At 42.7% G+C, this 72,089-nt stretch overlaps 6 protein-coding genes across 6 annotated transcripts; 3 read left to right on the plus strand and 3 right to left on the minus strand.

Annotated features, from left to right (window-relative positions):
• Positions 1–2,477: 2,477 nt before the first annotated feature.
• Positions 2,478–4,295, minus strand: LOC306786915 (ferritin, spleen middle subunit-like). Its single transcript, XM_079281842.1, has 4 exons — positions 3,992–4,295; positions 3,331–3,477; positions 3,027–3,152; positions 2,478–2,908 (listed from the first exon to the last, which is right to left on the minus strand). Exons 1-4 carry the CDS (start codon positions 4,091–4,093, stop codon positions 2,753–2,755), a joined length of 531 nt encoding a protein of 176 aa, XP_079137968.1. The 5' UTR covers positions 4,094–4,295; the 3' UTR covers positions 2,478–2,752.
• Positions 4,296–14,786: 10,491 nt separating this feature from the next.
• LOC306786914 (ferritin, spleen middle subunit) lies at positions 14,787–16,540 on the minus strand. Its single transcript, XM_079281841.1, has 4 exons — positions 16,239–16,540; positions 15,636–15,782; positions 15,332–15,457; positions 14,787–15,217 (listed from the first exon to the last, which is right to left on the minus strand). The coding sequence occupies exons 1-4, from the start codon at positions 16,338–16,340 to the stop codon at positions 15,062–15,064; spliced, it is 531 nt and encodes a 176-aa protein (XP_079137967.1). The 5' UTR covers positions 16,341–16,540; the 3' UTR covers positions 14,787–15,061.
• A 13,404-nt stretch (positions 16,541–29,944) lies between these two features.
• Positions 29,945–36,079, plus strand: LOC306787350 (deoxyribonuclease-1-like; the record flags this gene model as incomplete). Its single annotated transcript, XM_079282466.1, has 8 exons — positions 29,945–30,082; positions 30,416–30,504; positions 30,666–30,752; positions 32,154–32,266; positions 32,654–32,766; positions 32,892–33,055; positions 33,160–33,253; positions 36,059–36,079. The coding sequence occupies 8 exons, from the start codon at positions 29,945–29,947 to the stop codon at positions 36,077–36,079; spliced, it is 819 nt and encodes a 272-aa protein (XP_079138592.1).
• A 3,582-nt stretch (positions 36,080–39,661) lies between these two features.
• LOC306787351 (deoxyribonuclease-1-like) lies at positions 39,662–44,270 on the plus strand (the record flags this gene model as incomplete). The annotated part of the gene is made up of 8 exons (XM_079282467.1): positions 39,662–39,799; positions 41,198–41,286; positions 41,386–41,472; positions 42,651–42,766; positions 43,056–43,168; positions 43,277–43,431; positions 43,516–43,609; positions 44,202–44,270. The coding sequence occupies 8 exons, from the start codon at positions 39,662–39,664 to the stop codon at positions 44,268–44,270; spliced, it is 861 nt and encodes a 286-aa protein (XP_079138593.1).
• Positions 44,271–44,671: 401 nt separating this feature from the next.
• eci1 (enoyl-CoA delta isomerase 1) lies at positions 44,672–49,419 on the minus strand. Its single transcript, XM_079282296.1, has 7 exons — positions 49,307–49,419; positions 48,543–48,671; positions 48,168–48,295; positions 47,787–47,933; positions 47,579–47,700; positions 46,788–46,966; positions 44,672–45,381 (listed from the first exon to the last, which is right to left on the minus strand). The coding sequence occupies exons 1-7, from the start codon at positions 49,347–49,349 to the stop codon at positions 45,215–45,217; spliced, it is 915 nt and encodes a 304-aa protein (XP_079138422.1). The 5' UTR covers positions 49,350–49,419; the 3' UTR covers positions 44,672–45,214.
• A 1,328-nt stretch (positions 49,420–50,747) lies between these two features.
• LOC306787352 (growth hormone secretagogue receptor type 1-like) lies at positions 50,748–56,659 on the plus strand (the record flags this gene model as incomplete). Its single annotated transcript, XM_079282468.1, has 5 exons — positions 50,748–50,883; positions 51,667–51,842; positions 52,759–53,608; positions 55,941–56,021; positions 56,463–56,659. 5 exons carry the CDS (start codon positions 50,748–50,750, stop codon positions 56,657–56,659), a joined length of 1,440 nt encoding a protein of 479 aa, XP_079138594.1.
• Positions 56,660–72,089: the final 15,430 nt, after the last annotated feature.

The raw sequence follows: 72,089 nt of genomic DNA on the forward strand, positions 1-72,089 counted from the left end.
GTGTTAAATCACTGTCTTGTTACACCGCGCCATCGCGCAATCAACGCGGCCCACGGACCCCCGCTATATTGTGTATTGCCTGCTGTAACTGTATGCATTAGGTCCTTCGCTGCTAGTGAATGGAGAGTTTGTGTATTGTCACTGAAAGACTGAACCTATGGTGGCCAGACCTTCGTCTCGCCGACCGAGTTTCGGGGTGATAGGAAAACAATGCTCTCATCTCACGGCAGTGATAAAGATCTGTTTTATTTGGGATTTATTTTCATTTGTTTTATCACACTCCGTGTGATATTCTCTCCTCATTAAATCAGCTCTGTGAGTGAAATGTGGAATCTCGGCTATCGTACATAACTGCCGGCAGTTCTACCGACAGCGGCACTTTGTGTACGATACGGCCAGCGCTCTCCATTCTCACTACAACGCGGACCGCACACAGAGTTTGATCCATGACCCCCCTCCTCTCTCTCTCTCTCTTCGCTCCCTCTCTCTCACTAACCTGCACACACATAGTCAGCAGCCCTTGGGTAACCCCGTGCCCTCGAGTGCCTCACACACATATAGCTTTGAGCTAATCTAGCTACGTGCTGAACAGCCACCACATGTAGACGCCAGGTCCCCTGTTGGCTAACCGCCATTTTGGGTCGCACGCATGAGAGACGTCACCACGTCCTAACTATGTCACGTCGCTGAGCTGTTCCCTCGTTCCCCTCCCCTTTTGTCCGCGTCACTCGACGCCGCCATCTTTGTAGTCTTTAGCTGTAGCTTTAAGACTCCCCTTTCTTTACACACACACACATACACACACACACAGACATACACCCTCATCCATTTTATTCATTCTTTAGTTTAGGCATATAAGATTGTGTGATAACGTTTGTTGGTTGCAATATTAATTGATTTGATCATTTTCTATTTTGATTTAATAAACTCTGTTATACTTTAAGGCGCAGTCGTCTGTGATTACTTGTGCATATGTATTTGATAAGACTGTATGTAGTAGCCTTGTGTACGAACTTAACCCTTCACTGTCACTTCGAATGTGTAGTCGCACCCGACTATTGACATTATGAGTGACCACTAATTATGAGACTTAGTTTTAATCGTTTGGTGATTGGTCCCTGTTCGCAGGGTGGTGCCCCGTTGTTATTAATAATCATTAATAATTGTTACATACATTAATAATTCTATTGATATCAAGAATTCAGTTTCTTAAATGCTGATAACCCAAACACGCTCCTTTAGTTCCCAACAACAAGAACACACATTTGAAGTGTAGACAATATATATTTGAACGGTGCAAAGTAAAAGTTGAGCCCACATGTTGCCTCCCTTCCATTGCAATAAGTTGATGAGCACCAACTACCAATGGAGATTAAAGGAGCACTCAGGAATTTTATTTTTTTCCACATCCGTAAAGTTTGGGGAGACTCACAAGAGGTAGATTCAATACAAAAACAAGAAAATGCATCCTACATTTCCCACAATGCAACCATTATCATTTTATAATTCCTCCAGACCCTCCTTGATTGGTAAATATTCATGGCTTTTAAATTCTTCTTTCCCAGTTTGTAACGCATGTTTTCAGTTCATACTGTCCAAGCCCGAGCTCACATGATCCTAATGACATCACTATGACATCATAGGGGTAATGTTCTCCTCCAGTGGCACTGAAGACGTCATACAGCTGTTTTGAGAGGCATTTAAAGTAGTACTTCCCATGTAGGGCTCTACTATAAGGATTCTTTAAACCAATCATGACAGGGTGAGAGAACTTATCAAAATATATCAGGAACGACATACTGTCATTGTCAAATGATGGTGGAAATCAAATTCTACCAATCAGTCATGATTGATAGCTTTTTGTGACAGACTACAGCTATTTCATGAATGACAGTTAGCAATGAATTATTTCTAAATGCTTTGAAAGTTATTTCTTTAAATACTTGATGCCACAGTAAAAAAAATAAAAAATTCAGACCCTGCTGTACAGAGCCCCTTGCGGCAAAGTTGTATCAACAAAATTATATATAGTCTGTACAAAAGTGTTCCTTCCAACAATGCAGGCCAATAAAACATGTAATTTAAAATCATTAGATTTAATAATTAACAGTTATGTGGCAGTGTGCAGTTTCAGAATTCCTTGGTTTATTCAGTAATAAAAGAAAATGTAGCCTGGGAGGAATCAGGACTTTCACTTCATTGAACTGTGGGGGAAATAAATTAAAATGTCCCTGCTGAGAAGGAAAAACCAGAGAGTAAAGCTCTGGTGACTTGATGGCAGTTATTGTGGATTTAAAGGCAGTGCAGTCATTCATGGGCATGTACACTTTATAAGGGAAAGAGTTACAGATTAGCTCCATTTAGGAGTTACCGACTACAAACCAGCACTTTGGTTTAATAAATGATGGCGTGTAAACATAACAGCTTTTAAGTAAATATGAAAAGGGTGCGTAACAGATGCAGATCAGACAACAGAGTCCAGCTCAACATGTTTATTCAGATTCAGAACAGATCAGAAACAGTCATTCAAATGTCACACAAGAGGAGATTTATAGGTAATGAGGGCAAAGTCATCACCTTATAAATATCCATCCTTAAATGACATTTAAAAACCCGGTGACATCACCAGAACTCATCAACTCCACAGGTCAAGCAGATTAGATTTAAATTCACGCTCACTGGAGCAGAAGGGTGCGTTTAAGGCCTGTGTGCCACATCTTCACTCCAGGCTCAACCCTGAGACTTTGCATATTTAGCTCTTTGCCCCCAGGGTGTGCTTGTCGAACAGGTACTCCGCCATCTTGTTTTTGTTGGCGTCCATGCGGGAGAGGTTGGAGATGTAGTCGCCCAGCTTCTTGATGGCCTCCACCTGCTCGTTCAGGTAGTGGGTCTCCAGGAAGTCGCACATCTGAGGAACAGAGACGAGAGAGCGATTACTACACGTACAGACGAATGCTAGAGCACACGAGTTTGAGGTGTAGCCGGGACCGTCTTTGGCAGACCACGCGGCACTAATTCACACTTACATGAGGGTCTACGTTGTCAGAAGCCAGTTTGTGCAGGTCCAGCAGGGCCTGGTTGACGTTCTTCTCCAGTTGCAGGGCGCACTGCATGGCCTCCAGCCCGCTGACCCACTCATCACGGTCTGGTTTCTACAGAGGGAAGAAAACATTTAATTATAGCAGACTGAAGAGTCATGATAATAATTGGAGGTAAACGGGAGGGACAGAGTGTCCCACTGCTGCAGGTTAATCCCAGTTTATTTGTCCTAGACAGACAGGGTGCTGCAAGACACGTCTCAACGGGGCCAGTCCTCCAGTGTGTACCGACCTTCAGGTCCTGGAGGAAGATGCGTCCTCCCCTGTTGTTCTGGAAGGCCAGCAGCTTCTGGGCGTGCTCCCTCTCCTCGTCACTGTTCTCCTTGAAGAAATGGGCGAAGCCTTCGAGGGCCACATCGTCACGGGAGAAGTAAAAGGCCTGTAAACAAGGGACAGGAGGGGAGGAAGAGCAGAGGTTAGGAACTGATTAGCAGAAGTCACCAATTATTAATAAACATTTTTTTTTTTTTAAAGGTTGTGACAAACAATAGTTATGCAGCAAAGTAGTGTTCAGGCACATGAGTCATGGTTCTGAAAGGTCTAGTCGGTTTGGACACAGACCAGTGTCATGTTTGAAGAAGTTTATAAAAAAAAAAAATAATTAAAAAAAACCCAGCATAAACATGACTCAGCATGTTTCACTCAATGTGGTGAGTGGGGGATAAAATACTCCTTATCTGGCAACCATCAGATAAACATGTGATAGATGCAGAGAAACAGTGCTGCCATATACTGCATTACTTATAAAACATAATCAATTTAATGACAACTGTATTTTATAAATCTTCTTTTGTCAGACAATGTTTTTTTTTATATCAGACAGACATACACTAGATGCAGATACTTAGCATACATTACTACGAAGATACAATAAATTGAAGTGTTTTTCTCACCATGGAAGTGTAGGTGTAAGAGGCGAACAGCTCCATGTTGACCATCCGGTTGACGGCGGCCTCGCAGTCGCGGTGGTAGTTCTGACGGACCTGAGACTCCATTGTAGCTGGCGTTTCTTGCGGGTTTCTTCTCTTGTTTTCTTAACAAAACGGTACAAAAAAAATAGCTTAACGGCGACTTTCTCGGTAGTGTTCAAGTAGTAAAGGTTTGTCGTGTCCGGAATGCAGAGTAGAAGAAGTAGTACGCGGGACAAAGGAAGAAGTTCCGTTCAAACACTGTTGAAGCAAGAACTACTTGTGCTTTCTTTCCCTGGTGTGAATGGTAAACGTCTCGCTCCGCGGTTTTATACCCTTGCCGGACTCGTGACACAAGTTACGTCACTCCACGCATTTCCGCCAATCACTGAGCTCAGACAGCGGGAGAGCTGTGAGACAAGGGATGAGGTAGCATCCCCCTTCCTCATTCGGGGAAAACAGGTTCCATTGATTTATTCACACGTGCAATGACGAAGCACTTTTTGTTATTATCTCAAAAGACAATAAACTGAATTATATTTGAATGTAAATTCAAAGACTGAATAGGTTGAGTGTGCAATTTATGTGTGCAAAGATGGGTTGTGAAGTTATCATTTTCCCTTTATACAAACAGCATAAAGATATAAAACTGTACATTTAGATTTAGAAAACTGAATTCTACATACAGACACAAATCCTCTACTGTTGTTGTATAAACTACAACACATCAGGGCATATTTAAATAGAAATAGAAAACTGTTTCTGGTCTCAAAATCGTTGAATGCAAGTACTTGCAACTGCAAATGATAAACATCAGAATAACTTCCAATCCTCTGTTTAATAGTGCTCTTGACATTTTCATGATTTTTTTAATAGAGATTACATCCTGAGTTCTGGCCTTGCCTTCTCTCTATGAAGCGACCCAGCACTGGATTGTGAACCAATACTCCCCATAAGGCATCTGTAGACCTTGGTTAGCGAGTTAACTTTGGCCCGATACAGCAGAACTTGTTTTATCTCGTTATACAACACGACATATCAAAACTGCTGATTATGTGTTTTCCACCGAGGGGTTCTTTTTTTTTGGATTGCATTACTCAATACCACAGCACTGTTGTGAGACACGACAGAGTCTGAAAAGCCTGAAAGGTCTTAGCTTTCAAATAACATGGGGCAGCCAAGGAAATGCTGTACTTACTTATTGTTTGTGATCATTTTTGTTTTTAATGAAAGTCGTGCTTCTAAAAGCCTCAGTCCTGTTTCAAGGCAACTTTTTCTTTCTGCATGCTCATATCTGTTCAATGTGAGTCAGATAAGTGACATCAGGTCTCCCTAAAGAGTGCGGTTTGGATGATGGTGTTTAGTGAAACTGTGATTTGATCACTGTTTGGAACTGACTTTGAAATAGTCTACATGCTGTTATTCATCAGCCTCTGAAACACACACTGAGATTTTGGGTTGAGGTTTGTCCTCTTGTACACTTGAATATCATGCTTTAAATAACACAAGAGATCATCTTTAATAAAGTGATACGGCACTTTCAGCCAATAGCTTTCCACTTGTACAGTGCCAGGTGGACGTCAAGGGTCACAACAATTATTTCATTTCTAAACTGCTGATTTAATGCTGCTGGTGAAAATCACTTGTGCAGATTTTTTGTTAAACAGTATAAAATTGTGGTAGTTATGTATCAGCTAAAACGACAGTAAGCATGTTTGCAGTGCTGGCCAACGAGAGGGCCAACGTGTAATCATGTCAGGTCTTAAGAGTCGTTGCTTCCTTTAGGCCTCTCGTCTCATCTGGCACACAGTAAGTATGGCGCCATGAGGGCTAGCGCACCACTAACAGAAACACTTACAGGTGCAAGTCAGAGATTCTAATCCAATTTTTGTCAACTTCAGTGAGCATCTCCTCACGGTCTGAGGCTGAGCTGTTTGGGGGGTTCAAGCCTGTGCATCGGACAGGTGAAAGGTCACGGCGAGAGAAAGGCTCGTGGGAGCTTGAGGGACGGTAAAAATGAATTAGTATTGAAATTTGAGTGTTGAGTTCAAAATATAAATAATCTGTCTCCATCAGTCTTTTTTTATTTCTTTTATTTGACAGAAATTCCACAGAAAACACATTGCATGTTGCGATATGTTCGCTTTTTCATTATATTCTTTCAATATATTCAATATATTTTAAGTTCATACTGTCCAAGCCCGAGCTCACATGATCCTAACAGTGGTGTCAGGGCCAGCAAGGCCTTCTCTGCTGGCCTAAACAGAATCACCATGTTATAGCTATTTTATAATTTTTCTTAAATACACTACATGTATTATAATTTATAAAAATATTTTCCTATTATCTCATTTTCTCATTGCACAGCTACTGTCTTCCTCAGTTGCTGATTGATTGGTTGAACACTATGACAATCAACAATATCGTCCCCATTGACTTAAACTGCAAAGGGATTGACTTGTGAGTCTGCAGGCCTCTGACTCTGTTCTTACCTGGAGACACAGAGGTGAGATCTGATTGGATAAAAGCTCCACTTAAAACAAGCTGCACTGGAAGCAGAGCAACTGAGGAAGACAGTAGCTGTGCAATGAGAAAATAAGATAATGGGAAATAATTGTAATACATGTAGTGTATTTATGAAAACTTATTAAATTATAAAATAGCTATAACTTTGTGATTCTGTCTAGGCCAGCAGAGAAGGCCTTACTGGCCCTGACGGCCCACCACTGCAAAATACTACATAGCCTGTAATATGTATATGGCCTACTTTTAAAACACTTCTGGATCATAATATGTCATAATTTGCAGAAAATGCTGGTAAATGCAGAATGATCCTATGGCAGTTACACCTAAATTATTTTCCTTGGCGAAAAAAGGCATGAGACATCTGCACACCACATTCACCCTTTCAGGATTAAGCTGCCCCCTAGTGGTCGGCCCCAGAAGGCACAAGTCTTACATGTTCAAAAGTAAAAGTTTTTACAGGCAGTGGCAGACGTGGTTAAGTCTCACTTCTTCGGTGTCCGTGGCTACAAACTACACCTATGACGACGGCTGCGAGCAGGGGCGGACTGGGGGAAAAAAGTGGCCCGGGATTTACTGTCAGACCGGCCCACTCAATACACGGCGCGCTGCCCACTCAATGCACGGTTTTTGCAGCAACTCACTCTTTTCTGCAACACAGTCTATGATTTTCTCACTGTCCAGCATCTGCAAAACATCTGTCTGAGTAGCCATCAACATAAAAGCCTCCAGGTGCTGTTGAGAGAGCAAGCTCCTGAGCCTGTTTTTGATATATTTCAGCGTCGAAAAGCTTCGCTCGCATGCTACCTGTGTGACAGAGAGGATAATCAGGAACCTGTATGCAAGGCCTATGATGTGGTATGCATCTGTCAGGAGGTTGTACTGCTTCAGAACTCGGTAGCTGTTTGGACAGTCCTTGCAAGATGAGCACTTTTTGTAAACCATCTCTGCCTCTTCTTCAGCATCCTCCGGCCCGGCTTCTGTTGTCTTGGTTGTGTACTCCTCAAATACTGATGCCTTCAGCCTATCCCACTGTCGTGCCAGACGTTTGAGCTCGCTTTGTAACTCGCATAGTCAAATCAACGTAATTAACACAATGACAGCCACAAAGTCATAAGAACCAGTCACATATATTCATATGACAACAAAGCACATCAATCCAGCAGACCTGCAGCGGATCCACGCATTCCACCACACAAGAGCACGAGCCATCAAATATTATTCATAAAAACGTTACTGCAGATGTAAAAAAACAAACGCAGTTTGTCACTTACCAAATTCTTTGTTGACAAAGAATTTAATCCCAGTACATCGTTTCAGTTCCAGTAAGAAGTCCTTCTCGATTCATGGACGCCGTGACAGTCGAGCCGCCCCTGTATTTCACCGGTCTACAGCGGCCATTCGCACCTCCGCCGGCCCCGCCCCGACCGTCGCCCGGCACGAGCGCACGGCGCAGACCGCGGTTATGGAGAAAAGTTTTTAAAAGCACCGTAGTGTCCAGCCGTGCTATGGCGTCCTCGGATCGCGAGGAGTAGTATAATGTCAGTTTATACTGTTGATACAGTTTTCACTGATTATTGACTTTCGGTATTAGAGTCAATTGAATGTTTTCTGTGAAGCATATAACGTTAATATAGTCGGGGCCGGCGATGTCAGAAACCGGCCCAAACCCCGTCGGCCTACCGGGGATTCCCCCGGTATCCCCGATGGCCAGTCCGCCCCTGGTTCATGGGAAAAGCTGGATCTAAGTTAGGTTTCTTTAATATGGGCTGGATAGTGGCATGTTTTGAAATAGGAAGGAACAATTCCTGTAGACAATGAGGAATTGACAATAGATGTTACTGCAGGGCCAATAGTTAGCAGAACTTTCTTAAATAGAGAGGATGGAATTATATCCAGAGGGCAAGATGATGGCTTTGTTTTGTTAATTAAGTCCATCAGGTCTTGAAGGCTGATAGGCTGGAAAGAGTCCAGAACAGCAGGAGATTGCGAGGAGCTACAAGTAGATGAACAGATCCCAGGCTGAATGCCAGACCTAATACCTGTTACCTTATCAATAAAATAGATAAGGAATTTGTTGCAATCGTCAACAGAATAGCATGGTAAAGTGGAGACAGACGGTGAAACAATTCTCTTAATTGTGTCAAACAGAATCTTGGGATTTCTCTTTGAAGAAGAGATTAGGTTGGCAAAATAAGCAGTTATAGCTTCCTTTAATCCAGTATTAAAATAAACTCTGAGGTCTTTGAGATATAAACTATATCTAATAGATATGAGCCGTGCGGGACGGACACCTTCAGCTGAGAGCCCTTCGTCGTCATGTTCACCTCCAAACAAACCGGTAGGCCCCCGGGGGAGTACGGTGATTAAATCAATGAAGTCGGTAAATTAGGCTTCGTGTTTGAAAATAATGAACCAAACGTCTCTTTATTTTTCAATTGTCATTATTTATTGCTTCATGAACTACACACGTATACTGCCATCTAGTGGTAGAAATGGTAAACACTCTTAATCTGCGTCTCCTTTTACAGGCTATGCTCTGCGTTCACTCAAGCAGCAGCACAACACGGTGGAAGAATAAATAGCAGCAACTCTGCACACACAACAATGACTTTGATTGAACTATATTGCAAACTGTATTGCATCAAACAATCCACAGATGAATCGAAAACTTGATGATTGTGTACATGGATAAAATAATATTAAATCGCATGTAGTCAACTAATGTTGCTAACATACTCCCATCAGCCCAGGTTTATTTATTTATTTATTTTTATTGATTTATTTTTCTTCTAATGTTACCCTGGTATGTGCTTGCATCATAGACGAACCATTTTCTTGCATACGGTCATTCTAAATTATTACCATCACTTTTATTTTGGTGTGTCACACCCAAAAAATGTGACCACATTGATGTTAATGTAGGATTTAATTTGTGATTGGTTATTTTGACCAATTTAATATGTAGAACATGACCTCAGGGATTTAAATAATAATTACAGAATGTAATTATGACATATGGACCATACAGAGGGACAGTAAAGAATTGCAGCGCCTCAGGAGGAACTACTGACACCAGAGCAGTTGCGCGCAGGTTGCTTTAGGGTGTGATGCCCGCTCACTCCTCAGATGTAACCTGGAAGAAGAACTGAACGCCTCGTGTCTTGATTTCTGCTGAACTGTGTACCTGTGTCCTACAGGATATTCATTTTGTTGCTGTGGTACCATTCCTGGGACCCGTAACAAATTGTGGGGGCTCGTCCGGGATCTACTTTCATCGGAGGCATCCAGAGAAGTAGATCCAGTGATACCAGAACCACGAGGCCAAGGCAAGGTGACATCGCTGCAGCCAGGACGACAGCTGGTGGGTGTCAACAGGGGGAGAGAAGACCTGGAGCAGGGTCTTCATTCTGCCAACTTGTATAATCTTGTGGGCAGCGAAGCCTACCAGCAAATTAGTTCAATTAAATTGTTAAATCGTATAAAATTGTGGTAGTTATGTATCAGTATGCGTCGTTGAACTGTGGGGGGAAAATAAAATAAAAATGTTGACAGGCTAGAGATTGACCATAAATCCGTCAACAAGGTCCTGAAGCAAATCAATGTCAACAAGGCCACAGGTCCAGATGGTATCTCTGCTTTTTTATTAAAAATATGTGCAGATGAATTGACACCTGCCTGGTGCCCCATTTTCCAGAGGTCCCTAGATTCTCACACTGTACCAACACAATGGAAAAAGGCAATCCTCATACCGGTCCCTCAGAAACCCTGTCCACAGGAGAATAATGATTTTAGACCTATTGCTCTAACCTCTGTTGTGATGAAGTGTATGGAGAAGCTCATGGTGAGCAAACTACAGCTGGATGTAGGCCCACAGTTAGATCCCTACCAGTTTGCATACACACAGCAGAGAGGCACTGATGATGCAACCAACAGTATAGTGCATCTAGTGACTAAACACCTCGAGAATCCGAGGGCCTATGCCAGACTGTTGTTTGTAGATTTCAGTTCAGCCTTTAACACCCTACAGCCTCACGTTCTCCTGAATACACTGCAGCTGATGAATGTCAACCCCTTCACTATTAAGTGGTACCACTCATTCCTCACCAACCGTACCCAGCAGGTCAGGGTGAACAGGACCTTGTCTGAACCCTTGACCATCAACACCGGCGCCCCCCAGGGGTGCGTCAGTTCACCAGTCCTGTTCACCCTGTACACCAATGAATGTACATGCAGCACTGCTAACAATTACATGGTCACGTTTTTTGATGATACAGCCATCCTGGGTCTCATGTCTGACACATCAGATACAGCTGTGTACAGACATGAGATTCAGAACTTTGTCCAGTGGTGCGACAAACACTTCCTCATCCTCAACGTCAGGAAAACAGAGGAGATGGTATTCGACCCCAAACACATTGGAGACCACTCACCAGTGGTTATTCATGACCAGAACATTGCACAGGTTGACTCCTACAGATACCTGGGCATACACATCGACAATAAACTGACATGGAGTGTTCAGGTAGAAAATGTCTGTACTACGGTCCAACAGCGGCTACACTTCCTCCGTAGGCTGAGGGTCTTTGGTGTCAACCAGAAAATCTTGCTTCTCTTCTACCACGCCGTAGTTGAGAGCGTCCTGTGGTTTGGAATCTCAGCCTGGTTTGGCAACCTCAGTGTGCAGCTGAAAGCCCAGATCACCCTGCTAACACAAAGAGCCATGAAGATCATGGGAGTCAGACAGCATCCCACACTCCAGGCCGTCTTTGATGAAACTATCATCAGACAGGCCCAGAAGATCATTTCAGACCCCACTCATATCCTCCACCCTGAATACCAGCTTCTTCCCTCAGGCAGTTTCAAAGGTTTCATCCTGATTGTGGTTTGATGAGCGCAAACCTCCTCTGAAGGAATTTCACACTAGGGTGTGAATTCCCCCCCCCCCAAAAAAAACCATGGTCACCTGAATGCACCGCTGCAATCTCATTGGCCGAGGGCCAAGAGACCCCAGGACCCCTGTGGTTCAACCACTGTTCTACAAAACTGTCTGCAACTCACACCTCATTGCTTTTTCCACCAATCCCTCTGGGGTAGAAGGAGGCACGCAAACGCTCTCTTCCCTCTGGACTTCGTCCTGGAACAAAAGATGCAACGGGCTCGTCTCTCCCCCCCCCCCCAGCACCACGCTGATGACGGAAGGCCCATGAGGACCACAGGCCTCATCAAACCCTCTGGCAGGAAGACAAGGACGAACCCCCTCTCTCCGCCGACGATTACCGGGAGGAACGAAACGGCGTTATCTCAGCCGATGTTCACCCACAGGCCTCATCAACCACTCGGGCAGGAAGACGTCTAATCCTCTCCTGACCGATGATTACCGGGAGACGCACGGACCACGTCGTCTCAGCCGAAGTTTCACTGTCCCCGCTGCAGCGAGAACAGATCGGACCCGCGCTTGCTCCAGAGCGAGCTGCGCCACAGAGGACCGACCCCGCGCCGCTCAACGCCGCGCCGATGTCCGCCGAGCCTGCGTCCACTCCAGAGCGAGCCACGCTACTGGGTGCGACCGACTCCTGAGGACCGAGCTACTCACAGTCTGCGCACGCTCCGAGAGCCGCGCTCCCGAGTCAACACTCGAGGACTGATCGATTCCCATCACGGGAACGAGCCCCATCGAACGAAGCTTCTCACAGTAAGATTCATTGCATCTGGGCATAGCTTAGCATAGCTTAGCATAGCTTATTCATTTATGTGTTATTACTCCCGCATCCTGTTGTGTTAAATCACTGTCTTGTTACACCGCGCCATCGCGCAATCAACGCGGCCCACGGACCCCCGCTATATTGTGTATTGCCTGCTGTAACTGTATGCATTAGGTCCTTCGCTGCTAGTGAATGGAGAGTTTGTGTATTGTCACTGAAAGACTGAACCTATGGTGGCCAGACCTTCGTCTCGCCGACCGAGTTTCGGGGTGATAGGAAAACAATGCTCTCATCTCACGGCAGTGATAAAGATCTGTTTTATTTGGGATTTATTTTCATTTGTTTTATCACACTCCGTGTGATATTCTCTCCTCATTAAATCAGCTCTGTGAGTGAAATGTGGAATCTCGGCTATCGTACATAACTGCCGGCAGTTCTACCGACAGCGGCACTTTGTGTACGATACGGCCAGCGCTCTCCATTCTCACTACAACGCGGACCGCACACAGAGTTTGATCCATGACCCCCCTCCTCTCTCTCTCTCTCTTCGCTCCCTCTCTCTCACTAACCTGCACACACATAGTCAGCAGCCCTTGGGTAACCCCGTGCCCTCGAGTGCCTCACACACATATAGCTTTGAGCTAATCTAGCTACGTGCTGAACAGCCACCACATGTAGACGCCAGGTCCCCTGTTGGCTAACCGCCATTTTGGGTCGCACGCATGAGAGACGTCACCACGTCCTAACTATGTCACGTCGCTGAGCTGTTCCCTCGTTCCCCTCCCCTTTTGTCCGCGTCACTCGACGCCGCCATCTTTGTAGTCTTTAGCTGTAGCTTTAAGACTCCCCTTTCTTTACACACACACACATACACACACACACACAGACATACACCCTCATCCATTTTATTCATTCTTTAGTTTAGGCATATAAGATTGTGTGATAACGTTTGTTGGTTGCAATATTAATTGATTTGATCATTTTCTATTTTGATTTAATAAACTCTGTTATACTTTAAGGCGCAGTCGTCTGTGATTACTTGTGCATATGTATTTGATAAGACTGTATGTAGTAGCCTTGTGTACGAACTTAACCCTTCACTGTCACTTCGAATGTGTAGTCGCACCCGACTATTGACATTATGAGTGACCACTAATTATGAGACTTAGTTTTAATCGTTTGGTGATTGGTCCCTGTTCGCAGGGTGGTGCCCCGTTGTTATTAATAATCATTAATAATTGTTACATACATTAATAATTCTATTGATATCAAGAATTCAGTTTCTTAAATGCTGATAACCCAAACACGCTCCTTTAGTTCCCAACAACAAGAACACACATTTGAAGTGTAGACAATATATATTTGAACGGTGCAAAGTAAAAGTTGAGCCCACATGTTGCCTCCCTTCCATTGCAATAAGTTGATGAGCACCAACTACCAATGGAGATTAAAGGAGCACTCAGGAATTTTATTTTTTTCCACATCCGTAAAGTTTGGGGAGACTCACAAGAGGTAGATTCAATACAAAAACAAGAAAATGCATCCTACATTTCCCACAATGCAACCATTATCATTTTATAATTCCTCCAGACCCTCCTTGATTGGTAAATATTCATGGCTTTTAAATTCTTCTTTCCCAGTTTGTAACGCATGTTTTCAGTTCATACTGTCCAAGCCCGAGCTCACATGATCCTAATGACATCACTATGACATCATAGGGGTAATGTTCTCCTCCAGTGGCACTGAAGACGTCATACAGCTGTTTTGAGAGGCATTTAAAGTAGTACTTCCCATGTAGGGCTCTACTATAAGGATTCTTTAAACCAATCATGACAGGGTGAGAGAACTTATCAAAATATATCAGGAACGACATACTGTCATTGTCAAATGATGGTGGAAATCAAATTCTACCAATCAGTCATGATTGATAGCTTTTTGTGACAGACTACAGCTATTTCATGAATGACAGTTAGCAATGAATTATTTCTAAATGCTTTGAAAGTTATTTCTTTAAATACTTGATGCCACAGTAAAAAAAATAAAAAATTCAGACCCTGCTGTACAGAGCCCCTTGCGGCAAAGTTGTATCAACAAAATTATATATAGTCTGTACAAAAGTGTTCCTTCCAACAATGCAGGCCAATAAAACATGTAATTTAAAATCATTAGATTTAATAATTAACAGTTATGTGGCAGTGTGCAGTTTCAGAATTCCTTGGTTTATTCAGTAATAAAAGAAAATGTAGCCTGGGAGGAATCAGGACTTTCACTTCATTGAACTGTGGGGGAAATAAATTAAAATGTCCCTGCTGAGAAGGAAAAACCAGAGAGTAAAGCTCTGGTGACTTGATGGCAGTTATTGTGGATTTAAAGGCAGTGCAGTCATTCATGGGCATGTACACTTTATAAGGGAAAGAGTTACAGATTAGCTCCATTTAGGAGTTACCGACTACAAACCAGCACTTTGGTTTAATAAATGATGGCGTGTAAACATAACAGCTTTTAAGTAAATATGAAAAGGGTGCGTAACAGATGCAGATCAGACAACAGAGTCCAGCTCAACATGTTTATTCAGATTCAGAACAGATCAGAAACAGTCATTCAAATGTCACACAAGAGGAGATTTATAGGTAATGAGGGCAAAGTCATCACCTTATAAATATCCATCCTTAAATGACATTTAAAAACCCGGTGACATCACCAGAACTCATCAACTCCACAGGTCAAGCAGATTAGATTTAAATTCACGCTCACTGGAGCAGAAGGGTGCGTTTAAGGCCTGTGTGCCACATCTTCACTCCAGGCTCAACCCTGAGACTTTGCATATTTAGCTCTTTGCCCCCAGGGTGTGCTTGTCGAACAGGTACTCCGCCATCTTGTTTTTGTTGGCGTCCATGCGGGAGAGGTTGGAGATGTAGTCGCCCAGCTTCTTGATGGCCTCCACCTGCTCGTTCAGGTAGTGGGTCTCCAGGAAGTCACACATCTGAGGAAGAGACGAGAGAGATTACTACACGTACAGACGAATGCTAGAGCACACGAGTTTGAGGTGTAGCCGGGACCGTCTTTGGCAGACCACGCAGCACTAATTCACACTTACATGAGGGTCTACGTTGTCAGAAGCCAGTTTGTGCAGGTCCAGCAGGGCCTGGTTGACGTTCTTCTCCAGCTGCAGGGCGCACTGCATGGCCTCCAGCCCGCTGCCCCACTCATCACGGTCTGGTTTCTACAGAGGGAAGAAAACATTTAATTATAGCAGACTGAAGAGTCATGATAATAATTGGTGGTAAACGGGAGGGACCGAGTGTCCCACTGCTGCAGGTTAATCCCAGTTTATTTGTCCTAGACAGACAGGGTGCTGCAAGACACGTCTCAACGGGGCCAGTCCTCCAGTGTGTACCGACCTTCAGGTCCTGGAGGAAGATGCGTCCTCCCCTGTTGTTCTGGAAGGCCAGCAGCTTCTGGGCGTGCTCCCGCTCCTCGTCACTGTTCTCCTTGAAGAAATGGGCGAAGCCTTCGAGGGCCACATCGTCACGGGAGAAGTAAAAGGCCTGTAAACAAGGGACAGGAGGGGAGGAAGAGCAGAGGTTAGGAAGTGTGATTAGCAGAAGTCACCAATTATTTAAAAAATAAAAATTATAAAAAAAGGTTGTGACAAACAGAAGTTATGCAGCAAAGTAGTGTTCAGAAACACGAGTCATAGTTTTGAAACGTCTAGTCGGTTTGAAGACGTTAAAAGGAGCATAAACATGACTCAGCATGTTTGATTCAATGTGGTGAGTGGGGGATAAAACACTCCTTATCTGGCAACCATCAGATAAACAAGTGAGAGATGCAGAGAAACAGTGCTGCCATATACTGAATTACTTATAAAACATAATCAATTTAATAATTGTATGTTATATTTCTTATTTTAACAGCTATTATTTTATATCAGACATACAATAGATGCAGATACTTAGCATACATTACTACGAAGATAAAATAAATTGAAGTGTTTCTCTCACCATGGAAGTGTAGGTGTAAGAGGCGAACAGCTCCATGTTGACCATCCGGTTGACGGCGGCCTCGCAGTCGCGGTGGTAGTTCTGACGGACCTGAGACTCCATTGTAGCTGGAGTTTCTTGCGAGTTTCTTCTCTTGTTTTCTTAGCAAAACGGTACAAAAAAATAGCTTAACGACGACTTTCTCGGTAGTGTTCAAGTAATAAAGGTTTGTCGTGTCCGGAATGCAGAGTAGAAGAAGTAGTACGCGGGACAAAGGAAGAAGTTCCGTTCAAACACTGTTGAAGCAAGAACTGCTTGTGCTTTCTTTCCCTGGTGTGAATGGTAAACGTCTCGCTCCGCGGTTTTATACCCTTGCCGGAGCTCGTGACACACGTTACGTCACTCCACGCATTTCCGCCAATCACTGAGCTCAGACAGCGGGAGAGCTGTGAGACGAGGGATGAGGTCGCATCCCCCTTCCTCATTCGGGGAAAACAGGTTTTTCACATTCCATTGATTTATTCACACGTGCAATGACGAAGCACTTTTTGTTATTATCTCAAAAGACAATAAACTGAATTATATATGAATGTAAATTCAAAGACTGAATAGGTTGAGTGTGCAATTTATGTGTGCAAAGATGGGTTGTGAAGTTATCATTTTCCCTTCATACAAACAGCATAAAGATATAAAACTGTACATTTAGATTTAGAAAACTGAATAATGATAAACATCAGAATAACTTAATAACCGATCCTCTGTTTCATAGTGCTCGTGACATTTTTATGAATGTTTTAACAGAGATTATATACTGAGTTCTGGCCTTGCCTTCTCTCTATGAAGCGACCCAGCACTGGATTGTTAACCAATACTCCCCATAAGGCACCTGTAGACCTTGGTTAGCTATGTAGTTAAAGGAGCACTCAGGGAATTTTATTTAGTTTCACATCCGTAAAGTTTGGGGAGACTCACAAGAGGTAGATTAAATACAAAAACAAAAAAAACAAGAAAAATGCATCCTACATTTCCCACAATGCAACCATTATCATTTTATAATTCCTCACACTCTCACACTCATTTTCACTCTGGGCCACATCAGCATCACGGTCGCCCGCAAAGGGCCGGTTGTAAATGTAAGACTGTGTAAATGTAACTACTCCTAACATATTGGTAAATAACTGTATCTGCATTTGATTATTGTTTATTCAAGTGTAAAAATATTGTACATGCAGTTATATAAATGTAAAAATATATGTAAGCACATTTCTGTTGTTATAACTTAAATCCTTTTAATTTAGAGTTAAGAAACCCACATTACTCTATCAAACTTTTAAAGAAAATATCAAACACAAGTTTCACAATAACTTTGTTCAATGCTTAAAATCCTGTCAAGGGTGCGTTTGCACAATCCCACGTGAAGTATTTCATTTGTTTTAAAGCCACGTTTAAAGTAGTTTTCAATGTACTCACAATACATTTCCATTTCAAGTGTACAGTAACCAGCCAAAGAGCTGCTTCTATTACTGTGTGTTTAAGTGTCTCATCATTTTGACTTTCTATCTCATAACTTCGACTTACTATCTCATAATTTTGACTGAAAAGTGACAGTGAGTAAAGTAAGTAAACTAATTGTAAACATTTGCCTCTGAGATGTAGTGGAGTAGAGAGGTATTTAGTCACAGCAAATGGAAACACTCAAGTACCTCAAAAAACTGTCAAAATTGTACTGAGGCGCAGTACTTGAGTACATGTACTTAGTTACTTCCCACCACAGGTTTAATTAAAGCCGGTTCAATATAGCCTACATATTAGCAGATTGAACTTGGTGATCATGTGTCACATCACATGCTGTGCCAGAAAACACCACACGTTTGATCGCTTTTCGTGCCATTGAATACAATTTCTCAACGAATTCATTGGACGTAACAATAGACCCTATCACATATAAAACCAAACAAAAATCCATCTTCATAAAAACAAGTTGTACAAATAATAACATATAAACAAGCATATTAAAGCTACTGCAGATGTAAAAACAAAAGCAGTTCACTTACCAAAGTTGTTGTTCACTTAAAGACAAAGTGCATCCTCCTTTCTTTGTTAACAAAGAGTTTAATCTCACGGTTGTTCAGTACATCTGTGCGTTTTAGTTCCAGTAAGAAGTCCTTCTCGATTCATGGACGCCAGTGAAGACAGTCGAGCCTCCCCAGTTGTATTTCTTGAATACGTTTTAATGTGTTTGAGGGCTGAAAATGTCCGCTCGACAGAGGCAGTAGATATTGGGATAGTCACCGCCCAACATGTCACACTAGCCCACTGACCAATCACGTACTTGTAGGCCAGCTAGCAGGCTCTGACACGTCAAAGAACACGCCCAACATGTCAAACTAAAGATCTGATTGGTTGAACACTATCACAATCAACAATATCGTCCCCATTTACTTAAACTGCAAAGGGATTCACTTGAGAGTCTGCAGGCCTTGGCCCCTCTTCTTACCTAGAGACACAGAGGTGAAATCTGATTGGATAAAAGATTTACTTAAAACAAGCTGCACTGGAAGCAGAGCAACTGAGGAAGACAGTAGCTGTGCAATGAGAAAATAAGATAATGGGGAAAATGTTTTTATAAATTATAATACATGTCGTGTTTAAGAAAAACTATTAAATTATAAAATAGCTCTAACTTTGTGATTCTGTTTAGGCCACCAGAGAAGGCCTTGCAGGCCCTGATGGCCCACCACTGGACTGGGTGGGATGTGATCCGGACACAGCATGACCAAACACCAGTTTGTTCCCGACTCTCAATGCCGTTTCATTCCTGTCACAATGCTTCACAGGCTGCTTAGATAACAGCTGGATGTTTTCTTCCTGTTTGTGGCTGCTACACTCATTACGTCATGCAGCGTTTCCTTCTGTGATCAAGTCAGTCGGTGTTAAACACAGCAGCGCTTTATCGCCCCCTGCCGGGCTGAAACCAAATAACCAAAAGAACCCTCTGTCCTGTTTCCTTACTGCTGTGCTGCAACCAGTGGTAGAATAATAAGTAATACTCAAACCTTTTTCTTGAGGGCCTGCCGCGGATAGGTGTAGAAGACATATTCTGTTAAGCACTTTGTGATAGTACTGTCTGTGAAAAGCGCTATATAAATAAAATTCATTCATTCATTCATATTCATGAATTCCAAAATGAGCCGGTTCGATTCCCACCTTACCAAAACTAAATGTCCAGTATTTGGTTCAAATGATTAGCTACAGAATGTGGCTATAATACAAAAATAATGATAGTTTATTGTTGGAATGCTGTTAAGCATTCCAACAATAAACTATAAACCACTATAAACAACGCATTTTCAGCAGGAAATGCTTTTTCTAGTTTGTATATCATTCATGCATTAACACAAAGTGCTTCACGTCAAAGAATCAAGATGAAATACTAATTTCCAAATATGATGCTGCAGTTTTACTTATATGATTGCAACAATAACAATGTATGTTTGTTGTGCAGATGAGCATATATAAATGTTGAATTATTTAATTTTCTATGTATTACTACCACTAAAGTAAAGACAGTCAGAGGGGCACTTTCAAGATAATTTATTGAAAAAATACAGATGCACAAAAACAAAATGGCCCTAAAACATCATATATAAAACAAATGAACAATACATTTAATATACAGTATATATACATTAGATGTGTATTCAGAAACATATTTACAATATAAATGCTGAAACAATAATCGTCAACATTATCTAGTTTCAGCTTCTCAAATGTCCGTATACAAACCATATTTATTCTAGTGCTTTAAATGTATACATTCTAATTAAATAATGATATTCATTCTAATGCAATCATTATATTTATTCTGGTTAAATAATTCAATTAATACAATTGAACAGTGTTGTGTGTGAGTGATGGTATATTTGGGGTTTGGTGAGTTCGTGGTCACTTCTTCTTCTCTGCGATCCATCTGTCCCTCTCAGCCTCATAAAAGTCAGACTATGAGAAGTCTCTCTGGGTCTTCTCCTTCACCATGTCCTGGTCCTTGTGCAGGGAGAACATCTGGAGGGGCAGTAGATGTACTTCCCTGACACCCCGGGGAAGCTGCTGTGCACATGGGGTTCACTGCTGGGACCCTGCTTCAGAGGCTGGTGACATTTGACTGTTTGTCCGAAGATAGAGCCGTGATCAAACTCTGTGTAAAGCACAGGTTCTTTACTGTAGTCTGCTGCTGTAGATGCTGCACGTCTGTCACTCAAAAAGGAAAACGGGGTCTCCTTACTTGTATGGAAGGGGAGAAGCAGCGCCCCCAAAATCGTGCTTGTGGACAAAAATATATGACACCCGTAGTGATAAGAACTATCATAGAGAATAGTTTTTATCAACCTAAACCGTTTTCCATTCATTGTTGGAATGCTGTTAAACTATTGTTATCCTGTTTCTTTATAGTTGGAATGCTGTTAAGCATTCCAACTATTGTTCTTCGAATCTTTATTGTTGGAATGCTGTTAAGCATTCCAACAATTGTTCTTCGAATCTTTATTCAACTTCTTCTATTTCTTCCGTCGCACCGCTTCTCCTTCTTCATTTTTTAAGCTACAGAAACCGTTCAACTATTAAAATGTTCAGGTCTTTCACCAGAGGGGTGCTATGACTTTTCATATTTCTAAACTTTAAACTTTTTGAATTATTAAGCTTTTTATTTTCAATAGGATCTCTATGGAGAATATTTTCAAATGGCTTCAGGCACACAGGTGTTCGCGATTGAGCCAATTAGTGATGTTGATAAACACACAGCCTCACAGACACACACGCACATACACTCCTCTCCCTCTCTCTCTCTCTGTCTCTCTCATACAGTCATTCAGGTCTTAGGGATCTTCAGAGAACCCTCTCTCTCACAAATTCTTTCTTCTGTGGTGGTTCAACCACTGTTCTACAAAACCGCCTGCAGTACACACCTCAATGCTTTTTCCCTTCGACCTCGGTTGAGACAGGGAGCACACAACGCTCTCTTCGCTCGGACCCCCCGTCCAGGCCACAGAAGAACCAGCTTTCCCCACCAGCGCGATGCTGGCCACGAGGAAGCAACGAGGAAGCAACCCTCCTCAAACCCTGTCAGGTCACAAGCCATTTCGCTGGACGAAACAGCCATGTTCCACGCTGAGTAAAGGCCCACTCAGCCCGCGATAACGAATCCGCTTCAGCGATCCGGTCTCCGCTTTTTGCTTTTCTTTTTCTTTTGGTGCACACATTCCGGCGAAGGAAAGACGACCAAGCCTCCCTCCTTCACCGACGATTCCCGGTAAGACGCACGGACCACGCCGTCAGCCGAAGTTAGATCACCCTCCCTGCAGCGAGGATTGATCACGTCTGCGTTTGCTCCAGAGCCACGGCAACGGACCGAAGCCGCACCAGCAAAAGCCGTGCGACACACAGCGCCCGCTACAAGGCCGCGCTGCAAGCAGCCTGCCCCCCCTTCCTGATGAGGAAAACGGACAACTTCCCCACGAACACTTCAACGTTGCAACGAAGCATCGACAAGTAAGATTCTTGGTATCTGGGCATAGCTTAGCTTAAATTAACTTAAATTGAATTCAGGTCATTCATTTATATGTTGATATTCCCGTGTTTTTTGTGTGTTTAAGTTACTGTCGCGTGATATTGAGATATTGTGCAATCATTACGGAGCAGAGAAGCTCCGTTGCATTGTGTATTAACTGTTTGACTGTTGCTTTTGGGATTATTTGATTTCATTTTTGTTCTTGCTCTATTTCCTTGAATCGATTCTGTGAGTGAAGTGTGGAAACGCGACTATCGGGCATAAGTGTCGTCAGTTCGCGAAGCGACAACGGCAACTTGTGTGAGATACGATCAGCGATCCTCATTCTCACTACAACGCGACATCGCACACAGAAACTCTGATTCCTCTCTCTCCCCTTTTATTCCTCTTCTCACGTAACACACACAGCTCCTATCTCTGCCCCTGGGGAAACCCCGTTCAAACGATCGCCTCACAACACATGTGTGCATCGGCACACGTGATTACGTATAGCAGTCTCACCGCCATTTTGCCCGAGTCACTCGACTCCGCCATCTGGTGGTAGTTTAGCTGTAGTATATTAAGGCCCCTCCCCTTTTGGCCCACGTCACTCGATGTCGCCATCTTTGTAGTCTTTAGCAATAGCTGTAAGACTCTCCTTCCTTTTCACACACAGACCCACACACACACATACACACACACACAGACATACACCCTCATCCATTTTATTCATTCTTTAGTTTAGGCATATAAAATTGTATGATAACGTTTGTTGGTTGCAATATTAATTGATTTGATCATTTATTATGTTGATTTAATAAACTCTGTTATACTTTAAGGAGCAGTCGTCTGTGATTACTTGTGCATATGTATTTGATGAACCTGTATGTAGTAGCCTGTGCTCGAACTTAAAACCTTCACTGTCACTGAATGTATAGTCATACGCAGACTATTGACATTATGAGTGACTACTAATTATAAGACTTAGTTTTATCGTTTGGTTATTAGTCCCTGTTCGCAGGGTGGTGCCCCGTTGTTATTAATAATCATTAATAATTGTTACATACATTAATAATTCTATTGATGTCAAGAATTCAGTTTCTTAAATGCTGATAACCCAAACACGCTCCTTTACGTTCCCAACAAATGCATGTAGTTTATAGTTATGTACCTTTACTGCTCCACGTGTATTTGACAGCATTAGCTACTAGTTACTTAGCAGATTAAGGATATCAGACGAAATATATTCAACTAATAAATGCTGATGTGTTATTACAGATTAAACTACCAGCAGTATATAAAGTCATTAAAGTGATAAACACATCAAATTATTGTAATTTTTGAGGCATGAATGATTAATGCCTCAAAAATTACAATAATTTAATGCATAATATTCTGCATCATGAGTACTTTTATTTTTGCTCCTTAAAGTTTACACACTGTGTGTGTGAGAGTGTACTGTTTGAGTGTGTCTGTGCTCCAGCATCCATGTGTGTTTTTGCTCATAACATGTGTTTTTTGTTGTGTGTGTGTGTGTGTGTGTGAGTGCTTACATGTATTACAATTTCAGAACCAAACTACTGAATGCACATATTTATTTTTCTTCCATATTCTGGTTTACAGTGATTAGGAATACCAGCCCCCCATGCCAGTGTGCCAGGCACTTCAATTTCCTCACAGCCAGCACGACGAGGACAAAAGACGGCTCAACGATCGGCTCGAGGACAAAAGAAAGGTCAACGATCGGCTAGAGGACAAAAGAAAGGTCAACAATCGGCTCGAGGACAAAAGAAAGGTCAACGACGTCCACAGCCTCAGCCAGCCGCATCACCTCCCCCCATGGCTCAACAGAAGAGACTGCGCGCCTCTCTGGGCGCTTCTGCGCCAGCATCCAAGCATGTAAAAGAAAGTTCAGACAGTGAGGAGGACGCCGACAGGTGGCACAACAGGTTTTTCGAAACAGGGCAGAGGAAACATTGCAAGAGGTGCACTGAACATGGAATACCGAGGGTGAAGACATCTACTTATTGCATGAGGTGTGATGTTCCCCTCTGCCTCAACGCCAAACTGCCAAACTGCTTCTTCCTGTGGCACATTAGGCAATAACCCCCCCCCCCCCCAGACCTTCAGGGATACTCTAGTGCATTGACTGCTCAGTATTGTGTAAATAGTTTTGTTTTTTGTGTAGTTTTTTGGTTTTTACAGTTTGTTTCAGTAAAAATAAATATTTAATTTGGATTCAGTTGAGTTGTGTGTTATTTTGAATGGGAAAACATATTTTTTTTTTTCCAAAAAAAGCCAGAAATTGCTGCATTTGGATGTATTTAACACTATTAGTAATTTATAAGTGAAATATGTAGTTTAGTACATGAGGAAATTCAAATAGTACACATGCTGCCCAAATGGCACACATGGTGCCCAAATGCACATGTTGGAAATCTCGCCTAAACTTTCTGTACTAAAATTTCTCTCATTTTGTTCTGCTTTACTTTATCAAAGTAAAACTTTGCAGAGAGACTGTTCACATATGTGCTATGATTTGGGAGATGTTTTTAGGCTGGGGGCTGCATCATTTCAATGAAATAATAACAATAAAGTGGCTTTTGTTTCAGGCGAACCTGAAACTTTTCAATTTGAGCTGTGCCATGTTCATTTACTCTTAACCAGTAAGTTATACACTGATATTTACACATCTGAACAAATCTCACAAGTGTTATGATTATTACAACACACCAATTATTCAAATAGACCTTGTGCTTGCAAAGATGCACTCTTTTGAGTATGGGTATGCAATTTTCGAGCAGAGGCCTAAAAATAGGGCTAGGGCTTAAAAGGATAATGTAATAACATTATGCAAGAAGTACAAGAAGATATTAATTGAATGATGTTCTTATTCTCGTCTGTTTGCATCTCAGTGATGGATGAAGATGAAGAGCAGGAGAGAGGGATGCTGAGTATCTCTCCTTCCCAAGCAACATGTGCAGAGCTGTGAGTAAACATTTGCTGTCTTTAATTTATTTTTCGACCCCCTGAAGATTTAAAATCAGTTACAGTTCATACATATATACATACATGTGAAACTGCTGTGTTACTAACACCTGCATGCATGTGTTTGAAGTGTGCCATGTTGCTTCACCTGCCTAGGTTACATCATAATGACTGGCTAGTGGCTACTGAATATTAACCCATTGAAACATGAACACACGTGTATGAATGAAGTATATTCTTTATATATTAATGTTAGAAACAGTCTGTTTCATTGGATAAGGTTGAGAAAGGTGACGTAACGATACTAACAGCAGTGTTTGTATGTTGTCAAAATATAAATGACTTTCAAGGCTTTTTCCTTAGAACCATCTGCTGCACTGGCTGCACCAACTCATCTGAAGGGTTCACATAGAGGGTAAATGCATCCAACATGTAAACGTATCTGTCATATTCACTGTGCTCATATCTGTTATAAACCATTGATTATGTGTTGTGATCCTTCTCTCCTTGCAGCTCTAACTGTAAAGAGACCTGTGCCTGTTCCCCAGGACCTCATGTGTCTGCTGCCAGAAGGAGCGGGTCGTCCATCAACAGTTCCTGATGTGTATTATTTCACCTGTATTTGCATCTTTAAATTATCCATATGTAGTTTCCATCAAAACTGTTGTTAATTCTTTAAAGTTGCTGGTGCACTGTATTCGGACAAAAAGTAGAGTTTGACAGACTACAGTGTAGATGTCATGTTACATTCTTGCTTCACGTTACTGTCAATGATAATAACATGTTTAATATTCTCTATAGTGTCAGAGGCACCCCGGATTTCTCCTGAGACGTCAGCAGAGCCCGGTCAACTGTCACCTGCACAGAGAGATCAAAGTTACTATTAGAATGTTTTTCATGCATGTCAAGAAGATGAAATCAAGTCGCACCAAAAATGGTACTAATTAGCTCTGTTTATTCTTGTCTGACTAGGTGAGCCGTTACCCAGGCCGTTAGCTGTCCCCACCCGTCCTCCTCCACAGCTCCCTGGCTACGACCACGAAGTCAGCCAGTGGACCTGTTCACAGCAGCAGAGGAGCTGGATGAAGACAGAGCTGGAATCCACGGGTCTCTGGCCAGGCTCCTTTCCTGTGCGCAACCTAATGAAGATGGTGTCATTGTGGCGTCTCCCTCCCTCCCCAGCCAGAATTAATCGACAGCATCTCTGATCTTCCTTCCCCAAAGTTCTTTCAGCTGGAACTGGATGCTACAAGGAAAAGGGTGGAGGACAGAGGACAGCAGAAGAGGAAGAGGACTGAATTCCAGCACACAGGTCGAAAGTGTTGATTCTGTCAGATGGAACTGAAGCAGGATCCAAAGAGTCTTCACATTCACACGGGGTTCCCTGGACTAACAGGGAAGTAGATTTACTGCCCTGGTAAAGTCTTTTCCCTTTACAAAGACCAGGGCATGGAGAAGGAGACAACCTGGAATGAGTTCCAGCGTCTCCTTTTTATGAGACAGAAAAAAAGAGATGAGAGGTTGAAAAGGGAAAATAAGAGAAAGAAAAGAGTGTTCTGTCGTGTATATGTCTTTGCTCATTTCAGTAATTGGATTACTTTTTACTGGATTCATTATTATATCTGTCAATCCGAATGGACCATGTTCAAAGCCTCTATTGTGGACGCAGCTGCTCGGAGCTGTGGTCATCGGTGCCTGTCGTGGCGGCAACCCGAGAACCCGGTGATGGACACAGAAGGTGAAGGAAGCCGTCAAGCTGAAGAAGGAGACCTTCAAGGCCTGGTTGGCCCAGGGGTCTCCTGAGCTGACAGGTACCGGCAGGCCAGAAGGGCTGCAGCTGCGGTAGTCGCAAATGCTAAAACTCGGGCATGGGAGGAGTTCGGGGAGGCCATGGAGAAGGACTTTCCGTTGGCCTCAAGGAGGTTCTGGCAAACCATCTGACGGCTCAGGAAGGGAAAGCAGGGCTTACCCCAGGCTGTTCTCAGCAGGGGGGGAACTGCTAACCCGGACGGGGGATATCGTCGGGCGGTGGAAAGAGCACTTTGAGGAACTCCTAAACCCGACCAACATGTCCTCTGCAGAGGAGGCAGTGCCTGAGGACCTAGGGGGAGGTTCACCCATATCCCTGGCAGAGGTCGCTGTGGTAGTTAAAAAGCTCCTTGGTGGCAAGGCGCCGGGGGTGGATGAGATCCGCCCTGAGATGCTGACAGTGCTGGACATAGTTGGGCTGTCCTGGCTGACACGCCTCTTCAATGTCGCATGGGGGTCGGGATCAGTGCCCATGGAATGGCAGACCGGGGTGGTGGTTCCCATCTTCAAAACGGGGTACCGGAGAGTGTGCTCGAACTACCGGGGAATTACTCAGCCTCCCGGGGAAGGCTTATGCCAGGGTGGTGGAAAGGATGCTCCGACCGCTTGTCGAACCTCAGATTCAAGAGGAGCAGTGCGGATTCCGTCCCGGCCGTGGAACAGTGGACCAGTAGACCAGCTCTTTACCCTCACAAGACTACTGGAGGGGTTCTGGGAGTTTGCCTAACCAGTCTACATGTGCTTTGTGGACTTGGAGAAGGCTTTCGACCTTGGCATACGGCCGAGCATTGAACACACACACCTATTGCAACACCCACACACATGCATGACAATCCCAGGGCGATGCGATGAACCATGAATCATCTGTGACCAACTGTATTAGTTCCTCTTTTGGTGATGCCTGCGCTTATACACAGTTCCTCTTTTGATGTTTCATGCGTTTTAGCCACGAACACATACAGACAAAGGTAACCTTTTATAGCATATGACCTATATATTATTATTATTCTTGATATTTTACCACTTATTGCTTAGGGATAGGGCTCCATACCTCATAAAGGTAGGAGTCAAATAACCTTGCCAAAGAGTACACATTTTTCCATCCCGGACGGGACATCGAAACCAAGAGAGAGGGGTCTCCTCTAGGGGGAGATCGTTCAGCCCCTGCGGTAAGCTGCAGCACACACACACACACACACACACACACACACACACACACACACACACACACACACACACACACACACACACACACACACACACACAGTCACATGCATTCTTGAAGTAGGAGAGACCTGGGGACACCTCACTCCGAGCCGGTCACCAACGACCGTGAGTTAGAAAGAGATTCAAACCTGTGGATCTCAGAGTAGGGATATAAAAATGATCTTTTTCAAACCAATCCGAGCTCTATAACGTAGGTATAGGGAGTGGAGGGGAAATTAAATTAAAATCAAGAGAAAAAATTAAGATCCACGTTTTGCGGTCGAGAAAATGAAAACGAATGAACAACTGATCGTGTTGTTGTTCGTCATATATTACTGTTTGGTATAATTGACCTGTACAGGTTTCTCTCTTTAAAACTCTTTAGAACGTGCGAGAGCACCACACGCGACACAATGTATAAATACTCTGTTACAAGTAAAAGTCATGCATTCAAAAAAGTAGTCCTAATAGCATGAAAATATAGCTTATTTACTTAAAGAACCAAACGTAGCTATTCATTGTGTTGAATGTCCCATTTCATTATCATGTATTTTATAATACTGGATTATCATAACTGATGGGTTTATGTGTAATTTTTACTGGTAAAGGCAAAACTAATTTTAACAAATGTATTTGCAGAGATTTAGCATGATCTATATTAATACATCATATTTTATAAAAGTATTTTTTATTTTTATTTACAATCTGAAGCTGCAAAGTAACTAAAGCTGTCAAATGAATAAAGTGGAGTAAAAAATATGTACTTCTGAATTGTAGTGGAATAGAAATATACAGAAGCACAAGATGGATGTACGGTGCATGGATATGGATATACTCAAGTAAAAGTACCTCAAAAGTACAGTAGGCCTACTTGAGTAAATGTACTCATTCCACCACTAAATGCTACTTACTGATTCCATCCATCACAGCACAATAGAACATTTTCTGAGGTCTCAATAACGTCACACCCATCATCACACTCATCTCTGCCCATCTTTTGAAATATGAATGAATTTGGAAACAATGTGAAACTTAAGTTATTAATGAAAGTATAAAATGTTTTACCATCAAATAATTATCTTTAATTATTTCTACCTCAGCAATGTCCCATCTTACGTGAAGGAAACATAACAACCATGTTCCACTATGATCGCTACATGACATTGATGTTCATACATCACATGATTAAGAATGCATCTACCTCTGAATAAATAAATGAACAAGTGTATAAGTAAGTCTATCCGTCAGAAAACAAGTGTGTCTTAAGACGACACATATTATATTTCCAGGCTGTGGTTTGGTTCACCTCATGTTTTTACTGGAGATATTACTTTACATTTTGGTGTGAAAACCATGTAAACATGACTCAATAGAGGAGAGAGATTTCATCACACATGACCTCAAATCAACTCTCTTTATCACATATTCACCATCTGTTGCCTTCTCACTGCTGCTGCGAACGCCGCAGGTAAAAATAGCCTCTGTTGATCATCTCTACACACTCTCGTTCCACATTCATCTACTGTCAGGTTCAATGTGTTTGCATGCAACCCTTACATGGGACCTGACAGAAAATGTATTTTTCCAGAAGTCTCTACACTTCCAAACACATCATAGCAGTACACACTCTAAATGTCACACAGCAGGGGCGGATCCACACGTTGTGAACATTCGGGGCTCAGCCCAAACCTGGTGGGGGGCCAGTCATTTTTTTGTGACCTATTTTGCTCGTCCTGTTCCCGGTTTCCTCGGCTGCCTGCCTTGTCTCGTTCTTGCTGGACTTTCCCCCTCCTCTCTTGTCTTGTGCTTGGAATTCCCTGTTGTGTTTTGGTAATGATTCCTATTTGTGTTTAATAAATACCTGCTTCACGCTACGCTGCCTGGTCTGCTTTTGAGTTCTCTACCACACCCCGTGACACAGGATGCCTCTGGAAAAATCAACACATGAAACGCCGGGTTGCCGACTCGCTTTGAGATAAACTGCCGGGAATAGAGAGCCTGCTGTGTGTCCAGGGGTGCAGGTGTTGGTGCGTCTCTGACTCCCACAGCAGGGCAGAGAGTCTTTCAGGCTCCTCCAGCATGCAGAATAACTATTACATGCTAACTGTCCATGTGTCATACAATCAAGATTTAGAATGATGTATTTTAAATATACACACTAATGTGACCTCTTTGGCTCAGGATGCGTTGGGTGTGTGTGTTGGGCCTCTTGCTGGTCCTGCTGCATCTGTCTACCTCCCTGCTGCTGGGAGCCTTCAACATCCAGATATTTGGAGACAAGAAATCCTCCAACGCGACTCTCATGAACATCATCAGCACGGTCTGAAAATGTTTTATTTTTGTTTCATTCATCCAATATTCCTTTTTTCTAAGACTGTATCTCATCGATATAAAGAGGATATATTTTGAACAGCACTGAGTAACGTTAAAATACCACAAGGTTTACCCGACAGCTGGCCTCCCTTCAACTGCAATAAGTTGGCAGCACATTAGAAAAAGGAGATGTTATGCTGGTTCACCTCTTTTAGTTCTGTTTCTCTTTGTTTCAGGAGAACTCTACTTGAATGGAATGAAACTAAACAGACCACTAATATAATAAGGCCGCACCGCAGCAAGAAGTCTCATCAGATATGTGTTGTTTTCTGTTTCTCAGATTGTCTGTCGCTACGACATCATTCTGATCCAGGAGCTCATAGACACGGATCTGTCAGTGACCGCAAGACTCGTGACGGCCGTCAACAAGTTAGACCAACCACACACCTTATATAGTGCTTATATTACTACACACAGAATATAGTGACCTTCTGTGGAAGTTAAGTTGGACGGCTCATGAACTCACATTATGATTTGAGACAAACTAAATGATGCTCTACATCTGTGTGTGTTTGTGTGTGTTTTCACAGTCAGTGTCCTCAGTTCGCGTACGGCGTCATCTTCAGTGACCCTCTGGGTGCTAGTTCACACAAGGAGAGATATCTCTTCCTCTACAGGTAAACAGAGAGAGGCAAAAACAACCGATGCTCTGCAGGAATCCTCCGTTGAGACCCCACATCAGTGACCAGAAAACAAACATTTATCTTTTAAAGTTATACTTCAGATCTGCTCTGTGTCTTTGTCCTTATTGTCAGCGATTAGTGCCAGAAAACGACTTATGTAAAAGTAGCCAACATTACAATTCAAATACTCAACTACAAGCATTCAACATCATAAGTATTATCAGAAAAACATAAAGTATCACAAGTATAACCACATAATGCAGCAGACTGAGCCCTGTCAGAGTAATAGATTACAATGCTAGATTATTATTATTTATTATTATTGATTTACAGTTGGGCAGTTTAATCTGTACCAATGTGTCATGTTACAATGTATGTTACATGTTTTGTATGTGAAAGCACAATCTGAGAAGCAACCTGAAGTAAAGTAACTGAAGTAAACCTTGATTGTAAGTATTTGCCTCTGAGATGTAGTGGGACGGACGTATTTAGTAACAGGAAATGGAAACACTCAAGTACAAGTAACCCAAAATTGTACATGTGTATAGCGTCCAAAACCTGCAGCAGAATGTAAACCTTAAGTTGACACGTGTTTCTGGTCCTATGCACATCGCTCACACACTGCTCGTAGGTGAAAGCAAAAAAGGTTTTATTGATCCAATTTCCCTCGTACAAGTTGGTGAAACAAGTTCCTTTCTTCCTGAAAGTATCGCTGTTTATCTCGACACACTCAAAGAGTCCACAGATGAATCCACAGATTGTTCCACAACATAATCCACATAACACGGTTACTCCCCACCGCTGGTTGTTATGAAAGATGGTTGAGTACAGATAATAGCAGATCAGAGTTTAAGGTAAATATGGGTGATCATGTGTCACATGCTGTGCTAGAAAACTCTACACTTTTGACAGCTTTTCGCATTTGAAATTGCCATACTATATGGAGTGTCATATAAAGAAACAGGACAGCATATACAGCATACTATCTGCTCTATAAATAGCCCACTTTAAAAACACCAAACACATCATGAAATCTAATTCCTGCAAAGAATACTGGTGAACACAGAGTACGTTTTGGTCCAGCTGTATTCAGCAATACAGTCTTCCTTTGGTAATTATACGTAAATGTGTTGGGCACAAACAACAAAAACCATGACACATCTGCACATTGCATTCACCCATTCACACATTCAGGACCGGTCAAGCTGCTCCCGAGTGGTCACGGGACCGATAAACGACGATGATAAACAACTTGTGAAAATGCTCCAGCAATGCTGTGAATAGCTGACTACAAGAAAGAGTTGATGAACTTTAACCGCTTTGTGAAGACTACTTCAAAAGCAATGTGTTTACAGGAAGTGAGAGATGTGGTAAAGTACTATCTTTCCTCTGCAGGGCGCTGATGGTGTCTGTGGTTAGATCTGACACCTACAACGACATTCCCTACGGTTTCTACAGTCGCTTCAGCCGGCCGCCCTTCATCGTTGAGTTCTCCTCCACACAAACCGGTAGGCTCTGAAAGAGTGCGGCAAAGAACAGAGAGCGATAACTCTTTCTCACTGTCAGACGCCAGTGATGTAGGTTGCCTCTCTCGTTTGGTGACCAACTGAGAACTAAACACCAGACGTGTGTGAGAGATTCTGAGGTCACGATCCGTTGGTCACCAAGGCCCCTTTAAAAGATGTTTTGTCTTCAGTTGAATTCTGACTGCCATACAGTATTTATGTCCGCCAAATAGGGCCGGCAACTCTGTGCTGCCACATTTAAAAGACAGTGAGCTCACTTTGTTGTTGTATGAATCATGTCTGCCACATCCAAAACATCAACTTGTCTCTTGTCATCTCGTATTTTCCTCTTCGTTCACTCACTCCTTTCTCCTTCCTCCTGTTTTATAGCTGTGGGGAAGTTTGTTCTGATCCCCCAGCACACCTCTCCAAGCGACGCTGTGCTGCAAATCGATGCCCTCTATGACGTGACGACTTATGTCCGCAATTACTGGAACACCAAAGTGAATATTCTCCTCCAGAAAACACAAAAACAATTGGTGGAAAAACAATTTAAAAAACGTGTAAAGGATGATTCATTTGTTATATGAGATTGGGATGGTTGAAACTACTTCTGCTCTCCCTGCAGAACATCGTGCTGCTGGGCGACTTCAACGCTGGTGGCACTTATGTATCGAGCCCCAGATGGCTGTGGATCCGCCTCTCCGCGGACCCATGGTTCCACTGGCTGATCACCAACAATCAGGAAACTACAGTGCCAAGAACAGGGAAAACAGGCTTCCCTTACGACAGGTGGACACACACACACACACACACACACACACACACACACACACACACACACACACACACAGGTGTACATACTCTAAAACCCACTCCTCTTCCTGTATCTGCAGGATTGTGGTCACTGGTGACATGATGAATGGAGTGGTGCCTAGCAGTGCTGGGGTCTTCAACTTCATGTCGGCTTTTGGTCTCACCGAGCAGCAGGTAAAATCAACTTTAGCTTTAACTCTTCTCTGTGATAGAATTCACATCAGTTGCAATTTACAAAAAGGCCGGGTCTATGAAGAGCAGCTTAACACTTTCATGTTTTCACCACAGAAATAAATGAAGGAGTAGAACGGACATAGAACTAGGCTATGGCTCGGTGTTACAGCGGGTCGTCCTCGTGTATGTGTGGGATGAATGTCAGTTAGTCCTGAATGCTTAGTCCTGATGGACAGGTGTCATTTTGCATGGCAGCCCCTGCCATCAGTGTGTGAAAGGGTCTGAATGGGTGAATGACATGTAGTGTTAAAGCAAGTACATTTAACATTTACATTCACATTCAAATCAATGTGGCAGGATAGTCAGAGCGTGGCCATTTTTATGTGTGCCGTTGTCATCGTGGCCGGTGTAGCGGGCTAATTTCGGTTTCATTCAGACTTCCAATGGCAGGGGAGAAGATGAAACATCTGGTTCACCCAGGGCCGTTCCCCAAATGTGGCGATGTCGACTGCATAATTTGTGGGCGTGGCAGACATTGTTTGACATCTTCTCTGATTTTGAGGCGGCTGTAGCTCAGTGGGTAGAGCGTGTCGACCTCCAACCAGATGGTCGATGGTTACGAAGTGTAGAGAGCCAGAGTAAATGAGTAAAAAGGAAGTGTGGCAAGAGTGTGGATTAAAAGGCAGAATTATAATATAACATTCATAACTGTGTTTTTATTGGTGTATAATGACCTGAAACTAAGAAGGCTTCTGCTTTACTTAGCTTAGAATTAATTTTTTAATCCGTTCACTCTATCTCCTTCAACTACACTCACACACACATGGAAGTAAGTCAGCATACAGAGCACAGAGGCTGCGGTGGAAATATTTGCTCAAAGGCACTCAAATGGATCAGGCAAAAAACGTAGTTGACGAAAAACAGGCACAGAACATAACACTAGGAGAATGGCTGGAACGCTTGACACAAAGGACTAAGATGAAGCGGCACAGAGACAGGGGAACACAAGGTTCAAGTACAGTGGGGAGGTGTAGGTGATGGGACACAGGTGGGATCAGTCAGGGGCGGGGCAGACAATCACAGTGGCGGGAAAACACAAAATAAAACAGGAAACACCGACAAATGATAAAGTAAGAAAAACAACAAAGGAGACAGGATGAGACAATACAATCTGATGTCTGTGTTCTTCATTACTGATTATTATGATTTATAAACTTCTTATTATCTTATTTATTTTATTGACATTTTAAATGACTTCATATCGGGACGTTGCTGTTGTACATGTGGTGGGGAATGCTCCAGAGAGAATGAAGCAGTAGGGTTGTTGTGAACGCAGAGGGCTTGAAATGGTGTAAATAGGGACGGGACAGCACTTTGCTGCAACATATCACGTTACCATGAAAATGACAAAAAATATGATGTATAATTGTGGGTATTTATTTTATACTTTGTACTCCTTGATTTGAACGTCTTTCAGGCTCTTTCCTCACAAGATGAGATCTAACTTCATATCATCTATTTACTCGTTTTTGTCAAAACAGCTTCAATGACAAAATCAAATATTTGATGAATAAATAAATAAATATCTTATGATTTCATGTTTATTTTTTTTTCCATCTTTAACTAATGTTTCTGAGTAAATTTAATATGACAGGCTGAACACAAGTGAGCCGTCCTCTTTGTTTACCTTTTTTTTACGTCTCTATGCGTCCACTGGTTACCCCGTGTTTAACGTCACATTGCAATGATTTGTGGGTAATTCCCTTAGGCTAAGTCAGCATACCATGCTGACTTACGGAAAGGGTTCATAAAGGGCTCAAAAAGGCCAGAGAGCCCTCAAACACTTGATGATTTGACAGTGGGACATCCCTAAACCCTCACGGACTTCGCGGGAGCGCGCCTCAAAGTCCGTGAGTCCGTAAGGGGGGACATTGGGATTTGGCCAGAGCCATCTTTCGAAAGGCACCAGTTGGCATGGCCTCATTCCTTCTGGGCCCTTGTCCTGTCTCTGTGGTGGCTCGTAGTGTTTTTTGTGTTCCAGGTATGTATTTAATGTGATGACTTAGCATGCCAACCATTATAAAATACAGCTGCCTTTAATAATAACTCTGGACTGACTTGTTGGTTGGAAATTCTTTTCGAAGCTCCATCATCGTTGTGCCGTCGATGAGTGACTGCATATGTTAGTACCTCATACACAAGGTAGTAAGTCGTCACAACCTTCATTTGTATTATTTTGGAGCACGGTGAGCCCTGTTTGTAGGTTCACCTGCTGCTATTTTGCCTGTTTTGCCTTGAAGTTTTAATTCATTTACATTGTTCAACACAGTGATTTTCAACCACTGTGCCGCGGCACACCAGAGTGCCGTGAGATATCGTCAGGTGTGCCGTGGGAAAATGTCCAATTTCACTTAATCGGTCCAAAAGAATATTTAGTTGCTGCAAATAATTTGCCATTGTGGAGCGTCTGTCTGAGCTGCAATATAGTGGCTGGCTTAGTAATTAAATACTCTTCCATACCAGTGGGTGGCAGTAGCAATAATGACCGTGTTCATTTAAAACAGTAGAATTAAATGATGCGCGGGAGAAGTTGCGGTGACAAGACGAACAGCGATGGAGACTCTGAACTGGGCCCTGGACAAAATTCTTAGTTTATGTTGGATAGGACATTTTAGGATATTAGATTATAATGTAGTCTTAGAGTTTTTAGTAAGGGCATTTTTAGCTTAATATGTAATAATTATTTAAGATCCCTTATTGGTTCCAGTATTGTTTTTGTCCATTAATATTCTTTCCTCCCCGCAGCTCTCGTCCCTGCAAACTTGACTATTTTCTTTGATCCCTTAAATAAAACCTTTGGTTCATTTTTACGAAACACGTCTCTGTCTCATAATGGTAACGAATCTGAAGGCCTTAAAGATTCTACAAACCACTTAATGTTTCATCCTCTTGTCACAGCGTAGGAAAGCACATCGCTATTGCCATGGATCATTTATTGTAACCAGCATTAACTAGCTAGCTAGCTAACTAGTGGACAGCTGACTAAGTGGCTAACTTGCTAGCTCCATCATGCTTTAATGCTACACCATCATGCTTTAATGCTACACTGGTTACAGAATATGAGCTGAGCTGCAGGCTGGTTGCCAACGGCAGCTCTGGGTCTTGATTGTGTTCTACTCCTATTCCATGTCAATGGTTTTCTCCTTGCAGCAGTGATGTAGAAGTATAGTGACGGCTTGGTCAATGCACAGTGACATCACTGTTGGGAGGTTACAGGTGCAACAGATTCTGAACACGAGGAGGTGTCAGTAAGGCGTTATTATGAATCCTACTGCTCTTCTTGGCAAGACCCGCCCTGTGCAGCCATTCAAGCGCAAGGATTGGCCAGCAACCATGCTCACCGAGGTACTGGTAGCCTGATTTGTTCAGGTTCTATGTCCTGACCAATGGGCTGCACTGGCCCAAACAAGTAAAGGTCTAATGGCTAACCCTAACATTGTCAACCAGCTACACAGGGCAGTTTTGCCAAGAAGAGCAGTGGGATTCATAATTGTGCATCAGTGTATCAAAGTCCACCTCCACGCACCTCTAAAACTCACCAAATAATCTGATTTTATGGAAGGTTATGTGCTGGACTGTTTCTTTCATTTGAGCAGTTGAAAGAGACTTAAGGAACCCTGACCAGCCGAGCAATAGTTCAGCTCAGGGCCCCAAATAATGCAGCACATTTAAAATTCATTTTTACCAGTTTTTGTTTTGACAGTTGACTATTTTTGAAAACAAACTTGCACACATGCTTGGAAAATGGTCATCGGTTTTGGTTGATGGTGCTGAAACATGCAAAACCAGTACTGTATGTAGTCCTTTAGTCATGCAAGTGAAAAGGGTATTTTGATGACTTGAGTTTTACAAAACATGATAAACAAACCAGTTTTTTTCTCTCTCTCTCTCTCTCTCTCTCTCTCTCTCTCTCTCTCTCTCTCTCTCTCTCTCAGGCATTGGCTGTCAGTGACCATTTGCCTGTGGAGGTGACGCTGAAGTAAAAGGGTACCTGAATCATGAGTGCCAAAACCGTTGCAGAGACCTCCACGGTGAATTGGGATAATGATGACTGCGTGGGGGAACCCGCTGCAACCATGCAGCGTTGAATTGACGAGACCAAAATAAACAAATTATTTCTGCTGTTCTGTTTTGTCATTTTCTTCAATGTTTGAAGCAGCATAAACAAAAGTCCATTCACCTTTATTGTATCAAGTAGCAGCAACATTTTCAGAGGTATGTATCGAAAGCGTTGCACAAAACACTAAAGCGATCTGCATGTCGTGACGCCAGCAGTAGCAGCAGTACGTCTGTCTCTGTTGCCCTGAAACCGAAAGAGACTTTCTGAGGATCATTTTTAAAGATAAAAATGAAAGTGACGATGTGATTTTGAACAGCTTCATTTCATTCCTTAATCACACGAATCAATCCTCTGACAACAAAAACTATCATTGCTTCAGATATTTCAGATAAAACCGTTCGATCACAAAGGCATCGCCCACTGTGGGCTGTTCAAATGCACCCAGGGTTACTTTCATTAGTTATGGTTCATGAAGGTGCAGCAAGGCTAGGCACTCGGTGGAGACCGGCCTGTGGCATTAACTGACTGTTCGCTAAAGCCCTCCCCCGAAGAGCAACTGTCCAATCACCGCTTAGCAACCGTAACTGGGCACAGCAGGTCTGTGAAGCTTTGGCTAACTAGCATACTGAATATTTCACAAAATATGGTTTGATGGAAAATTGGAACGGATTGATGTTACTTTGATGTTACTAAATAAAGTATTTAGAAATTTGGATAGAAAACATTTATGTCACTGAATCACTGGTGTCTGTCAAGGTTCAAGGTTAAGTTATTGTCATTGTCCAACACAGGGTTAGCAACAGAATGCAGTTGTTCCTTTCTGCTACATGAGTGAAACAAACAAACGACTTATTATGGTGAGTGTTCCACGAGCTTGCTGGTTGAACAGTGAAGGTGAGCTGCTGCAGGGAGCTGTACTCAACCATCTTAGCACAAATGACACAAATGAACATGTGACACCGAAGGCAGATGCGTTTTACAACTAGTGTCACGAAGTCCCCCAAACAAGTGTATCATTCTATAAGTTTCCCCTCTCTCCTTGCATAGATATGTCGGGTGAAATTTAGCGTATTCTTGAAACCTATTTTGTTAAACAGTTTGAGAACAATTAGATACTAAATAGGATGTGGGCTCTGCAGGATGACTGTTTCCTTGGGAATGATGTGCAGATTTTTAGTCCCTCCATTACCTCGTAAAGGCTTGTAAAATAATGTATATAGCTGCCATGAATGGTTTACAATCCCTCCCCGGCCCCCCTTAGGTTTGGGCTGAGCCCTGGATGGCTCCGCCCCTGCTGTGGAGCATTGCAAATGTTACCTCAACACAGTGAGTTGGTGGTGAGTTGAATAATTCTAGAAACTGAATCAAATCAAAAGCAGAAATTCTTTGAATTTCTATAGTAAGACTGCCACATTGTAGCCGACACATAAAACCACTGTGAGAGACAATTTTTCCGATCGTACCTCCTTGACCTGAAAACCTCGAACTCCATCCGCAACACACCTCCTCTCTTCACCCCTCCCCTCCAGCCTGACCCGGTCACATGCACTGTGCAGGTAAATAAAAACCTCCCGAGAGAAGTTGCAGAGGAGCCTCCGGGGATTCACACAAGCAACGCCTCTGTGCCCTGTTCACAACAGGCCTTCTCCTTCCCCACACGACTCACAGAAGCAGGTAAATATGCACCTCCGACTCTTTCATGCAAAAATGTTTTTCATCACAGTAACATGGATGAATTATTTAGTACAATATTATTAACCTGTTTGTTGTTGCGGCGAATCATCTTTCTTGCAGGCTATCCAACACTATGCACAGATCCTACTTGATGTCACAGTAACACAGTTTATGGTTTTTAATCTGGCTGACTAAATGTAACTTACAGTCACATTTTATGTTGGATCACCAATACAAACCACCACCACACTCGAGCTGATGATATTTTACAACCTTTGCACCCTGAATCACCTCCGCACCAGCATAACCACGGTAACAGGATAATGTAATCTCCCACAATGCCGGAGGTAATATTTTACCCAGGACCCCCTCTGCAAACAGCAGCGCATGAAACGACTCACAGTTATATAAACTTGCAGGAATAGAGATCCTGCTGTGTGTTCAGGGGTGCAGGTGTTGGTGCGTCTCTGACTCCCACAGCAGGGCAGAGAGTCTTTCAGGCTCCTCCAGCATGCAGAATAACTATTACATGCTAACTGTCCATGTGTCATACAATCAAGATTTAGAATGATGTATTTTAAATATACACACTAATGTGACCTCTTTGGCTCAGGATGCGTTGGGTGTGTGTGTTGGGCTTCTTGTTGGTCCTGCTGCATCTGTCTACCTCCCTGCTGCTGGGAGCCTTCAACATCAAGTCATTTGGAGACAAGAAATCCTCCAACGCGACTCTCATGAACATCATCAGCACGGTCGGGAACTGTATATATATATATATATATATATATACACTTTATTCTTTCTCTCTTTCTCAGACTGTGTCTCATTACAAGAACCCACATTTGAAGTGTAAAGACGATATATATTTGAACGGTGCAAAGTAAAAGTTGAGCCCACATGTTGCCTCCCTTCCATTGCAATAAGTTGATGAGCACCAACTACCAATGGAGATTAAAGGAGCACTCAGGGAATTTTATTTTTTTTCACATCCGTAAAGTTTGGGGAGACTCACAAGAGGTCGATTAAATACAAAAACAAGAAAATGCATCCTACATTTCCCACAATGCAACCATTATCATTTTATAATTCCTCCAGACCCTCCTTGATTGGTAAATATTCATGGCTTTTAAATTCTACTTTCCCAGTTTGTAACGCATGTTTTCAGTTCATACTGTCCAAGCCCAAGCTCACATGATCCTATTGACATCACTATGACATCATAGGGGTAATGTTCTCCTCCAGTGGCACTGAAGACATCATACAGCTGTTTTGAGAGTGTTGTGGAATATTTCTAAGTTAATCGGGAGAAGAGAGTTTTGTTCACAAATCAACAACAAAGTCTTCAAAAGATTCAAAGTTGTCTTTTTCTCTGTTTATTTGCTTGCAAAGGAAGAGTGCACAACACAATACGTATTCAGCAGCATGTTGTAAAAGCTTCGACTAACTACAGGATTCATCATCGTTTTATACATGGAGACGTCCTCTTCAGATAAATCACACACAGGGGAGGAGAGGTCTTTTGACACAGGCCGTCTTGATCTGCTCATTATCTAGTTTCTGCTAGATGCGTTCAACTGGGAACCAGTTACGGTTATCAAGGTAAGATGAGACTTCCGCCTGCAAGTTCCTCATTACTGCATAGTTTTAACCACACGTAAGTTTCGGGTTCACAACACGGACACACAGAGTTCAATATATTTTGCCATTACAAGAGGTATTTCAAGTGGTACTTCCCATGCAGGGCTCTACTATAAGGATTCTTTAAAGGGACTCTGGTGCTTGGAAACAATACCACTTTCTTCCATAGGGGTCGCCAAAAACAAAACAAGAAGAAAGCGTTAAATAAAGAATAAACATGACAATTAACTTTGGTCTTCGTTGTTATTTGATAACAGTTGAGCAATAAAACAATTTGTATAGGGGCGAGTGAAAACAAACATTTGAGTTGAACGAGTAGAATTAGTGAAGTGCCCCTTTGCTACCGACATTAATCATTACGGGAAAGAGATGACTTGTTGGTTCCCCTCTTTACGTTCTGTTTTCTGTGTGTTTTATGGAGAACCTTACTTGAATCAACTCATACAATAAGACACCGCTGCTATGAGAACTCTGGTCATATGATTCGGATATACGTGTTTTGTGTTTCTCAGATTGTCCATCGCTATGACATCATTCTGATCCAGGAGGTCAGAGACAGCGATCTGTCAGCGACCAAAAAACTCATGGAGCACGTCAACAAGTTAGACTGCACCTTACAAAGCGCACGTTATTATGATAATTACATTTATTATGATGTGAGGTAAACTAAATTATGTTTAATCTGTGTGTGTTTTCGCAGAGGTTCTCCTCAGTTCAGGTACAGCCACATCGTCAGCGAGCCTCTGGGTCGCAGCTCCTACAAGGAGAGATATCTCTTCCTCTACAGGTAAACAGAGAGAGGCAAAAACAACCCATCTGTTGTAGGAAATCCTCCGTTGAGACAGTGAACAGAAACCAAACTTACATTGTTGGATTATTACTGCTGATTTTAACCTTGTAGCTGGTCTTAGTGGAGCTCATCTTAATGTCTTGATGTGCTCTGGGGCAGTTTAATCTGTAACAATGCGTCATATATTACAATGTATGTCATATGTTTTGTATGTGAAAGCTCAATCTGAAAAGTAACAGTGAGTAAAGTAAACTAATTGTAAACATTTGCCTCTGAGATGTAGTGGAGTAGAGAGGTTTTAGTCACAGCAAATGGAAACACTCAAGTACCTCAAAAGACCCTCAAAATCATCCTGAGGCGCAGTACTTGAGTACATGTACTGAGTTACTTTCCACCACTGGTTTAAATAAAGCCGGTTCAATATACATATTAGCAGATTGAACTTGGTGATCATGTGTCACATGCTGTGCCAGAAAACACCACACGTTTGACCGCTTTTCGTGCCATTGAATACAATTTCTCAACGAATTCACTTAAAGGGCCAGTGTGCAGGATTTAGTGCCATCTAGTGGTGAGGTTGCGGATTTAAAGCAACTGAATACCTCTACGTACACAAGCGTGTCGGAGAACTATACGATGGCCTTCAGGTAATAGTGGCTCTAGAGAGAAGGCTCTCTCTAGAGCCACTATTTGGTTTGTCCCTTGTGGGCTTCTGTATGAACATGGAGGTGCAACATGGCGGATTCCGTGAAGAGGAGCATCTCAATATGTAGATATGAAGGGCTCTTTCTAAGCTAAAGCAAACACGATTCTTAGTTTACGGAAACATAGTTGTGAATATTATATATTCCATTACTGCCAATAGATCTGCTAAATCCTACACACCGGCCCTTTAAAGAATCACCAAAGTGTGTTTTTGAATGCAATTTACTCGCAAGGATGTTTGGAAATGAAAATGAATTTAAATTTTGAATGCAGAATAATCCTATGGCAGTTATACCTAAATTATTTTCCTTGGCAAAAAAGAAAAAGGCATGAGACATCTGCACACCACATTCACCCTTTCAGGATTAAGCTGTGTGGTCGGCCCCAGAAGGCACAGGATTTACTTGTTTAAAAGTAAAAGTTTTTACAGGCAGTGACAGACGTGGTCAAGTCTCACTTCTCCTCTGCAGGGAGCAGACGGTGTCCGTGGCTACAAACTACACCTATGACGACGGCTGCGAGCCGTGCGGGACGGACACCTTCAGCCGAGAGCCCTTCGTCGTCATGTTCACCTCCAAACAAACCGGTAGGCCCCCGGGGGCAAGTCCGCTTTTGTCTCTGTCAGACACCAGTGATGTCGATTGCCTCATTTATCAGGCAATCAACTGAGAACTTGTGTGAGATTCTGAGGTCACAGGTCTATTGGTCACCAATGGCCCTTGAAGAACAACTCTAAAACGTGTGCATTCTTACTGCCATACAGTATTTATGTCAGCCAGATAGTGTTGGCATCTCTTTTCTGCTCGATACAAAAATCTCAACTTCCTCCTTCACGCATCTCCCCCTTCATTCACTCCTTCCTCCTTTTTTTATAGCTGTGAGGAGCTTTGTTCTGATCCCCCAGCACACCTCTCCAGACTCCGCTGTGAAGGAAGCCGACGCCCTCTATGACGTGGTGGCTGATGTCCGCGCCCGCTGGAACACCAATGTGAATGCCCTCCTCCACAAAACACAGGGAAAAAGAGTGCAAATGATGATTAACTTGTTACAAATATGAGCTGATGGGTAATTGAAACGATGTATCCTCTCCCTGCAGGACATCGTGCTGCTGGGCGACTTCAACACAGGCTGCAGTTACGTATCGGGCTCCGACTGGCAGCAGATCCGCCTCTTCACGGACAAGAGTTTCCACTGGCTGATCACCGACGAGGCCGACACGACGGTGTCACACACGAACTGCCCTTACGACAGGTGGACACATGCATAGACACTTGCATGCACACACACACACATACGCACAGACTCTTAATTCCAACCCTCTTCCTGTATCTGCAGGATTGTGGTCACTGATGACATGATGAAGGGAGTGGTGCCCGGCAGCGCTGAGGTCTACAACTACATGGTGGACTTGAAACTCAGCCACAGTCTGGTAAAGACAACTTTAGCTTTAAATCTCCTATATGATAGAATTCATGGTAGTTGCAATGGAGTAAAAAAGGTTGGGTCTATTAGGAGTTGCTTAACACCGGCTGGGGATCGTGTTTTTGCTCAACCTTAAGTGGGTAGAGCGTGTCATCTTCTAGAACGTTGGCTATATGATCGCTGACTCCTTCTATCCACAAGTCAAAGCGTCCTTGAGTGAGACAAGATACTCCCAGTGCACTTTAGAGCAACCGACTTCTTCTACAATGCTGAGGAAGCTGCATTCATGCGCTACCATTGGCTGCGGTTCTGAAAAGTGAAGCCAATGCGAAAGTGCCTTCAACTTGCATTCTCTCTAAAGGCCATCTGGCTGCAAAAAAGAAGTCTGGTTGTATCGAAGTCGATGAGAAAATCAGCCTCCTTCTCACTTGATTTATTCCCTCAGGAAACATTGTTCTGTAAATTTATGTTTGCAGACTAAACCATGTTTTACATGGAAAAGCCTGTTTTCTGTTCAACCGAGGCAATCTTCTGTATGCTTAAGCTGGACTAACAAGAAACTGCTACAGGAGAAACCTACTATGTTCTCTCTCCCTCAGGCATTGGCTGTCAGCGACCATTTCCCTGTGGAGGTGGAGCTGATTGGCCAGGCTGCTGCTGCTGCCTGAACCTCGACTCCCACAAGTGTTGCAGAAACCTCCAGGCTGAACTGGAGTCATGAGAGATCAGTGGGGGAACTCTGTGCAATCACACAGCATTTACATTTACGAGACCAAAATAAACAAATTATTTCTGCCATTCTGTTGTTGACATTTATTTTAAATGTTTGAAGCAGCACAAACAGAAGTCCACGCACCTCTATTGTATCAAGTGGCAGCATCTGTAGTGGCAGGTATCGAAAAATGTTGCACAAAAAACTGAAGCCATCTGCGTATCATGACAACAGTAGTAGTGATAATAATGGTAGTAGTGCGACTGTCTCAAAGACAAATCGAAAGATACTTTACTTCTCAATGCGGCCATGGGGATCATTTTTTAAGATGAAGTAAACTGCCAAAACTGAAAGTGAGTCTTTTTATTCTTTAATCACACAAATCAATCCTCTGACCACATAAAAACTCCCATTGCTTAAGAATTTATAGGCTAAAAAGCAGTAAAGTCACATTTTGTAGATAAATCTGTCACAAAGGCATCGCCCACTGTGGGCTGTTCAAATGCACCCAGGGTTACTTTCATTAGTTATGGTTCATAAAGGTACAGTAATGCTAGGCACTCGGTGGAGACCGGCCTGTGGCAATAACTGACTGTTCACTAATGCCCTTCCCCAAAAAAGCAAATGTCCAATCACCGCTTAGCAACCGTAACCCAGGGTGGTAGGTTTGTGAAGTTTTGGATTTCTCTACAAACAGCAGTGAATTTGTTTAGCTTAAAAAAAAGAGAATGAGCAAAAAGTGTAACACATGGATTTGTTTATTTGCTTTGTCATAAAATGTTAGCATGTCCCGCTAACTAGCTTACTGAATACTAGCTTACAAATGACACAAATGAACATGTGACACCGAATGCCTTTTTCAACTGGAGCGTATCATTCTATTAGTTCCCCCTCTCTCCTCTAGCCCCTCCTCTTTTTAAGCATCTCCATATACATGCCCAGTGACTTCTGAATGGAGTCTTTGGTGATGAAGTTGACAAAGTGTTTGATGTCGGCGTCTCTGTTGGACGTCAGCTTGTCGATGGTTGGCTTCCTCATCATGGACTTGGTGATCGCTCTGGCGTGGTCTGTGAAGTGCACAGATGAACAATTAGCTCACCGATTCCAAAGGTGAAGTAAAGTCTATGAAGGCAAATCACTGTCAAAATCCCAGAGCGCAAATCAGATCTACGCGCGTGCGTATTTTACTTGAGCGCTTTTACATCACTCAGCGAGCAGAATTCACGCTCGCGAAACTTCAACCCGCTCGCGAGCGAGTCTTTTTCCTGCTCGCTTGCGAGCAGTTTTTCTTTTTGCCAGTAAGTGGGCGGACCCAGTCTCCATTGTATCTCTACATCTATTGGTTACAATCCTCGTCTTGGGATAAACCGGATATCACTCTGACGCAGACGCGGTCTGATAGAGGTGGTTTTCAATGCGCCACTAAACACTACTCCACTACATCTCAGCATGTTCTACATTTGTACATTTACAAGTTTTGTAAACTTTTCAGACTAGAGGCTGATGAAATACAAATTATTTTAATCGAGTTGTTAAATACAAAATAAAAACGTGTTAAAGTTAAGTTGCTCAGATTGGTTTAAATTCACTCCATCATTCTATTACAGACAGTGTGTTTGATAGTGAAACCTCTTGTGACAAACAGCTCAAAGAAACTCTTTGATCTTAATTGATTAAAACATGATGTGATCATATTTAGAGATATAGAGAGAAGAGATATAATATAGTTGTATATAATTAGCAACAATTTGGACCTGCTCAAAGATCTGGAGCCAAGATTAGGGACCACCGTCTGTATATTAACTGTTAAATCACTGACAAGTAATAAGTGGATGAAAAAGTATTCAGATCCTTCACTGCAGTAAACGTACTAACACCATACTGATGAAACAATAATCCACTCCGAGTAAAATACCTGCATTCAAAACCTTAGTCAATGTTATTATCAGCAAAATGTACTTGAAGTGCAGAAAGTAAAAGTACCCGTGCAGTAAAAAGGACATTATTTGCCCCTGACCTGCAATCTGAAAATCTCCCCCGAGCGTCTGCGTCAGAGTGATATCCGGTTTATCCCAAGACGAGGATTGTAACCAATTAGATGTAGAGATACAATGGAGACTGGGTCCGCCCACTTACTGTCAAAAAGAAAAAGTACTCGCGAGCGGGTTAAAGTTTCGCGAGCGACTTTTGCTCGCACGAGAGCGAATTCTGCTCGCTGAGTGATGTAAAAACGCTCATTAAAGTAAAATGCGCACGTGGATCTCATTTGCCTTCATAGAAGTCGCATTTGTTTTTTTTACCCCTACATTAATGCTGGCGCTGGTACCTTTATCGGTAGCATCAATAGGTAGTAACAACTTGTAGTCTTACATGTGACTACGCACACTGAAGCTAAAGTACCACAAGTGGAAGAGTACACAAATGTGACTAGACTGGCCAGTTCACTGGTCATGCATGAAAGGTGCCAATATACCTGGAATAGCCAACCACTTGGTCATGGTCTGCTTGGCTGTGGTGAGGATCTGGTCTTCAGGTACCAGCTGGTCCACCAGTCCTATCTTCAGGGCCTCTGACGGATTGTAGAGCAGCCCCAACTGAAGAGCCACCTCTGTGGTTCTGTGGCCCAATGTGTTCTTCATGGTGTCCATAAACCTGCAGACAGCAGCGGCAATTCAGTTTTTGCTCAGTGGCGCCCCTTTGTTGTTAGCTGATCAGTCGAGCTGTCAGAGCTAGCACGGAGCCCACACTGTCACTAACTGCACGCCCTGAAGAAATATCTGAATTTGGGGGGAAAACGTGGTTTCAGAGAGAAGCAGACGGAAGGGTCTACAATATGCGTGTTCTTGCCACTGACTTGGCCTTTTGTTAAAGAGTACAAACCTTTTACTTTACCCAGAAACAGCAGCTAAATACTAAATACACCAGTTCATCATTTCACCGTGTCATGAAACACTCTTCATTCCAAGACAGTAGAAAAGTAAAACGCACCAAACCTGTTCCAGCAATCACCAACACTGGTCAAAATAAACCCTTTATTCCCTGTGTTAGATGTCAAAATATTCTGGCTCTACACCCGTCCCCCGCTACTTCCCTCTCCCAATAGTTTCACACCCAAGGCGGAGAATTTAGGGTATTTTTCGTCAAAACCAGATTTGGTGATTGTTGAAAAAGTGGAAAAATGAACCAAGGCGGGAGTTTGAATGAAGTGTGTTTTACCATGCAGTGAAGTTACTGTCTTTGTATTGTTGTCCTATAATTCCTTACCAGAAAGGTGCCACGATGCCCAGCAGCGTCTCATTTAGGCCGATGCTGTAACGCGGGTTGTCCGCCATAATCCTGTAGTCACACGTCATAGACATGAGACAGCCGCCTGCAGGACTGGAACCCTGCGGAGGGAGTGACAAGGTTGGCTACGGGGCAAATCGGCAAAGACGTTTGATTCGTCAATTTTCTGCTGATGATATTTGCGTACATTGATTGCAGCTACAGTGATCATGTTGGAGCCGTAGAGTTTCAGCCACATCTCCTGAACGGCTCTCCAGAACTCTCCACAGCGCTCTGGACTCTTCCCGTACATCTCCATGATGTCCAGCCCGGCTGAGAACACCTTGGGCTGGCTCTGGATTCAAACAACACACGCATACACACTCGGGGGTTAACGGTCCAATGTTTCACAATAGTCACACTCCAGCACTGAAAATGTTAGCCACACGGATTACATAACATTCTAAAACATTACGGAGTATTTACTATAATTAAACTACAAAGCATTATTATAAAGCTCATCTGTTATTAACTACCTTGTAATACAAATACAGAGCACAAAGGAACAAACAATGAAGTTAGACTGTACCGAGGTGATGATGAGGCCTCGGCAGCTCTTATCCATCTCCAGCTTCTCCACACCGATGCAGAGCTCCGTGAGGAACTCTAAACTGAGGCTGTTGACCGGCGGACTCTGCAGGCGCATCACAGCCACACCTACAGACGGAGAGAGAGAGAGATGCTGGTATTTTACCTCGATACGTTTGACATAAATTATCTGCAAATTCATGTCAAAAGGAAAAGAAGGGAGGACATGAAATGTCAAGTCTTCATAGTCAGCACAATCTAATTTACATTTCCCTGTCACATTTAAACTCAAGTAGGGAGGTGGGGAGCAGACATTAATGGCTCCGACTCTTTCAATCGTGCAGAAGATGTACTGATCTGTTGGCAAAATGTTTACCTTGACTTTGGTCAAACTCCACGTCTATTTTAGGCGAGGTGGAGTTGTTCCTCCGCTGAGCGGCGAGGACAGGAGACGCACATACTCTGCCATGACTGCTGCAGGAGGAGGATCGCTGGGAAAGAAGACCTACACACACACACAAGTACATTGTATTTGAGTGAAATCTTTCATGTCTCTGGTAGCAATTCACAGGTTTAAACAAACAACAATCTAATAGATTTCTATCATATAGATGCACAAATAGATAAGCGGCTGGGTGGAAACAAAAATAAAACAAAAATGGTGAAAACAGATAATGAAGCGTATTTAGTTGCAAATTTAGTTGCAAATTGACAAGTGCAAGACGTATGGAAAGCGATAGCAAACTAATTACATACACGCTTTATTCTTTATCTTGCACTTCTTATAAATGCAATTTTCTGTCCTGAAAGATTACAAACAATTCATCGATTGTGGAAATAGTTGCCGATTTATTGTCGGTCATCAGTCACTCAAACAATGGAGTTAAGTTTGCGTGCATAATACAAAATACAAATGATTTTGTGTGCATTTATTGTTAAATAGTTGCTCATTGTGACCGGGGGGGGGGGGGGGGGGGGGTGTGAACCAGAGGGGGCTACAGAAGGCATTTCTTCATGCAGTGTCCTGTGACCTCTGTTCCAGTTTCTGTAAAGCACAGTTTACGAAGCTAACGAAGCTAACACGGCTGCTAACACGGCTAACACAGCTAGTTAGATAGGTGCATACACATTCAGACATACCTGACAACACGCACTTGTTCCTCAATGCAGCTCTCAAGGCCATTTCGTCCTCAGACTCAGGTTCAACTCCGGATTAGAGACAGCAGGAAACAACTTCCGTTTTCTTCTTCTTCTTCTTTTACTTTAATGGTAGGTTGCAACCGTCGCTTAAACGGTGCATAGTCGCCACCTACTGTACCGGAGTACGTATATATTGGTCCCTGGATTGCTTTGTATCACTATAAGGTAAATAAAGTAATGAATAAATGATAGTACTAATAATTAAAGAAAAATAAACACTATATTGTTGGATGTATTCCCATTTCTTTCCCATTTCCTTCTCTCATACCATAGGAATAGAAATGCAGGACTTATATTTGTAATGGAGTATTTTTATATTGCCGCTTTGTTACTTTTACACAATTAAAGGGTCTGAATATTAACCCACCAGTCCCTATTGTTACACTGTATATTAAATAACGAATGAAACAGAAGAGTGTCTATGGCATGGACATTAGTTAGCAAGGTGATAACACAATGAAAAGGTCATTTTAAAAGCACTTGTGATAAATATGCCTGTTGGTGAACAATTCTTCCTATAAAGTGGTATAACGTGAAACGGCCTAAGTGCACAGGATAGAGCAGGTGGTAAAAGATGAGATGGAGAGGAGGAAGAGAGAGAGAGAGAGAGAGGAGAGGGGAGTGAGTGAGAGGTGTGTGTGTGTGTGTGTGTGTGTGTGTGTGTGTGTGTGTGTGTGTGAGTGTGTGTGTGTGTGTGTGTAAGTCATGGCAAAGCACAGGTGTGTGATCGTGGCAGAGAGACACTACGCAACGATGCTCCTCTCAATCAGTGAGTATGTTATTTATTTATATTTAAATGTGATTTTACATTATGTGAAAGTTCCAAGTGTTTTGTGTGTGTTCTTTTTTTTAACGTACAGTTTTGGGTCGGGATTGTTTTGTAGGTAGTTGCAAAAAAAACGATTTTAATGAGTTAATTCTCATGGATATTGATGGGTTTCAGTGATAAAAGAATAACAACTAAAGAAGGAATTGAATTTCAATTAAATCTTAACTGGACAATAAATGGACCTTAACTGTGTTGATATTAAAGATGTGTTGCCTCATATGTGTACAGCAGTTGTTTTGGTTTTTATGGATTTGGAACTAATAAGGAACATAAACAATACATAAACAGTGGCATTTAGTGTTGATTTAGCTGTTCCAGAGTACTCATGTATGTTAAGTATACAGTGTGACATGCACTTTTATGTGTCACCTTTTGTATGCGCTCATATGTTCTTTTTGTTCACACTCCTCTTCAGTGCTAGCTGTGATTGAGCGACATAGGAAATCCATCGGTGTGCGTCACCTCTGTACCCTGTAACCTGGGGGACACACACCTCTCCCCCGCTGTTTTCTCCGCTCTCACTTCTTCTGTCCGACCCCACCCTGTGTGATCATGGATCTCATGGAGTGGGTCGACATGGGCAGTGGCTGCGAAGATGAAAACTGTGGCCATGCATCTGGCTTCCCTGAGGACTGCTTGGACCAAGAGTGCCACTCGGAGGAACGCGTGTTCGGATTGATTGAGTTAGGTGGGTAAAAAATATATGTCGATGTATGCAGGCAATAAAACGCTGAATACGATCTTGCCAAAGACAAAATTAAACTCAGCAATATGTCTGCCCGCTTAGCCGCGGCTGCGATGTACTTAACAGTGTCTGTTAATTACGTCAGCTGTTTGCCAAACAGACCGTCCAAAAGACAAAAGGGTGCGAGATTAGCCAGAATGCGAGATTAGCCGTGGACAGACACAGAGACGCACACTCAGTCGCGATCCCATAATCCTCCTAAAGGAGATTTAAAAAAGAGAAATTCGATTACAAAGTGGGGATGCAACTAATATAGTTATCCCCTTTGACTTTCATCTTATTTGATTGAAGGATATTGTGGTGTCAGTCCAATTACAAACCCGCCATTAAATGTTGTTGCCTCTTTCCTTCGATATTCAAGGAATAGTTCAACACCAGAAGCCGGTTTGCTTCGCTTAACATGAAAGGCCCTAAAAACCTATTTTTTTCCCGCACAAAATGATGCCAAAGTTTGAAAAGCTTCACAAATTTCCAGTGGTTTTCTAACTGGTCTGAAGTGAGCGGGGATCTGTTGGATAACAGCTGCTATACATGTTTTACCTTTTGACAGAGCTTTCCCATAATGTCAAATTATTCCCTTAAATTTCCACAGGCTAGCTGTTCTAGTGATCATAAGTGCATGGTGCAGTAAAATTCAAAGATTTTCATTTAATTTTCCACTCTGACAATGTGTGGAATAAATATAAAAGTGATTCTGATTAAACATATCAATATTTCATATTCTAGTGTGTGTGACTGTCATTTACATTCCACTGATGCTCTTCGGCCTTCTGGGAAACACACTGACAATTCTGGTGGTTTGGCTCCGCCCTCACATGAGAAGCTCCACCTACCTCTACCTGAGCAGCATGGCTGTCAGTGATCTGTTGATACTCCTGCTGCTGCCTCTGGATGTGTATAAGGTACGGTACACACGCACACACGCACACACACATGGTGTACCCTGTTTGTTTGTACCCTTTTTTCATGGATGTTGTGATATGGTCTGACCCAATGTTTTGCTCAAGGTGCAGTCACAGCAAAACTTGCAGACCATTGATGTGAATGAAGAAAGGGGGATGATGCGTTTTGTTCCTTTTGAGAATTGTGTACCAATAATGATTTAGCACTTGTTGCCATTTCCTCAATGTTGGAACCCAACAGCTATCGGTCTGGCAACAATTTAGCCTCCGGGGGCCACTCTAGATGTATAAAGACAACTGGAGTCGGACCCTTGCTCAGTGACGCATGAAGCTCAGTGGGCCACGAATGCCTTTTAGAGCATGTTCGGGCATGTGAGCGCGCCCCAATGGCTAGTTCATTGGCCGTAGCTCTGCTCTGTGCTTACAAGGCGGTTACAGCTGTTGAGAGTCAATTGATGCTCTGACTGTCACATTTAGCTCCTTAAAATCAAACTTTTTAAAAGGGTTTCAATACAATAGAAGTGCGATTGCCTCCATACGACCCTCAACATGGCGACGGCTAGCAGAGCCGGCAGCTAGCTGCAAACGGTGTTAACACCACAAACCGTTTAAAAAAACGTTAACAGTGTTGTCAGAGCTAACAGTGTTTACCTACGGAAACCAGAACACTTCCTCTGCTAAAACCTTGCCCGATTGTTTGGCCCTGCCCGTTCTGGATCGACCATTTGTTCACTGTCATTCTCACCTCTGTGGAAATTGTCTCATCGTTCTTTTTCTTTGGTTGCACGTCTTGTTGTAAAACATTACTATTCTCGTCTAAAACATGCACCTGAGTGTGACTGCTGCGTCATGAAGTGGAATAAAGGTGAAAACGAAAAATGGCGTCAGGGTAAAATGATTGCTGTGTCTCTTCCAGCTCTGGAAGCCCAGACCCTGGCCTTTGGGAGACCTTGCCTGCAAGCTGACAATGTTCCTCTCAGAGTGCTGCACCTTCTGCACCATCCTCCACATCACCTTCCTCTCCCTGGAGAGGTACCTGGCGGTCTGCTGGCCATTCACGGCCAAGACCCTGCTGACACGTCGCAGAACACGGGCTCTCATCGGTTGCCTCTGGCTGGGCGCGGCCGTCAGCGCGGCACCGGTGTTGGTCATGGTTGGAGTGGAGGATGTCGGGGGAGAGGAGCTCGGGCTCGGTGTATTGAGGGAGGATGGAGTGTGGACGAGCAAGGAAGGAGAACAGGGAGGGTTTATGATAGGTGGAGGACAAAGAGGAAGTGGAGACAATGGAGGATTAGAGGAAAAAGAGTGGGGAGAAAAACAGAAAATGGGATGGGGTGAAAGAGTCGGGGAGTCAAAATGGTTTGGAGAGAAAGGGGAGAGAAAAGCGGGACTAGAAGAAAGAGGCGAGAGGAATCAAGGGGATGGCGGAAAAAGAGAATTTGAAAATCAAGCAGATGAGGGAGGTGAAGAAGAAGGAGAGATGGAAGTTGAGGAAGAGCGGCAAAATAAGATGAAAGAGGATGAAGGAGGAGGACGGGAAGAAGGCGTTGACGGGGGTGGCGAGATTGACAATAGAGAGTGCCGCTGCACACACTTCGCCGTCACCTCCGGCCTGCTGTCGGCCATGGTGGTTCTCTCCAACTTGTACTTCCTGGTGCCCCTCTGCATCCTGGGACTGGTCTACAGCCTGATCGGACGGACGCTATGTCTCCGTCCACAAAGCAGACGCAGAGACCAGAGTCACCGGCACACGATCAAAATGCTGGGTGAGAAACACACGGTCACTAACACACACACCCTCAGGCGCTTCTTTTGACGAACTAACATAGAGACTACTTGTTTATTGAATATTCACGCGGAACAGAAAGTGACAAACTAGCAGGTGGTGATAATTAACCTCGGTGGGGCCACAGGCATTGACACCCTGCTAGCAACGTTGTCAAGCTTGAACTGTTTAAAATATCCGACTTGATCTTTTTTTAACAGTATTGCAACTTTTTGCATCAAATTATTATGTAGATCAAGCAAGACTATTGTTTGTATAATAAACCTGTTTGTACGTAAAAAATTAATTTTCAAGTAAAATCAAACGAGTATTTCAATAATGATTTCAAACCATATTTCCAAAATCGTCGCTTGCGAAGATAATTGTTTCAAGATTCTATTTTTATTCATGATTTTTGTTCAGCTTTGACTCCAACTAGAGGACTATTCACAACAACTTAGTCAGAAAAGCAAACATCTCAGTTTAGCTACTTAATCTGTCGCTAATGTCGCCAAGCAGAAGGATCCTTTATAAAACAATTAAATTCAACATAAATGCTGAAATTCCATTTTTCAAAAATGTAAAATGGCTGTCAAATGGCTGTGAATATAAAAGTGGTAACAGCCTACAATTCAGCCTCCGTTTAGTCACATTGTCGCCATCTGTTGGACAGGAGCAGCTACGCTGGCAATGGCTCGATGTGGACAACGGGAAGAAGTTGAATACATTATGTCTTAAACAAGTGCAACAGGTGGCTAAAAGTCTGTGCTTCTTGACAACAATAAGTTACAAATTTAAATCAAGCTAAAGTTAGCCTGCTAATACATGAACGGTTTAAACTGTAGAGTGGAACCGGTAATGTGGAATATTGGAATAATACGTCAGTAAATGCCCCACTCGTGAATTTTAAAGCGTCTTTAAAAAAGGCTGGAGCTAACAAGTGTCTAAATGAGATGACAGAGGTTGTTGGGGACATTTAACATCAACGCAGCGACTATTCCCCCTTTACAGCCTCGTTTGTAGCCTCCAGCTTTTTACTTCTGCCGATTCCATTCATGCCTCAAAAATCATAAATGTGATGTTCATTTGGGAAGATTTTCTTGCAGGACAAAGATCTTAAGTATCATGAACATGTGTTTGCCACAGATCTTATTTTCTGCAATAAATCCAAAATCCAATGGAAAAATCCCATTGGCGTGTTGTCGAGGGAACCAGTGCGATGCAGACTTCCGTGTTGACCTACAAAAAACCTTCATCCCTGCAACACTCTATTAGACACACAGTTACCAAATAAAGTTCGTGAGCATATTTGGATATTTCCCATCATTCAAAACCAAATAAAATATACTACTTTTTCCTAAACGCATGCACATATATACATATATATATATAATATATTATTTATATATATATAATATATATATATATATATATATATATATATATATATAAATAAGATATAATTTGACCCACTAAACCGGTTATGTAACCGCTGAAGTGACATTATGTTCGGCAGCTCTTCAAGCTACAGCGACTTCCCGTTTAAATAGTTGATGCTTTTGACTGGATGATGCTACAGATGTCTCCTAGCAACCAGTTTAGACATTACTTATGTCTTTAGTAGTTTCTTTTTTTTTTTTTTTTTTTAAGATTTTATTTGTACAGGGACAGTTCACATTAATCGACAGCACACATTAATAAAAACATGACTGTAAATGTGACAGTGTTAGCTAAAAAAGCTAATTTTCAACCGTTGTCCCTGGGCACGGTGTTAGAAGCCGCTAAAAACATTTAAACATTTAAAAACTGTTTAAAAAGACAACAACACAAAAACAAGCAAACAGAGCTGTGCAATACAATCCTGCAGACACAGGATCAAACATGACAGACAAGCAGGCAGGCAGGCAGACAGACAGACAGGCAGACAGACAGGCAGACAGGCAGGCTACATACGGACATGGCAGGCATGAGACTGTTAGTGCTGACACACCTGGTTGTTAATGAGCCAGGCTTTGAGGTTGTGTGTGAAGAACCTGTATGTGGTGCTCTGTCTTATGTGTGACATTTCTTTAGTTTTAAGCTTTAACTGTCCACTTTAGTTAATCACTAGTTTGATACTAGCTACTAAAAACTATATCGGACATTGCACATACATTTAAAGGACTTAAAAGATTCAATATTGAGTCTATTGAGGCTACTTAAACACCGCGGTAGCATCTGATTGTATTAGTGTTGGAGAAATATGTTTGCCACTTTCAGGTGTTAGTGATTCTAACGTACTCCCCCTGTGTTTTTCTCCCCACCCTACCCCTCTGTGTCACCACCTTCTCCAGGAGTGATCGTCTTGGCGTTTGTCCTGTGCTGGCTGCCCTTCCACGTGGGTCGCACCATCTTCTCTCTTTCAATGGGCACCGGTTCTGACGGACAGGAAGGGCACACGGACACAGACGTGCACGCTGAAATCAACACCCTCGCTGACGTTGCCATAGACGCAGATATCAACGCACACGCTGAAGCCATTAGCCACTCAGAACACGCTCACTCAGAGCGAAACGAAATACTCTGCGACGTCTGCGCAAAGACCAAAATCGACACACCCACTGATGTAGACGCACACCCGGGTAGATTAGGACACAAGAGAGACACAAACAACACACACGCCAACAGGCCGAGCGGTACGCATGTACACACGCTCGTGCAAAACGGGACACTCATGCGTGTACGCTCACGAAATAACACGCCTGAACACACACCTTCCGCCGTGCGCACACACACCGTGACGCCCACTGGCCTGTACGAAGAGGATGCGCGCAATGACACACGCTTCGACGGTGCACACCCCGACACGGACGCGTATTTTTTATACTATCTGTCTCAGTATTTCAACCTGGTGTCCTCCGTCCTCTTCTTCCTCAGTGCTGCCGTCAACCCTTTACTGTACAACCTGATGTCCGCCAAGTATCGACACGCCGTGCGCAGCCTCGTGCGCACAGACACGCAATCCCACAGCCTGCGCACGACCACGACGCGGCACTCCACGACCACTTTATAAGGGCCAATACTGCACGCACAGAAACAGACGCAAAATTAAAACAATGAGATTACGTATAGATTAAAAATGGTGTTTTTGTGTTTGTCAATTATGTATCGGAAAAATTCATGATAAGGATGTATTGATGTTATGTTCGTCAAAAATGTCAACCAAACGTATGGCTTGGACACGTAAAGGATAGGTTTGGAGCGCAGGTGTAAATATGAACAGTAAATAAGCAAAAAACTACAAACTTCATAAAAGCATTGAGCATGTGGCTGTTTCCTGAAGGCATTATGTATCCGTGTAGACCCGGTCCATTGAACACTAACTTCATCTGACTGAGATCTTTTGTTGCGCTGAAAAATCCACCTTGTAATGATCTGTGGCGTTGTCCGTGGTGCTAAGGGAGCAAACTGATTTGATGGGGGTGCCGCTAGTTGTGGGGGGGAGGAATCAAACTCGAGTCCATTCCCCTTGTTGAAAATGGACAAATCGCCTACTGATTACAGCAACCAGTGTAACCCTGAGTGTATATAGGCTACAGCATGAGAATATTGTACTATATAGAAACATTAGAAACCCGGCAAACGTCACTGCTCATTGACAATCTTCTGTCTTCATGTGTATAGTGGCTAATTCACTTTGAGAGTGTGTGTGTGTTTCACAGCAAATGAGGCACTTTCCACAACATATATTTTATACAGGAGAAATTGTATGCTTAGGTTAAATCGCGGTGACAGCAGCCGGCTCTAATACGCTGTACATCCACAGATGTGCGCGCACACACACACACACACACACACACACACACACACACACACACACACACACACACACACACAGAATATAATCATTTTGATTCATGTAGTTTCATACCGGCTGATGTGTTTAGACGTAATATATATATAACATTAGCGTGTCCAGATACGGATACAAATGCCTTTATTCGATTCACACTCAAGGTGTTATCACCTCTGCGGAGGAGGTTATGTTTTCTGTCAGCAGGAAACACCTCAGAATGGATTTCCTGAAGTTTGTTGGACAGATCGGCCGCGGGGCTGAAGGACAATTGATTTGATTGTGTTGGTAACCCGGGCCATTTGTGCCATGAGATCAGGTCTTTTATAAAAATGTATGTATGTACGTATAAGTATATATATATTTGAAGTACCGGTACTGCACTTGATGACAAACAAATTGTAATTGAAAAAGAATGTCTCACATGAATTGTAAATCTGCCATATTTGATGTTTTGCTTGTGTCCCGGATCAAGAGTTATCTCTTAAGTATTGTTTCAAAAACCTTGAAAACCAAATATGTGTGTGTAGGCTGGGTGTACAAAATAAACGAGACATTTCATGTTTACCAAAATGTCAAATGATTATTCTCAAGTGAAGGCTTGTGCTCAAAGTAATGCGTTAACATTCTCCAGTCTCTTTGATCTGTTATGGCCCAATATCACATTTTTGGAAGATGTGAAACAGAAACAAGAAGAAAATTGCGGTAAGTCCCAATCACATTGCTTTATACCTTCATTATTTGTACCCGTAGCAGCTAACCTTTTAAATATTTAGACATTATGGGGACATTTGTTCTAACCATGGACTAAATACAATCTGTTTCTTATCATCTATTCTAAACGCAGACCATTGTCATTCGATTTCATAAATTCTGGGATGTGTCATGCACTGTATGGCTATCTCTGTATTTGAGCAGTTTGTTTGCTGTGTGTGTGTGTGTGTGTGTGTGTGTGTCTGCCCTGCGTGTTTCTAGACTTTGTACCCATTGATTTTCTTCCGAATGGTCAGCGACAGCAACTCTGCTGTGGTTTTTAACCATTTTCACCACCAGTTTCTGTGCGGTCGTTTACAGTCCCCGTGAACGCTGAGATGGGAATAAACTGCAGTACTTCTCCAAAGACCATAGACTGTCTGTACGACACCGCCAGGTATGCAAATAGGAAGAAAACTGAACACCTATCCCTGGTAGTGACTTTAAATATGTATTTTTGTCCTTTGTATAAACCAATTGAAATATTTACATACTGATGTACTGTAACCCCAGGCATGGGGCAGGTATAACTCAGCTGACTGACAATAGAGATAGAGATAGAGAGTTCATTAAAGAAGCATTTCCACTCCTAAACACATTTGAATATCATCAATAATTCTGCAGTTGCATTGTCTAAAAGGTTTTTAATAATGTCCAAATGTGTGTGTGTGTTGATCCTGTAGGTGAGGTATGGGGCCGTGGGCGTTGTTGCACTAGCTCTCTCGGCCCTGTTTGAGATGCTAGCCCATCATCAGACCACCGGGTCGGGCTCGAGGAGCCCTGAGGCCCAACCCCCACCACCAGACCCCAGACGCCGAATGTTTGGGCTTGACGCCGGGTCGGACATCAGCTCCATTGCCAGAGAGTTTCTCAAACAGGTGGCTGCATTTTTAGGTCCAGTCCAGTAATAATAGTAACTTTACCATTGAAGCTCGTGTTGGTAGTCTTCAGTACACTAGATTAAAAAAATGATCCAACCAAAAAAAAAGCCAGCTCAGTGTTTCCATCGTATTTCCAATATGTGTAGCGAGCAGCACTAACTCCAAAATTCGCTAAATCTGGCGAGAAAGTCGCCAAGTTGACAACACTGACAGGCCTCCCTCCAAAGCCACTCCCCCAAAATGATTAAAATGAACGCAAACAATGAACATGGCTATTGCTCCCCAGTCTGGCCGGACTGCCAGACTGGGGAGATTGAGGGTCAGGAGGACGGAACTCTAGAGCCTGGAGATCAGGGGGACTGGACTGGAGATCAGGGAGACTGCACTCGAGGGACTGGAGATCAGGGAGACTGGACTGGAGATCAGGGAGACTGCACTCGAGGGACTGGCGACCAGGAGGGGAACTGCACTCGAGAGACTGGGGACCAAGAGGGGAACTGGGCTCTAGAAACTGGGGACCGGACGGGGAACAAGTCTCCAGGGGCTGGAGATCAGACGGGGAACAGGTCTCCAACTCTCGGAGATGGGGCTCCGGACAACCGGAGTCCATAGACTGGGGCACAGGGGGATAGACTGATGACCCAGCGGGGTAAGGGGCTGGAGGTCGTTGCAGCGCGGAGACGGCGGCGGCCGGGAATGGAGGGCGACGCGGCTCGGAGACGACGGCGGCCAGGCCTGGAGGGCCAGCAGGGGATCGTGGCGGCCCAGCGGGAGATCGCGGCGGCCCAGCGGGAGCGGGAGTCTGACCCTTCTTCTTCCGCAGTCTCCTTTGAGGGCTGAGCTGGCAGTCCATCAGGTCACGGTTCGCCTTCTGGACACTCCGAGGTCCACCAAAAGCCAGGCGGGTTCCACTGAACTGCTCGTACCACTCAGGGGAACGACCCTCCCAACCGTGGTCTGCTGAGTCCATTGCTGGCCAGATCATTCTGTCATGAGGCATAAGGACTCAAGCGCAGACATTAGATGAGTGAAAAAAGGCATTTTATTCCACACCAACAGGAAACAATTACCACACCACAGGGAGAACGAGGCAGGGGCAGCCAGACAGGGAAACCGGGAACAGGACGAAACAAACGGGCGGGTAGAACAAACAATGATCTGGCAGTGAGTGACTGGGAGGCAGGGGTTTAAATAGTGTCTAGAACAGGTGAGGAGAGTTGTGCTGATGAGGGAGTGTTCAATTAGTGATCAGGGGCAGGTGAAGGGAATTAGACTGGTGAGGAAGTGGCAGATAGGTAGCTACAGAAAGAAAACACACAAAGACACAGAAGGCAAAGCCTGATCATGACAGTTGTTTCTCCTTTTAAAAGTTACACCGACTCTCTTCAGACCTTTTGACAAACCCCAGCTGCTCAGTCTTCAGAGTTACCATTATACTCACCTTAGAATTTATCAAATATATATATGTAAATATGGTAAAACAAAATCTCAGCACATTTTACACACAGTATACTTAAACTGCCCAGATCACAGGCATATCACAACATGTTGATTCTTGCAAGTTTCTAGCACCGATGCACAAAATAAGCTGAAATAAACTCAAATAAGTTTCACCAAAATGAATCATGAGAGCAGCGTCGGGGACTGTGTTGGAACACAGACTGCAAGCAAGCAGGTTTGGTGAATCAGTGGTCCTAGCTTGCAAGTTAAATCATTGGTTAATCACGTTTATGCACAATTGCAAACAAGTGCTCTCAAAGCTGCAGCGTTTTGATTCCCAGGATGCTACATGCTATAAGCTAGCGGGCGACTACCTGAGTATAATTCCACTCTACGATGACTGATTTCATGATGGAAGCAGAAATGGAAGCACCTGCTACTCCCGCAACAAACTACGGTGGTGACGAAGACCAACACCAGTGGATCGCTAGCGAGTTAGTGAGCTGAGGAAGTGTTGACAGTTGTGCAGCACTAGTTGGCTAACGTTAGCTATAGCTAGCCACCACACCATAGGATTGATGGGAGCCGAGAGAGCGCAGCGTTAGCATTAGTGTTAGCATTAGGGTTAGCATTAGCATTAGCATTAGGGAAATCCTTCGCAGCTGTGCGCAAGCTGTCTGTGAAGCTGAACACACCTCTACCTGCCTCAGCGGCCTGTGAAAGGATATTTAGCATCGCAGGACTCGTCTTCAGCCCAAGAAGAGCGAGACGGAATTCTCGCAATTTTGAAAACCAACTTTTTTTGAAGATGAACAGGACATTTTTCAGTTTCAAGTAATGACTGGGTTGCTGCTTTAGTATTGATCATGTTTTGATATTTGAGTCATGTTGTGGATGATCAGATGGAGTTATGATGGTAGCAGTCGCCCAATTGCAGATTCAGCTTGAGCAAAACCTTTGCCCATTGTGTTCAATCAGGCCCAGAGGAGTTTACAAGGCAGGTGTCCTTTCTCACAACACTGACCTGATGCATCAAGTGGATATGTTTTGCTGAACATAATATTATGCATTGGCCCTCTCCATCCTCTAGTCGGAATGAGCAGACTTATAAACGCACTGTTACAACTCCTCCATAGTGTCATATTGCTTTTTGGAGAATTATGATGTGAGAGAGTGGTGTGAGAGAGTTCATAGTAGATGCAAAAGTATACTTATGTACAATATATTATGTTGAACATTGTTGCTCCTGAATTGATCACAGCCAACCCAATTATGTTCAACACAGCTCCATGTCCTTGGTCATGGTGCCACAGCACTTAAAGGAATAAACTTCATAATTCTCACAATTCTGACCCTTTTATTAACAGCATTTACTTGTACTTTTACTTTCAATGAACAGGTTATGATGTTCATTTAATGTTGAGGTTGTGATGTACATTTAATATCAGAAAATTACTTTTGATACTTAAGTACTTTTGTACTTAAGTACAATAAATATCAGATACTTTAAGACTTTTACTCAAGTAGTATTCCAATAGGTGACTTTTTACTGTTACAGTTTTCCAGTAAGGTATCTTTACTTTTACTCAAGTATGGCTTTTGAGTACTTTATACACCACTGTGTAGAACCATTCAAAAATGTCGGGTCAAGCTTAGGCAGCACAATGCAATGTATTTGATGTGTGTTTTAAGACTTGATAATCCTACACTAAATATCATCCACCTGCAGGTCCCTGGTGCAGCCGGTGACCAGGACAAGATGGCAGCACTGCTGGAGAGCTCTGAGAGAAAGCTGCGATCCGAGCTGATGGATTTCTACGTCAGGATGCTGTTACCGGACAGGAGCGCTCTCAGCTCGGTTGGGGTTGGTTCAAAGCATCTACAGAAACAATATAAACAGTGGTGCTTGTGCATTTACTGCCCATTGGTTTGTGGACTGCGGTTTTGAAGCCTCCAGTTAGGCATTTTGGCCATCGCCAACTTGGCTTTTGGCCGTTGCCATCGTGTATTTTTTGAACCAGTGAACGGCAGTGACCATATTTGGACTGCGGAGGATTGACGCCATGGTAGAGACGCTGTATCCGGCCTCTGGTAGCAACCTGTCGGTCACAAGGTAGCCCCGCCTTAAAGGATACCCTGCGTTATGATCTATTTTACTCTAAATGAGACCATAATTTACTCCATGAACTTCATGCTGTATTGAAAAATACTTGAAGAGCAACTAAGACGATAAACTCGTGTTCACAATGTTTATTGAGGCAATAAATCAAGTCAGAAGTAGGGTAATTTTATCAAAGACTTCCAAAGAATAGGACTTCTTTTTTCAACCAGAGGGGTCTCCCCGGTGGCCAGTAGAAAGAATGCAAGTTTAAGGCACTTCGGCATTGGCTTCACTTTTCAAACCTGGAGGTAGTCGCCTGCTTGTAACCCTGGGATAATTCATCAATTAATCTAGGAAGAATGATAATCCTCGTTTCAACCCTGAGTTTGCTAGTCCTGGTCTGCTGTATGGTTTGGCTCAAATTCGTCCCAATATCCAAACTAAATGTAGTAACCCCAGGTTTAAACTTCAACAACGGGGTTAAAAAGTGTGAGGTGTAAAGACTTTCTTGTACCTCTTGTGTGCAGGTCAAGCAATGGTTGAACGGAGCTGCTCTCCACGTCCACATCGTCCTCCACTGGAAGCGTCTGACCGACCCATCAGCAGGACACAACTTAAATCTGGACTACCATCACCGTGTTGACCCACTGCTTAAGACCTACAGAGAGTATCTGGTCAAATCGGTACTGCTCCTCTTTTTTGTGACATTTCCAATTCATCATAGTTGAGAGAAAATGAATGATCCTACCGTGCAGTTTACTGGGCAGCAATTTTCTGCCCACTAGGGAAGAGTTGTAGACACCCATGGAGAATTACTCACAATAACATTTCCCCAAAATGATCACCAGAGGTCAGAAGGCTACTGTCTACAGCACTGCAAGTAACTTACCTCATACAACTTCACATTATACAGATTGGAAACAGAGCTTCAGAAGGAGTCGTCCTACTGTATACTTTACCAAAGCTTAGTTTTAAGCTCCACAGAATATTTCCGGTTGTGAAGTTTGATCGGTCTGATCATGGAAACATTTCAAACACGAGCATCAGTCTATGATCCTGAGGCTGAGCCTGTATGGAATAAAACACTGTCATTTGCTACTTTCTATTTATTGTGTCAGGTTGGTTCAAACCAGCCTCACAGAGACATCCCTCCTTTGCATTAATCACTGATATAGATATGTTGAGAGTCATTTATCTGGCGATGGACGCGTAATACTGGGTACTGCAGAGATCATGAGCTGATAAAAGGCAGGTGTGTGAGCGAGGTGATCAGCCGATTGCAGGCAGGTGTGAAGGTAGACTGGGCCAAGGTTGATGGCACGACAGGATGAGACACACTCACACCTATACACACACACATAGACAAGCCAGGGACATGGAAGAGAAGTAGGGTAGCACTGTAAACCACAAGGGAGAGACAGGGGGCACGGCCATAGCTGTGACAGTTGTATCTTTGTTTGTTTAATCTGCACAAAGTTTAATGAGTGAAAATGACAATTTCTGGTTTTACTGGGGGGTTACATGCCGGACTATTTCTTCGTCTTTGAAGCAAATTTTACTTCGAGACCAAACTGCAGAATTACAACTTCAGGGTCCGTCATGTGATGCCATGAGGCCCAAAAAAACTTTTCCCCATAGACTTACACTATGTCATTCACCGTGCTCATCTTCATACATGCTCATACAGCCACACCCTCTCCACTTTTAATCTCAAGGTTATTCCTCTCCTTTTATCTACATTGTTTAAATCTACAGCGTTTCAGTTACAGTGTAGGATTCTTTAGTTTAACTGCGGTTCAGTCACATGATGTAATATAGTCTCCTCCACCACATGGCGCTGTGGTACAAAGATCTGAAAGGTTCAGTTGAACATTAAAGCTCCTGTGTGAATTTCTTTTAATGGAGGGAGACAGAGTTTATTAAATACTTATGAAATTGAAACCTTTTTAAAAGTGATACAATATTGACAACCCATTAATTAAGCATGAGTGAACAAATAGGATGTCATTATCAATTAGTTTAACAGAGACCTGATTATGTAACATTTGTTACATTACTGTTTTTTGTGTGTTTTTGTATTTTCATTGCATAACCATTTAAGCACATATAATATATATTTTGGTGATGTGATTATTCTCACTGATTTCAGGTCACATTTTCATTGAATTGAATTTAAAGGACATTTTATAAGATTTTATTATATTTTTATTTTACTGCACTTCTCGGTTGTATACGACTCCACGGTTTCCTCGGTCAGAGGCCAATCTTACAATTCTCATGCGCAATCACCTTTGTACGTGGAGCAGAACACCTGCTCTATAGCATGAAAGACGGACCTGTCAATCTGCTGCTGCATCATGTTGTGCATTCACCCCGTACAGGTAGATGCGGATGAAGCAGCGTGCTTATTTCGCTGTGTGATGCACAGCGTCCCAGTTTGTTCCCAAAGGCACAGCAGGGATTTAATTGCTTCAGCTGACAACTGGTGGATAGACTACACTGAAAAAAAAAAAAAAAGTAACATTTACTTGAAAAAAGAGGTAACAATTTGCACGCAGAAATTGTGAGTAATTTTTACTCAGATATTCTCAAGTTAAGTTTACTTACTAGTAAGAATTGGGTTTTATCCAAAATATGCAAGTAACATTTACTTGCAAATTTCTCCCTTAGACATAAAATGTACTTAGCCTGTTAGAGTAATCTTTACTCAGGCTACCTTTGGATCTAATTACAAAACCCCAGTAGAAATCAATTAGGTGTTTCATGTATATTTAACTAGCTTTTCTTTACTTTTTCTGTTGAGAAATATTAAGTAATATTTACACAATATATCTTTTATCTACTACTTCTCTACACAACTATTCAAATATGACTGTTGCATTTTCTAAACTGCGCTACTGTTATTTAATAAAATTGTCTTAACATAAGGCTTCTACAACACATGAAACATCTTCTTTTAAACTGCAGCAGCTTTACTTGTGAACTGTGAAAGAGGTCACTGCTGACCGACACACACCAATATCAACATATATAATCTGGTTGGCATTGCCAGACAAAACATTTCTAAATCAGTGCTGCCAATAACAAATTTAAGGACACAAACGCTGAGTCATTTAACAAACACTTTTAATTAGAAACGATGGGTATTGCTTGACAACACTTAGATACACAGATGAAGCCCATGAGCAGAAGGCAAGCCTTTGCCACACTTTGACATTCATCAAGAACCTCTTTTCCCTCGATGACATTGTCAGCAGTGAAGCCTTTCTGTGTTGCATTTCCATGGATGACAAGGATCTTCATGACATGTTGAGCATAGTCCTCTTCAATGACATCTTTGAAGTTCAAATTTACTAATGTTCATTTTTACATCTTCGAGTCTGATGTGTTCTCAAAAAAGGACAATAGTGGGGGAAACTAACAAAAATATTGAATGTGTTCAAATGCATCATTATGTATCTATTCTCAGTGTATATGAGCCCAACATAATTTTATATAATATTAATATATGATATCTAAACTCTACCAGGCTGGGTGAATCCAGCATGGGTCTTGGTTCCTGCAACTCCGCTGTTTGTCACAAGTATCTCCAGAAAGTTGGTAATGCAATTGTCCAATTTCGACGAAAAGGTTCGCTCCAGATGAACTGTGGTTATTCTTCTGAACTCCTCATTGATCTGAAACAAAAGACAATAAAAACACAACATGATCAAGATGAGGTACCTTGCTAAAACAATTAATGCAGTAGTGCCAGTATAATGTACTATTGAGCAGCAACACAAACTACGGCTTTCAAAATGAATCAGGGTGTTTTTCTAAGAATTCAAATGTATATGTCAAGTTAAACTGTAACACTACTAAGTTGATTTTACCTTGCGTCAATTTGCTGATATCATCTTGCTGATGTCAACTTGCTGATGTCAACTTGCTGATGTCAACTTGCTGAGCGTCAACGTCATTTAATATCCTGTGAAATATATAGAGAATTATGTTAAAACATAAACACACAACATTAAATCTGAATTTGACTTAAGTCTTCATATCGATAGCATGTTTTATCCCCACACAAAAAAACAGCACATAAACAAGTCACCATAACGTTAATACTGAGATACACAGCAGGCCTGGTCATGTTGATATGTGACACTAACTCAACACAGTACTGGAACCTTGTTTCATGCCCACAGCCTTCATCATCAAGGACACCGCATTGGATAGAGACATAAGAGACAAGTTTAAAACTGATGACAGAAATATAAGTTCCTGTAAAAATATGTCAGAATATGATAGTGACAAAATATTGTTACGTTTAGCACACGACCAAAGTGTGCCGTTACTGCTCAGCTATGACTCCGTCTTGTCACATTTCCCTCATTCGACCTCGGCTGCAGTTGAGGATGAGAGAAAGCGCGCTGTGTGCGTGACTCAGCACAGCACAGCACCTGTGTGGCAGAAGTGGGCTTCACTTAACCGAAGTAATTCAGCCCCCCTCCCCCCACGTCGACGGAGCGCAGCCGGTCGAGCACCGTGTCCCCAGACCAACAACTTTTCAAGAGAGAACCCTGTAAAGTCGCGACCAAAAACAGCCACAAACTGTAGCGCCGTGAGCCATGTCTGTAATGCTGGCGCACGTTAGCTAGCATGATAGCCTAACTAGCTAGCACGCTAAACTGACCAGTTCGCTACTCTTCCGTATTCACAACTCAAACACCGACTTGACCGAAGGCTCAACAGCAACGTAGAGCATTCATTAAACATATAACCTACCCCAATGGCTCCCGTCCATGAAGTTCCTCTCCTCAGGTGAAACTCTGCTGTTCCGTCGTCTCATTGACGAAAGGAGCGCGAAATTTCCTCTGACATCACCCCGAGTACGTGCTATAGGTTGCCAGGTTTTACTCGTATTACCCAAGTACATTTTACTTTGTTGTGTCAGGTAGTGCATTCAATACAGTAGTTTAGTAGATATTATTTGGTGTGAATGATTACAATTTACTCATAAAAATGAGGATACATAATTACAAACAAATACCAAGTAACACATTAAGTAAAAGGTGATATTTTAAAGTAAAAGCACTGAAATGATAATTTCTTGTACAATTTACAAAAATAATCGAGGTAATAATTACAGGGCCAAAAACTCTTTTTTTTCAGTGTATGTGAGAGCATGCCGGTCAGGCAAACAAGGTTCTGCTTGAAAAGTGAAGGTAACTATCTATCTATACAGATATAGAATATCTATTTATCATATATTCATATATACACAGTATATACTCAGTATATATGAATATAATTTATCTTTGTCTTAATTTCTTACAGAATGGGCCTGGCACGGCAGTTTTAGATTTGAACTCTAAAATGAATGCTAACGAGCATGACGACAACTTCAAATGGTGATAATTGTTGTGTGTGTGTATATTTTTTATTAGCCTCATGCTCCACATGGTTTCTCTGAGAAACCTTCATTGAAGATTATCAAAGGCAGGCACTCTCAAAAGAAAATACGTGGCAGGTGATTGGATGAACCATCTGCCACGCAAACTCTTGCCAAAGCGAGAAAAAAAGCGAAAACATCTTTTCCATCGAGAAAAGCCGCGTTGCTCGTCTCTCAGTGAAGAAATACTCTCCGGTTCCGTTATGCTATTGTAGCAACTACGCTAACCTCTTCAGGAGCCACCGTTGCTGCATAGGATGAACAGTTGCCTCTCCACGTCGTTAGCATAGACTGTATATAAGAAGTGGACGTAGTCATCATGACGTCACCCATTGATTTGTGGACTGCCGTTTTGAAGCCTCAAGTTTGCCGATTTCGCCGTCGCCATCTTGAATTACGTCCGTCGCCATGTTGTTTTTTTCGCAACCAATGAACGGAGGTTACCATATTTGGAATGCGGAGGCGTGAACATCATGCTGTATTAATGAAGACTTGAAACTAGCGATTTAAGACCATAAACTCATGTTTACAATGTTTACTGAGATAATAAATCAAGTGAGAAGTAGTCATTTTCTCACAGATCGGACTTATTCTTGCAACACATCTAAGCCGTGCTTAGGACACAGATTTCAAGGGCAAACACATAACTCAATAGCGTGATATCGCGATAATCCAAAATTCGTAAGTTTTTGCCCCAAAGAAGCAAAAATATAAAAATACTTACACAACTCTTAAATATTTCTATGAAAATGCAGCATGGAACCCCGAGGCAACCATATTTCACCCCAGTAACCACCTGGTAACATCCAACCAGATCCTTTGCCCAGTGCACCTAATAACCCTGGTACTTTAGCAGCTCAGGTATTACTCTTATGGAAGCAGTTTATAGATGCCCTTGTCTTCCATCCTCCACTGGCAATTTAAGATCCACTTAATTGTGTTCCATTCTCTGGTGAAAAGACATGATTATCCGGTCTCGTGTGCACAAACCAGATTATCAGCAGAACATGTTCTCCTTATCACTCACTCAACACTCACCCACCTTCCTCCCTTCATTGTTGATACAGCTGTGTGCATTTCAAGTGTACCTGATGAATCAAATCATATGAAGAACACCTCCATCCTGCTCCAGAGCCTTTGTGAACGTGACCCGGTGAACACGATCAATCAAACGACGCTGGTCTGGACTTCATTTATTCATTAATGATAATTGTAATGGCAATGCGTAGAATGGGATACACTGCGGGGCAAGATTTTGACTGTATGACTGAGAGTTGAGGGAGGCGTAACAAAGTGTGTGTGTGTGTGGGGGGGGGGGCTGACAGACTATTTGCTCACTTCCTGGAGTCTCTGCTGGTTGCTTGGCAAGAGTGCTCCCAGTGATCTTTGTACAAATTAATCAAACAAGATTTTTTTTTAAAAGTTAATTAGAATATAGATGGATTTTGTTCTTTTTTGACACAGCCAGGTCATCCGTTTTTCCCCTTTTTCCACTCTTCGTGCTAACACTAAGCTAAACTGCTGGCAGTAACTTCGTATGTACCGTCGAGACATTTCAAACAATGTCAAACAATTCCTTCGCCGTTTGACAGCGCTGACAAATGTTGACTGTTGGACTGATCATAACGCTGAGGTTGAAGAGAAAAATGCATCCAATTACTTTTTACTCTCAGCCTCGCGCGTTCTCTTGCATATAAACAATACTCCGAACAGGACTGAGCACAATTAGCAAAAACAAATCAGCAAGCGTTTCATGGAATTGATCCCGAGGCATGATACAATGTGGAAATTAGCAGCATGTATCTCTCCTTCTGGCACAAACTCAATACCCCTCTTCCATTCCAGTGGACCGAAGAGCTACGTTTAACAAGCCGCCTTTTCCTGTTTCAATCCAGCAACACATGGACGTAAATACTCGACACAAATGCATCAATAAATGATATGCAAGCTTGCACACGCAGCCGGCACATTTACACATGAGGGAAATAAACACTCGATGCACGCTCATGTACGCACATGTACGCCCCCCACACACACAACACAGATATCTCTTTCTCTCTCTCTCTCTCTCTCTCTGAGCCCCCAGCAAGGCAAAGATCTCTACAGCAAATGATTGAGCGATCTAATTATGAAGTAGGGGTTGAAAGCGTCCAGTGGTTTACTACCAGTATTCATTACCTGTAGTGGTGGTGCTCAACGGGAGGGACCCTAACATATGGAGCAAATGAATGCAATAACGATTCAGAGCTTCTGGGCTAAGAAAGCTGGGACGACAAGTTTGAGGTAGATGCATCAAGTCTGCATACTCTCTTAAGGGAGCGATTGCTGTTTTTGCTGCCATTTCTTAGCCTGCGAGCCCGCTTCAACTGCTTTGCAAAGCATCTGTAAGGATATATATTTGACAAAAAAGGAAATCAACACAATGGAAAAATGTATTTAATTTGCTGAAGAAAGCTTCACACTATGGTTGAGCTATAATTTGAGTTGTCCAAAACCCTGACATTTGATTTAAAATGTGTGCTACTCTCTTTTAATCTACGTGTAATGGCTGCTGCAAGAATTTGGGATTTTAAAATTGACCTCAAACACTTTTTTGTTGTTTATTTTCATCTCCAGCCAAACACTAGTCCTCCAACTGCAATTGTAGTGTTGCAAGGCACACTAAAGTTTGTAGGTAAATTCTTAATCAAGTAATATAAATGAAACATTTTGAAATGTACTTTTTTGATGAACGTTGCTCATTCACTTATTATTAAAAAGTGGCTTATCGCCCTGAAAGACGTTCAACTGTCCGCCATTAAAAAAACAACCTATTTCTGCTTAGTACGTGTTGTGGAAGTCACAGATATCCCGGGAAACTAAACGCCGTCATGTCTGGTTCATAATATTGTCCAGAGGAGCTCCGTGGATTTTATCGAGCTGTATTCACTGTGCAAGCCACACGTCGCTGTCGCTGTTTACTACAGCTGTATGAACACAAAATAAATTGATTTGGCTGTGATTTAACGGCAATAAACCGACAAAAAGGGACTCCGAAATAACTACGTAATGATGCCGATTTGTAGGCTACCTGTCTTCTCAATGGAGCTCGGACGGATCGGTGCTAGGCTATGCTAACATTGTAGCAGCTCCACCAACAGTCAGAATAACGTCATTCTAGACGTAAATACGGCAGCGTATATCCATTGTTTGTACCATATGTTTTACACACACACACACACACACACACACATTTATACTCGGGTGTAACGGTTCACAAAATTCACGGTTGGGTAAGGTACTGTTGGGAATGTAGAGGGGCGTGTTTGGGTTATCAGCATTTCAGAAACTGAATTCTTGACATCAATAGAATTATTAATGTAAGTAACAATTATTAATGATTATTAATAACAACGGGGCACCACCCTGTAAACAGGGACTAATAACCAAACGATAAACTAAGTCTCATAATTAGTGGCCACTCGTAATGTCAATAGTCGGGTGCGACTAAACATTCGAAGTGACAGTGAAGGGTTAAGTTCGTACACGGGCTACTACATCCAGTTCTTATTACACACATATGCACAAGTTTTCACAAACGACTGCTCTTTAAGACATAACAGAGTTTATTAAATCAAAATAATAAGTGATCAGATCAATCAATATCACAACCAACAAACGCTGTCATACAATTGTATGTGCCTAACAGCTAAACAAAAGAATAAAATGGGTGAGGATGTATGTACACAAGTATGTGTGTGTGTGTGTGTGTGTGTGTGGGTCTGTGTGTGAAAAGGGGGGTCTTGAAACGACAGTCGAAACTACAAAGATGGCGGCGTCGAGTGACGCAGACAAACTGGCGGAGGGGGAGGCTGTGTGTAGTCACGTGTGTAACAGGGGAGGGGCCTTAAAGAACTACAGCTAAAACCTACCACCAGATGGCGGAGTCGAGTGACTTTGACAAAATGGCGGAGGTGGGGGTCAGCTGTATGTAATCACGTGTGTGTGAGCACATGTGTTGGAACAATAGGTGAGAGTTTCACTCACAATCAGCCGAAGCTC

Source organism: Melanostigma gelatinosum, assembly GCF_949748355.1.
Source record: "Melanostigma gelatinosum genome assembly, chromosome: 13".
Taxonomy (NCBI): domain Eukaryota; kingdom Metazoa; phylum Chordata; class Actinopteri; order Perciformes; family Zoarcidae; genus Melanostigma; species Melanostigma gelatinosum.

Coding starts and splice junctions, on each gene's coding strand:
- eci1 (XM_079282296.1), bottom strand. CDS start 49,349: ATGGCCTTGAGAGCTGCATTGAGGAACAAGTGCGTGTTGTCAG. Junction 47,934..48,167: donor GAGGCCTCATCATCACCTCG/GTACAGTCTAAC, acceptor GTTTGAATCCAG/AGCCAGCCCAAGGTGTTCTC. Junction 47,701..47,786: donor TCACTGTAGCTGCAATCAAT/GTACGCAAATAT, acceptor CTCCCTCCGCAG/GGTTCCAGTCCTGCAGGCGG.
- LOC306786914 (XM_079281841.1), bottom strand. CDS start 16,340: ATGGAGTCTCAGGTCCGTCAGAACTACCACCGCGACTGCGAGGCCGCC. Junction 15,783..16,238: donor CTTACACCTACACTTCCATG/GTGAGAGAAACA, acceptor CCTTGTTTACAG/GCCTTTTACTTCTCCCGTGA. Junction 15,218..15,331: donor CTGACAACGTAGACCCTCAT/GTAAGTGTGAAT, acceptor TCTCTTCCTCAG/ATGTGTGACTTCCTGGAGAC.
- LOC306786915 (XM_079281842.1), bottom strand. CDS start 4,093: ATGGAGTCTCAGGTCCGTCAGAACTACCACCGCGACTGCGAGGCCGCC. Junction 3,478..3,991: donor CTTACACCTACACTTCCATG/GTGAGAAAAACA, acceptor CCTTGTTTACAG/GCCTTTTACTTCTCCCGTGA. Junction 3,153..3,330: donor TCTTCCTCCAGGACCTGAAG/GTCGGTACACAC, acceptor TTCCCTCTGTAG/AAACCAGACCGTGATGAGTG.